Raw genomic sequence first — 61128 nt, forward strand, 5'->3', positions numbered from 1 at the left:
CTTAGAAGCATGAGCCCAGGCAATTACTTATGTACTGTAGTGTTGTCCACCTGCACTAGGACATGGCAGCCTCTCAATACAAGGGAGTATTTCAGGGCCAAAAATAAATTCATCATTTTAAGGCAATTGATGTGCCATGCGATAAGATAACCTCTCCAGATATCTTGGGCTGGACGGCCATCTAAGACCGCACCCCAGCCCATGGGGGAAGCGTCTGTCCCGCCCCAATCTACAAAGGGGTGCTTGGCTCGGCACACCCTTTGTGCTTCACGCCTGGCAAGAACCGGACCTGGTCAGGACTGGGTGGCCGACAGTCCTGACCCCTGAGCACGGCACAGAGAAAACATTACACAGGCCTGCTCATAGAGCTTTGTCCTTCCAAATCCTAGTGACGCCGGTGTTCACGGCTTCACCAAAAAGGCCGGAAGGCGACATGGGGACATCAAGGAGGAAGACGCGATCCCCGTCCTTGATGTCCGTGAGGTTAGGTGACAGCTGTCTCTCCGTTGCGACCATGGCAGCCATAGAACAGCCAATAGCACAGGCCGTCTGCTTGGTGGTATGGAGAAATAATCTGTGGTTCAGCGTAGTTCTTGACAAGAAGCGCCGAAGCGCGCTTGAGAAGTGGATGGTAAAAGGCTCATGATCCGACGAGAGAGCGAGAGAAAAAGAAGGTTCTGTCCTGTGCGCTTCCGCCAGATTTGCACGCAAGAAATACGCCGCCAGCCGAGAGCGAGGGACTTTAATAGGGAGAAATCATGATACTTACCTGCTCCCTGAAGCGCGAGATAGCGTGCTCTTCCCCCAAACACTGAAAAACAGAAAGCGAGGAGATCGCCCTGAGCGAGATATTCTTTTACACGGAGGGACGGACTCGTTTCTAACTCTGCCATCTTTTCGGTGAGTAATAAGACACTTTCTATTTTTATTTTCTTTTTAAAAAAGTTCTTGCACACACACACACACACACACACACACACACACACACACACACACAATAATGCAGTCCTGAAGACAAAAAGAGCTAAGGATATTTCCGGTTCATGTCTATTTATAACCTCCAGGTGCACCTAATCAAATGACGTCACCTGACCGAGGTTATATACGCCAAAATCTTTGGTGTGTTTGACACACCAAACGTCACGCGGAGAGCGTTCCCATAGCGTTTTCACGCAGCATCGAGTGTAGCTTTTGAAAGGGAACAAGTTCTTTTTTTTAATTATTCAGTTTGTCAAATTTTTTTTCCTTTTTTTTTTTTAAAAGAATCAAACTATCAGGGTTCAATTAAGTTCTCAACCCAATAGTAGTCTTTTTTGTAATCTCTTTAGTTGTTTTCTTTGCTGATTCAGGACAATAATTTGACCTTTCTGAAATATTTAAAGAAATGAGAAGCTCCTCTTATTGATTTCTTATTTTTTTAGCATGTTTGTCACACTTGTACTGTATATATTATGTTTGGTTAACCCTAACTCTAACCCTATGTAGTTGTGGATTTTGTTTTCCCTTAATAATGAAAAACCTTTATTTGAAAACTGCATGATGTGTTCACTTGTGTTATCCTTGTGTTAAAACATTAAAGTGTGACAAACATGCAAAAAAAACAATAAGTGTGCAAACACTTGTAAATAATTTGTTACAGCTGAACTGTATTCATCTCTGCAGCATTTATCCAATGGAATCAGAAGGGATCTTAAGTATTTCAAGTTATTATTATTATTATTATTATTATTATTATTATTATTACTATTATTATTGTTGTTGTAGTTGTTGTTATTATTATTTTTATAATTTTTTTGGCCTCTAAGTGTACTTCTAATACTAATTCTAATGTTAAGTACTACTGATGTGCTGTTGCTGCTGCATTGTTTTGTTTTGTTTTTCTTAATACTTAATTTTTTAAGATGTCCTGAGAAACAGATTTGTGTCCTGTTCTGTGTCAGGAGAGAGATCTCCATATCTGACATCACAACAAATAGACTCATGTACATTATGTCTTTACTGCACTGTGGTCACACCCTTCATTCATTACATCCTCTTTTTTTATTTGATTAGTAGTTGCTGGTTATATACTTGATTGTGCATACACAATCATCATGCACATATACATAGAAGCAGTATTTTTATATTTATATATTATTTCATATTCATATATCTTATTTTCTACCTCATTAATAAAAGCTCAGATTATTTGTTCCACAAGCATACACACACACACACACACACACACACACACACCACCACGCGAACACCACTGTAAGATAATGATTTTTTTTTTCACATCATTATTTTACATACAACAAAAAAAAAAAAACATTATCTAGAGAAGATTCATTTTAAGCATTTAGTGACCAGTTCTTTGGGGTCAGAGGTCACCCAAATCTCCTCCTTTTGTTCCTGGTTATAATGCGTAAATTAAATTTTGTAATCAAATGTATAGTTTAACCATTCTCTCTTGCTTTGAATAAGAAAGTAGCTTTTTGAGAATTGTAAGTAGATGGTTTGCATAAGCTGTGTGACAAGTCTCAGAAAACACCGAGACATCAAAGGTCCCAGGAAAAAATGTAGTCTTTCCTTTTGTTTACTTATAGGTCTATTCTTATTGTCTATCCCAATAGCTATTTTTTGCCTCATGCAGGTGGAATCGTGGAATAAGTGGTAAGTGGAATGTTGGTGAAATATTGAATAAAACATTACCACATAGAACTTTGTTTTTGTGTTGTTATAGTGATTATTTATTTGCTTACACTCACAATGCTGTTTAAAAAGGCATGTGCAATTTGGCAGGAACAGGCGAGTATTTATTTTAGCACTTTTTTATTCCCCTCAATTTCTAAAGTACCAGTTAATTACTGTATGTGGTAAATATCTTGTTAGTAGTTTAGTATTAAAAGCCATTACTGAGTCTTCCCCATATCCCGCAGACCCACTAACTCTGATCCTTTAATAATAACTACTGATTATTACGGCTCACATCATACATACATTAAATTCACTCATTCTTTGTAGCAGATAGGTGGAGCATATCTCAGGGTACACCCTGGCCAATATATTGCTAGGGACAAGCATGAACACACACACACACACACACACACACTAAAGGCAGTTTAGTAAGACCTGCATGTCTTTGGACTGTTAGAGGAAACCCTGGAGGAAACCCATCAAGCACGGGGAGAACATGCAAACTCCACACGCAGAGCCAAAGCAGGTCTTGAACCCTCAGTCCTGGAGGTGCAGGGTGACAGTTATAACCAGTACGCCAAAGTGCCACCTCATTTATTACAAATGTATCTCTCATAGCTAAGCCGTGCCTTCCTGCTGGAGATCTGCTATTTAATATACTGTAACCTTCCCCAATAACAATAAGCAACAAAATCCTATTCAAACTGGAATTGGTTGTTTTAACTTTTCCTGTTTTCTCTATTCCTTTGTAAATTGTCCAACGGATGTAGTGTTTTGCCTGAGCCATGCCTTGCTCTTCAACACTCAGGACGTTGTTCTGACTTTACCTGAGACCTCTAAAGAAGATGTGCTTTCTTTGAGAATATCATGCTGACATAACCTGTTTACTTTAAAAATGGCACGCTGTTGCCACCTGCTGGCTATGAGAATGACACGCTCACTCTGCCATCTGGTGTTAATGTTGTCCGTCCCATACAGACACACCTAGTGGGCCGGAAGCGCATCTTTTCCTGAGGTCCAACCTTGTCTTGGTCACAGCCCCAGCAGAAGCCTAAAACAGTTATGTTTTATTACACTGTTTTGGCCCAGCTCACTTGCAGATCTCCATCACAGCCTTGACTTGAGAAAGACAGAGATCAATGGGTCAGGGAAGACCAGGCACCTTTCAGCATAGGGAAGAAGCCTGTTGTAGATATTTTAAGAACATTTCTTTGCTACGCGAGGTTAGTTGAGAACTGAACCTTGAAAGGACGATATAGACTATATATACTGTATACTACACACTTTAGTATACGTCATTAATGGGTAAAGAGTTTGTAGAAACAGTTAAAAGGTTAAAGCTAAAAATAATCTAATGAGCTTTAATGTAATCAGTGATATTATTTCTGGTTAAAGCCCACGTACATGTCCGTCTGTCATGAAAAACCAGACACAAAATGATTTGTAGGACCAGTCAATAGGTACATTTACAATATTTTGCATTTACAAAGGGCCTTAAAGTCTCTACTGATACGTGGATCATTATATTGGTTTACCTGATTACTAACTAAGAGTGCCATCAGTCAAGCACAATTAGGATGTTTTTTAGGTTTTAGGTTCAGGTTTTCACCACCTAAGTCCCGGAACAAAAAAATAGTCTTGATGCAGATGTTCCTTTAACCGTGAGAGAGGGATGGACCAGTCAGGTAGTGCTAGAGAATTAACAGAAGCATGGAGGAAGGTGAAGAGGTTATGATGAAATGCAGAGAGTTATAAGTCCTTCAAGATAAGTGGGTGGCAGTGTATTTTTTATTGGGTAGAAAAGCATTAGTGTTTAAAATATTGCAATGCCTTGGACAAGGTATAAAAACATTAGATATTTAACGAAAACTTAAGCGTGATCATCATACTGTAAAGACATTTGTGACTGATTCAGAGCACAGACAGGTTCGTATAGATAAAGGAAGAATGAAGAAGGTTTCTGCAAGACAAATTTATTGGATTAAAAAAGCAGCTGCTGAAATGCCATTACAAAGCAGCAAACAGGTAATTGAAGCTGCCTGAGCCTCTGGAGTCCCGTGAACCTCAAGGTGTAGAATCCTTTAAAGGCTTGCAGTTGTGCATAAACCTACTATTCGGCCAACCGTAACCAATCTTGTTTACTGATGAGTGTCGTGCAACCCTGGATGGTCCAGGTGGATGGAGTAGTGGATGGTTGGTAGATGGCCACCATGTCCCAACAAGGCTGCGACGTCAACAAGGAGGTGCCGGAGTCATGTTTTGGGCCGGAATCATGGGGAGAGAGCTGGTAGGCCCCTGTAGGGTCCCTAAAGGTGTGAAAATGATCTCTGCAAAGTATACTGACTGACCATTTTCTTCCATGGTACAAAAAGAAGAACTGTGCCTTCCGTAACAAAATCATCTTTATGCACGACAATGCACCATCTCATGCTGCAAAGAATACCTCTGTGTCATTGGCTGCTATGGGCATAAAAGATGAGAAACTCATGGTGTGGCCACCATCCTCCCCTGACCTCAACCCCATTGAGAACCTTTGGAGCATCCTCAAGCAAAGGATTAAGTTTATGTTAAGATGTAACATGCCTTATTAGGATGTTTTTGATTGAAATAGCTTTTGATTTCAGTAAATATGACCTCCTAAAGCTGCAAATTCAACAAAAGCCCATTTTCAGTTCTTTACAACCTATAAAATGTTTTAACTCTGTTGTGCATAATAATTTGGAACAATGCATTTTCAGTTTTTTATTTTTGAAATAAATATTGTTATTATTAGGAGGTTTGTTTAATAAAATTCAAATTATACCCTAATGGCTGATGACTTGAAAATTATACTGACTGTCATTTGCATTGACTGATTATGAAAATCAGGGAAAGATATCATTTGCGGAATAATTTACACAATACATAAATATATTTTAAAAAACAACTTTACATTATGTACAAGCACAAGTAATAAAAAAAATAGAATTAAAAATAGAATTGAGAAGGAATTGAGGTGGAATATCCAGTCATGAGCATAGCAGCATAACAGTGTGCAAAGTGTGTGCAAATGAGCAAATGGGTTGAATGTGCAAATGTTCATTGATGTGCAATGTGCTAAGTGGTATGGGAGTAAAAGCAGAGTGTTTAGTCATGTGTGGTGGTGTGATTGAGAGACCATATAGCCTGTGGGAAGAAGCTCCTCCTCAGTCTCTCTGTTTTGGCCCTTTAGAAAACGCAAGCACTTTCCTGACTGCAACAGAGAGAACAGTCAATTGTTGGGGTGGCTGAGGTCCTTCACTATCTTCCTGGCTTTGGTCCAGCACTGCTTGCTGTAGTTTAAGTGCAGGACAGGGAGTTTGGTGTGGATGATGCGTTCAGCTGATCTCACCATCCTCTGTAGAGCTCGTCTGTCCTGCATGGTGCTGTTCCTAAACCAGGTCATGATGTTTCCCATCGGCACGCTCTTTATGGTGCAGGAGTAAAAGTTCCTGAGCAGCTTACAGTAGGTGGCAGTCTAAAGTCTCTTAACCGTCTGCCTTTTTCACAACGGTGTTGATGTGACAGAACAATGACAGGTAGTGGCCATGCAGTCATAAGTGTATAGTGAGTACAGCAAGAGTACACAAACTGGAGCACCTGGGACTCAGGCCATCCATGTCAGTGGATCTCCAACTTCCTAACTGGCAGACCACTGGCAGTAAGGATGGGCAGACATGTCTCAGCCTCCCTCACCCTCAGCACTGGAGGCCCCCAGGGTTGAGTTCTGAGCCCCCTGCTGTACTCTTTGTACACCCACGACTGCGTGGCCACTACCAACTCCACCGCCATCATCAAGTTATTCTGTCGTGGTGGGCCTGATCACCAACAATGATGAGACGGCCTACCTGGAGGAGATTGGAAATCTGGAGAACTGGTGCCAGAGGAACAATCTCCTCCTGAACGTCAGCAAGACAAAGGAGCTGATAGTGGACTTCAGTACAAAGCAGGAGAGGAACTACCAGACCCCAGTCATCAACAGGAGCCCAGTGGAGAGAGTGGACAGCTTCCGATACCTCTGTGTTCACATCACGCAGGACCTGTCATGGTCCTGTCACATCAACACCGTGGTGAAAAAGGCCCGGCAGCGTCTCTACCACCTCAGACGCTTGAGAGACTTTAGACTGCCCTCCAAGGTGCTCAGGAAGAGAGAACATCCTGATGGGAAACATCATGAACTGGTTGGGGAACAGCACCATGCAAGACAGACGAGCTCTACAGAGGGTGGTGCGATTAACTTAGTGCATCATCCGCACCGACCTCCCTGACCTGCACTCGATCTACAGCAAGCGGTGCTGGACCAAGGCCAGGAAGGTTGTGAAGGACCTCAGCCATCCCAACAATGGACTGTTCTCTCTGTTGAGGTCTGTGAAGCAATTCCGCTCCCTAAAGGCCAACACAGAGAGACTGAGGAGGAGCTTCTTCCCGCAGGCGATACGATGTCTCAATCACACCACCATGCAGATCTAGTACAATCTTTTAACATCCATGGACACTATGGACACATTCACACACATCTACACTTACATGTTTATGTTTACATAATGGACCATTGCACAAGACACTAAAAACAATTTTTATCCTAGTTAAACTCTTTTATTTCTTTATTCATATTTATTTCTTATAAGTTTTATTCTCTTTTTAAGGTCACTGGCGGTTGTATAAGCATTTCACTGCATATGGTACTGTATATGACTGTGTATGTGACAAATAAAATTTAAATTTGAAGTTTAAATTTGTGGATATAAAATGTAAAAAGAGGTGTAAGATAGTAACTCCAGGAAGCTTGTCCAAGCCGAGTTGAAATCTGTAACAGCACCCAAACCACAGACTTAAATAAAGGTGTAAACTGTCTTCTGTTATAAAGTGTGAAGAGCTCAAGGTCAAATTGTAAACATTGTTTTCTTAAATTGTATACTGAGAACAAACTGATTAGTCCTTCGCCCTGTTTTTGCTTTTGCGACATCTCTCAGAACCTAAACAGAAGTCATTTCCATCTACTTTGGTTAATTTGGTAGGAAAAATATGTAAGGTACCGGTGTCTTTATTCAGTGCAGATGCTGCGGCTTGTCCTGCATCCATGTTTGTTTGTTTCTCCTTTTTCTTAAAAAGATACTCTCGTTCTCATGAGGGTGTTGTGAGAGTTTGATATGTCCAATTGTCCTCAGTTAGAGTAACATGTTGTGTAGAATATGGTCCCTCACCTCAGTGGGGGGATGATCCATCATTTTTGAGTCATCATTTAAAAATATCTGTAGAGGCTAGGGGGTTAGTGCACACTCCCAATGTTTTCCGAATCTTGGGGCTACAAGCTTAGTTTAAATAAACTCTCTAAAAAAAAAAAATACACCCATCTTCTTCAAGCCAAGATAATGTCATGTTTATGTTTGTGTTAGGATACAGAACTCTATATATGCAGTCATTGCAAGTCTATAAAAAATAAACAATTAAAAACATAGCCACACCCACCTCAAGAAATTAAGCACTAGATTACTTGTAAAGTATATTAATTATACCCATTAATCAGAGAAGCATCAGGGTCTGGACAGACCCATCACTCGGTCTGGATCTGGACTGCGGTCCCCATGTTTTTTTTTTTAAGATTATTATTATTATTATTTATTACCTTTATTCTTTATTACCTTTCTTAGTTAACAACTGTGAGCACCTGTAACCGAGCATAAGCAATTTCCCTCTGGGATTAATAAAGTTATTTGAATCTTTGAATCTTGAATCTTGAATGTTGTGATGGCTGGGCATTGAACATTGTGTATTTGTGCATGAACAAATGTAAATTGTTTTAGCCCAAAGGTCCTTATTTTTCCATTATAAGCATCAGCCTTATAATTATCATACAGTATCATTATTAGGTGATCTTTACCGAGGATAAATGGTTTGGGTTGGACTGGGTCAAAGTACAGACCTAAATCCAATTGAGAATCTTTGGCAAGAGTTGAAGCATGCTCTCCATCCAATCTGGCTTTTTTAAAAAGAAGAACGGGCAACGATTTCACTCTCCAGAAGCTCACAAATGTGTGTGTGTGTGTGTGTGTGTGTGTGTGTGTGTGTGTGTGTGTGTGTGTGTGTGTGTGTGTGAACAGAGCCGCTGTACTAGGACAGGACTACAAAATGTGACTTGCAAAAGATGTCGTAAAAGGAAGCTGTGACTGTGTGTAAACTCTGTGAAGGACACCGGGACACTTCATCTGCTTCTGTTCCATGTCAGGTACTGTTTTACAATCAGTTCATTTATAATCTGACAATTTATTTGTATTAATTTATTTTATTTCATTTCATTTATTTTCTGCAATTACTGTAAGATTAGTGTTGGAATGATGTTTTATTGCTGTCTTGAATGTTTTTTAGACTGAAGGATTTCTGTGTGTATGCTTCTTCTTACCGTTGTACTTTATCTACATCTTGTCAGCGTCTTGTATTTCACCCATGTCTCTTGTCTTGTATTTCACCCATGTCTCTTGTCTTGTATTTCACCCATGTCTCTTGTCTTGTATTTTATCCATGTCTCTTGTCTTGTATTTCACCCATGTCTCTTGTCTTGTATTTCACCCATGTCTCTTGTCTTGTATTTTATCCATGTCTCTTGTCTTGTATTTCACCCATGTCTCTTGTCTTGTATTTTATCCATGTCTCTTGTCTTGTATTTCACCCATGTCTCTTGTCTTGTATTTCACCCATGTCTCTTGTCTTGTATTTCATCCATGTCTCTTGTCTTGTATTTCACCCATGTCTCTTGTCTTGTATTTCATCCATGTCTCTTGTCTTGTATTTCACCCATGTCTCTTGTCTTGTATTTTATCCATGTCTCTTGTCTTGTATTTCACCCATGTCTCTTGTCTTGTATTTTATCCATGTCTCTTGTCTTGTATTTTATCCATGTCTCTTGTCTTGTATTTCACCCATGTCTCTTGTCTTGTATTTTATCCATGTCTCTTGTCTTGTATTTCACCCATGTCTCTTGTCTTGTATTTTATCCATGTCTCTTGTCTTGTATTTCACCCATGTCTCTTGTCTTGTATTTTATCCATGTCTCTTGTCTTGTATTTCACCCATGTCTCTTGTCTTGTATTTCACCCATGTCTCTTGTCTTGTATTTCATCCATGTCTCTTGTCTTGTATTTCACCCATGTCTCTTGTCTTGTATTTTATCCATGTCTCTTGTCTTGTATTTCACCCATGTCTCTTGTCTTGTATTTTATCCATGTCTCTTGTCTTGTATTTCACCCATGTCTCTTGTCTTGTATTTTATCCATGTCTCTTGTCTTGTATTTTATCCATGTCTCTTGTCTTGTATTTCACCCATGTCTCTTGTCTTGTATTTCACCCATGTCTCTTGTCTTGTATTTTATCCATGTCTCTTGTCTTGTATTTCACCCATGTCTCTTGTCTTGTATTTTATCCATGTCTCTTGTCTTGTATTTCACCCATGTCTCTTGTCTTGTATTTCACCCATGTCTCTTGTCTTGTATTTTATCCATGTCTCTTGTCTTGTATTTCACCCATGTCTCTTGTCTTGTATTTCATCCATGTCTCTTGTCTTGTATTTCACCCATGTCTCTTGTCTTGTATTTCATCCATGTCTCTTGTCTTGTATTTTATCCATGTCTCTTGTCTTGTATTTCACCCATGTCTCTTGTCTTGTATTTCATCCATGTCTCTTGTCTTGTATTTTATCCATGTCTCTTGTCTTGTATTTCACCCATGTCTCTTGTCTTGTATTTCACCCATGTCTCTTGTCTTGTATTTCATCCATGTCTCTTGTCTTGTATTTCACCCATGTCTCTTGTCTTGTATTTCATCCATGTCTCTTGTCTTGTATTTTATCCATGTCTCTTGTCTTGTATTTCACCCATGTCTCTTGTCTTGTATTTCACCCATGTCTCTTGTCTTGTATTTCATCCATGTCTCTTGTCTTGTATTTTATCCATGTCTCTTGCACCTTGTGTACAGGTGAACAGGTATTTTATCTCACTCTGTATTGCACACAATTTTTGCATCACTAAAAATCTATTTGAATAGATTCACTCTAAAATGTTATGCATGTGAGGACACCCTACTAGCTGCTGAGTGATGGTTATCCAAATTAGTGAATTCTTCAGAGACTCATCAGTGATGAAACATCTCTTCATATTTCTGTTCATCATCGGTGAGAAAACGTGTGTTATACACAAATCATTTACTATCACATTGTCAATATTAGTAACTACTGGTGTGATTACTGTAGCTACTGTAACAGAATGCCTGTATAGTTATAGTTATAGTCAGGGAGTTTTTCCCTCAGCACCGTCACACTCGGCTCGTTCATCAGGGACGATCTGATCATTTTGATTCACACACACTCACATCTCATACACACTTCCATCATTTACTGTATTTTGATTGTGTAAGCCGACAATTATTAACAGCTCTATCCAAATGAAATTGAATTGAATTGAATAGTTTACTGTATGTAGATTATTTAAACTGAAATGTTTTTACATTGTTAGATTTTGAAAATGTTTACATGACATTAGTTTATATTAAAACTCCGCCCCGCAGGAGCTGTCCCCGTCATCCAGGCCGTGGATCGTAAATACTATCTGATCCTAAAAGGGAAAACATGGAATGATGCTCAGGCTTACTGCAGGGCCAATTACACTGACCTGGCCACGTTCCAAAACTACAATGAAAGAGTCCAACTTCTAAATATAACACACAGTCAAAATTTCATTTCCCGCGCTTGGATTGGACTTTACGACGATGTCAACGGCTGGCGCTGGTCAATGGGAAATCAGCCACTTGGGAGTTTTACATACTGGAGTGCCCCCAATCCTGATAACTATCAGTCATCAGAACATTGTGTGGCGATATATACCGGTGGCTGGTTTGACGTTGGGTGTGCAGCACTGTTTCCTGTTATCTGCTTTGATGGTAAGGAAGATGTTTTTTGTTCTCTGTTTGTTTTAAAAAAAGAAGCATCCAAACTATCCATGAATCTGCTCATCTGAATAAATCTAATTGGATGAAATTAATAGAGGGAGGTACAGTACAGTAGGTGGTGCTGCAGATCCAGTGTGATACAGATGATCTCTTCTTCTATAATTGATCTTTTCTCTGAGTTTTGGGTTCCCGCATGTGCCCCACTGATGTGACTCTGGCCCCTGAATCCTTTGGGTGTTGTCAGTGGTAGAGTGTGGCCTCCATGAATCAGACTTGTTTGTCCGGTGCATCCCATTGGGCTTGATCAGACTGGGATCTGGGGAGTTTTGTAGGCCGAGTCAGGAGCCTTGGGCTCTTTGCCTGCTGGGCCCAGTGCAGGGTGGGCTGCGGGACACTGTCACCAGTTTACTGGGATTATAATTAATGTTAATGTGTCAATGTTATAGCTTATTGGTGTCATTTTCCTTTGCAGTCCCCCAAATTATTTTCCAGTACTATCCAAGCATGTAAAAAATAAAATCAATAGTGCAGTTAAATACCAGTGTAGCAGCAGCAGTGGAAGTCCAGTTGACATGACTCAACTTCCAGATAACCTCACCTGGCCTGACTGAGAACCTTTCCAGACATACTGTACTGGACCAGTGTAATCCATGATCACCACCTTCTACAGCGACTACTTGTTTTCACAGATCCCACAATTAATTTAAGACACTCTTACCCCACATTATGCATTTCAGTTCCAAAAAATATAAAGTCCTAAATAAAGGAGGTTTCTCCGATTTGTTATTTTATTAAAGATGAAAGCAGTACAGCAGTAATTAATTTGCACACCATCTCCTTCACTGTAGTTGATTGCTTTATTATAATTAATTCTTATTTGTTGAATGGTTTTAATTTCGCCACAATGGAGGGATTTCAAGCCTGAACAGTCTGTTTAAGATCAAACCATGGCATCTCAATCAGATTTAAGACTTTGACTAGACCACTCCAAAACATTCTTTTTTCAGCCATTGAGAGGTGGACTGGTGTGTTTCGGATCATTGTCCTGCTGTATAACCCAAGTGTTCTTAAGCTAGAGGCCACAGATTTTCTGGTACAGAATTCATGGTTCTATCAATTAGACAAGTTGTCCAGGTCCTGAAGCTGCAGAGCCCCAGACCATCACACTACCACCACCATGTTTGGCACCAAAGTTAAACTTTTGTCTCATCAGTCCACAGAATATTGGTCCCAAACTCCTGGGGATAATCAAGACGAGCCTTTGTGTTCTTTTTGGTCAGCAGTGACTTTAATCTTAAAACTTTTTGCCCCCCAGTCTCTTTCTTATTGTTGAATCATGAACACTGAGTAGAGTAAGGACTGCAGGTCTTTAGATGTTGTTCAGGATCTTTTATGAGCTCCTGGGTGAGGCATTGTTGTGCTCTTGGAGTCATTTTGGTCAGCCACTCCTGTGAAGGTTCACCACTGTCCCAAGATTTCTTTCCATTTGTGTTGTGTTCCACTAGAGTTCCAAAGCCTTAGAACTGTCTTTTTATCCCTTTTCAGACTGATACATGTCAATTACATAGTTTCTCATCTGTTCTTGAACTTCGTTTTGTGACATAATGTGTTGCTTTTTGATATCTGTTAGCGAGCTTTACTTCAGACAGGTTCAAGTTCTAGTAAAGTGATTTCTTAATTTACCAGTTCAGTCTGGCAGTCTTTAGGGTGTGGCAAGTAAATTTAAAGTATGACAAATATGCACTTTATAAATAAATATAAATACATTTGAGTTAAATTTGTTGACCGAGTGTTATTTGAACACCCACAGGCAGGTACACTGGTAACAGCAGGTATATTTTGGTTTCTACTTCCATGCCGTGGTCTGGAGCTCAGAGCTATTGCAGACAGTATCACACAGACCTGGCCAGTGTGGGAAACCAAACTGACAATGCCGTTTTAATGGCCATGAGCTCATGGGGAGCTTGGATCGGTCTGTTCAGAGATTCCTGGAAGTGGTCAGACAAGACAACCTTCACCGATATTACCTGGATGTCTGGAAAACCAGATAATGCCCTGGTACACGAGAACTGTGCTTCTATAACTAATGGTAAAGCATCTGATGAGCTGTGCACCGACATCAATCCTTTCTTCTGTTATTCCTGTGAGTTTGTTTTCATTTTATACTTTTTACCCAGATTTATTAAATGCCTAATTATGTAGTACATGTATGTTTGTTCTTCTCCAGTAATCACAGGGAAACTACAGATTCTAAGAGTGAAGGTCCAGTCCGGTCATTATGCGAATGATCCTGCAGTAAAGGCGGCCATGTTGGATAAGGTGTGTCCGAACCCGAACCCGAACCCTAACCCATCCTTCACGTTTATCTTACACTGTGTGTTCCTCATTACTGCAGTCAGAACCTGAGTCTTCATCACACTGGTTATGTGATGTTTTATAATCTACCTGTATAGAGGATACGTCTCTCTGTTCTGTATTACTGAGAGTTTAACCACGTGTTCTGGTTTTAGGTTAAGCAGATGCTCAGTGATCACGGGAACTTCACAGTGAACTGGAGAGAGCACCCGAATGGACTGGTGTTTAAGAAGATTAAAGTCGATTCTCCTGTATTTTATTAAAGTCAAGGTGAGGTGCGAGAACCAGACGAGCCGAATGGAGGAAATCCGATCTCTATTTATATTTTCACTTGTTCTTTAAATTCCTTTTTTTTTTTTTTTTTTTAGCTAAACCTTATTCAGATTGCACTTTTAAAGCAAATCATTCCGGGACTGATGTAAAACACATGCAAAGGTACAGGGACTTAGTGAGGTCGATGAACTGCAGCTAATCCTGGATATAATTGTTAATGATGTGTCTCAGTGATTTATTTTAAGCTCTTTGGGTTCATTTTCACTTCTCTTTAACATGAACGCCCTGAACACCTCGTTTTAAATTAGAAGATATAAGCATTTAATCTGTTTATTATTAATATGTTAAACATGTTTATGTTCTCTGCATACACACTGTATATTTATTATTTATTGGTGATGTCATGGACCTGAAGTCCATCCTTAGAGTTCTGAAGTTAAAGTTTCTGAAGAGTTTGAAGTCATGGAGATAAATTTTAGTTTGTCTCTTTTCCCCTCCTGCTTCAGTCACGAGCATTTGGGAGCCGTTATACACTTCCAGTAATATATTATATTATTATTATATTATTATTATATTTATGTTACACAAGATTCAGGGACTGTGTGTGGAAGAGACATGAGAGACATGAGAGACATGAGACAAGCTGTTGGGTCGCTTATCTTGTTCTGAATTGCATTTCCCACACTGTAAACCCTAATGTTGTCTTTACTTATACAATCAAGTAATGTTGACTGAACATTACTTAAAATTTTGCATTTTGGACCCATCACTTAAAAATATAAGTTCATTTAACTTATTTACCATCAAAATGCATAAACTTAAGATTTCAAGTGTTGTGAGCTCAAAATCATGATTAATCCTTTGGGGGAAAAAACATTTTCAAAAGGTAAATTTTTTACAAATGTGAATGTGGCGTGGGCGGGGCGGCAGCTGACGACCTGCATGCTTTACGGGGATGTCGGTGTGTTCACCATGTTGGGGAAGGGTGTTTGGGTTAGTGGCTTCGGCCCTGTTTGTGTGTGTGGGTAAGGGGTGATGTGTGAAATGTGCTCCGGTTCATGCTGAGGCTGAATTGGATGGTGGTTCCTGTGTGAATGTGCTGCTCATGCCGTACATGCTGTGTGCCTAATAAAGTACTCTCCAACATTCTTTCCGGCGGAAAATTGTGGCATTTTGTCAATAAAAAAAATCTAAGCTTAAAAATACTGTTCATTGTTTTATTTTAGTTCGGTGTGCACAAAGCTTGCAGTCAAATATAAGAACATTGTTTAACAGGTTTAAGTTACATTTTCATGTTGAGTTAACTTAAATATATAAGTGAACGCAATTTTTTAAGTACATTAAATAAGTGGTAAGTTTGTTGAATTGAATGATTTAAGTACAGTCTACAAAACCGCTAAGTTAAATAAACTTAAATATGCAAGTTTTGGAAGATTCCATTACTCAATTAAATTGAGGCAACGAGTTTACTCAATCAATTTAGTCCAATTAACTTATTAGGGTTTTCAGTGCAACGTTTCCAAAATCTCATGTTTTTTATGATTAACATTCTCTGTAATAAAAAGGTTTTATGTGAAATAAAACCCATTTGTCTTCGTTCCAATCTGCTGCCAGTGATTCACTACAAAACACAAATCACGAGTTTTTATACATTTAGCAGACGATCTCATTCAGAGTGACTTATAAAAGTGTCATGACGTTTCCGTCATAAGATCTTTCCACTGGTTCACTAACCCTATGAGAACCATCGGTCACACACTGCTGGGAAGGGTTTTTATTAACCCAGTAGAAAATCATATATATAGTTAGCCATCGTTACATTGGTTTGCAAAAGATGGTCCGAATTTGACAAAGATATTGTAAAAACAATTTCAAAATCATATTTTATCATTTATGTTTTTTATTGCCCTTGTAACTCAAAGAAACTACACAGACTCTATTTAACAGCTTGTAATATTTCTTTTATTTTTATTTAAATACCTTCAAAATTTTACAATCATACAAATTTTATTTTTCCTTTTTTTGCACAACTGCCAGAATGGAGATCTCTATTTTTCTTCTAAACCTGCATATCTTTCACACACTCGCTCTTTATCCCTCTCACTTCAGAATTTATTTCCTGTGATTTATGTCCAACAGTAAGCATCATCATTATTATTATTATTATTATTATTATTGTTATTATTATTATTATTATTATTATTATTATTATTATTATTGTTTTTGTTATTATTATTATTATTATTATTATTATTATTATTATTATTATCATTATTATTGTTGTTGTTGTTATTATTGTTATTATTATTGTTGTTGTTGTTGTTATTATTATTGAATATTCCTAAATAAACAATGAGTAAACATGACCTTATGTAGGTGCACCTTGATGTCTGATTTTAATATTTAAATATATTTTAAAAGGTCTCCTAACTAGCACACACATTTCAGGTCCGCAGCACGCACACACACACGCGCACTATTTTAATAGAGGAAGTTCATGCACAGAATACAAATGTAAGGCAAAGTCAAAGTCGAACACAAACAGGCATCATGACGATCAGACACACACACACACACACCAGCTCCAGGCCCAGAGACCATGACTTTAGCACGGAGCTAACCAGCTGAACTTCTATCGGTGAGACGTCTGAAGCTCTACGTTCGGTCAGTAACTCATCGCAGCAGCTGTTTAGTCCGTTACTGTTGGAGTTAAACCTGACTGTTACCTTTACTGTCTACATCAGCGGAGATCAAACGGGCAGACGGCAACGACCTCGTCATTTTAGTCCCAGTTGTGTGATTAAATAATAACAGTAATAAAAACCCCTTAAATATAAATATACAAATACATTTTCAAGAGCTGAATTTTCTAAAAAAGGGTTTTTTTTTTCAGTAGCCTGCGTTAACGTCATTAAATTCATTAAATTATATATATATATATATATAAACATTTACACCACGTTGTCATGTCCTTCAAATGGTGCATTTTATTGTACAGACTATTTATATATTGGTGTAACAAACCTTTACACACACACACACACACACACACTCAATAAGCTGTACTTCAGAGAGAAAATTATAAAGAGCTTCGAGAGCTGAGAAACTTCTACTGATCAAACAGAAAAGTACATTAAAGAAAGGAAACAAGTGACAATGACACAAGTTTCCAAAAGAAATTATATTATTATTATATTATTATTATATTATTATTATATTATTATTACATTTATGTTACACAAGATTCAGGGACTGTTTGTGGAAGAGACACGAGAGACACGAGAGACATGAGACAAGCTGTTGGGTCGCTTATCTTGTTCTGAATTGCATTTCCCAAAAACTACTGCATAAACAAACAAACAAACATTTCACAACAGAAACCATCAGCTAGACTCTCACTGGAGAAACCTGTGAGGACAGGACACACACACACACACACACACACACACACACACAGTCACTCACACACACACACACACACACACAGTAACTCACACACACACACACACACACACACACACACACACAGTCAGTGTACATACTTATGGTATAGTGTATACCCAGTGTGTGCCAGGGATGAAGAGTGTTGCTCAGATTTAGCGCCGCACCGTCTCCCAGTGTCTCCCAGTGTCTCCCAGTGTCTCCCAGTGTATCCCAGTGTATCCCAGTGTCTCCCAGTGTCTCCCAGCGTCCTGCTCAGTTCATTCACATCATTCTGATCCTGTTGTTATTCTTGTCTCTAATAATCTCTGGACTGGTTGAAGATACGAGCTTTAATCACAAACTAAATACTTTTATATTTATTTTATCATCTCTTAATCAGCTTTTTCTTTTTACTTGAATGACTTCATTTTAATGTCCTTTAATTTCTCTTCTGTCCACTGTCTCGTTTTCTGTAGCCAGGTGGAGAGGACAGGACATAGAGAGGACAGGACGTGGAGAGGACAGGACATAGAGAGGACAGGACATGGAGAGGACAGGACATAGAGAGGACAGGACGTGGAGAGGACAGGACTTAGAAAGGACAGGCCGTGGAGAGGACAGGACATAGAGAGGACAGGCCGTGGAGAGGACAGGACATAGAGAGGACAGGACGTGGAGAGGACAGGACATAGAGAGGACAGGACGTGGAGAAGACAGGACATAGAGAGGATAGGACGTGGAGAGGACAGTACATAGAGAGGACAGGATGTGGAGAGGACAGGACATGGAGAGGACAGGACATAGAGATAACAGGACACACATGTCTCCTGAGTCAAAGGCTTTGGTGCTGTTAAAGTATAAAGCCTTGTGTTTTTCACAACATTGATTTTGTAGCTGAAACATCTGGACCTGATAAACACACAGTTGTGTCTCTCACAACCACATGAGCCACAAACCTGTTCCAGCTTCACTTCACCCTGGTGACCACCGCTATACTCTTCACGTCCTCTGGGGGACACTACAGGACAATTTATGGGTTGCACATCTCACACATTTCATCAGTTTTTACTCCTTTTGAGATCTGACAGCAGGTCTTAAGATGGTCCTGTGCTTTAGTCACACTGTTCACACTGAGTTGCTGTGAGAGTCACTGGTGAGTGATGTTTGATGTCTGCAGTGACTCAATCAGCAGAGAGCCGTATTCCTCCTCGTCGTATGTTAACGTGTCCACGCACCTTCTACAGTACAGTGAGACGTCCTAAATGAGAGGTACAGTACGCCACATCATGTTCCTGGTGTCAGTCATTCAGAGACACAACAGTGATGGAACTACATCCGTATGTATGGAAGGTCACGTCGTCACTTGATTGTGAACTTTATGTTGTCTCTTTTGTATAGAACTCAGTTTATCTACTAACTTAAAATGTCAATCTGTCTTGTTTTAGCTAGTCAGTGAATTAGCTTTCTTAGTTATAGCTAGTTATGTTTTGTTCATTGATGTTGTATGTGTCTCCGTGGTTCTGGAGGAACGTTGCTGTGTCTCACTGTGTACTGAACTCTATCTGGTTACCCATATGTAAGCTGTACCCTGATGCATGTCTGACAGATATGTCCATATGTAAGGTCTGTTTTTCCAAACCCAAATGAACATTTTCCCATAATGCCCCACAGGCGTCGTCCACGTCACCCACGCTGTCTATCGTAAGTACCATCTGATCCTACAGGCCTACTGCAGGAGCTCTCACACTCACTGGGTTCCTACCACAACGACGATGAATCAGCTCAACTCCAAGGTTCAGGACAGAGACACACGTCCAGCAGATCCACCGATGGATTTATGGACGTCTGGTTCGATCAGAGTGCCGTATTTACATACTGTACACTTTATCAGTTCATCTGCTTTGATTCTCAGGAGAACTTCATTATCACTTTGCCTTTTTGTCAGATGATGGAATTTATTTAGATGATCTGTCTATGAGTGTAATTCGAGTGATACTGTATATACTGTATGTTCCAAAGCATATGTTGGGTTTAACTGCAAAAGTAAATAAATTAATTCTGGAGTTTTTTGTTTGTTTGTTTTACAATCTGCCTTTTTTTACATTTATTGGTGCAGTGTAAAGCTCCTGCAGTCCCAAACCTCCCTCAGTGATACACTATGTACAGTAACCTTGTGTGTGTTTTTACCCAAACTATAATGAAACGTCCAGAGCCCCGCCCTTGTGTTAAATAAAATCAATCTCGGTCTATAAAAACAATCTGACGGTTTTCTTTAAACAGGAACAAACCCGACACTCGGCCTCACTGTTATAGACGTACACTCGTACGTAATTCATCTCTCCGTGTAGATATTCACGCTGTTCACACACACACACACACACACTGCTGATAGTCTCCTGGGACACCTCCACACGGGCTCGTCACCGACGCGCGGTGGATTATCACGTGTTAGTAAAATGTTCGTGTTTACTGAACGTGTAATGACCTGAAACATCACGTCTGCTTCAATACAGAAAACACTGCAGGGCAATAGATGTACAAGGCAAATATTAATGCTGTGTGTGTGTGTGTGTGTGTGTGTGTGTGTGTGTGTGTGTGTGTGTGTGTGTGTGTGCCTGTGCCAATACATGTGGGAGGTAAAGGAGGTGTGTGTAGAGCCATGGTGAGTATTTTGGGATTCAGGCTGAGGATTTTTTTACTCCTTACTGGAGGTTCATATTTTTTCTAATCTTTTCTCTCTTCAATCTGCAGGAATAATCAATAAAATGTAAAAATAGTAATAATTAATGTTTATTATTATTATTATATAAAAATGTATGCCACAGCGTGTACCAAACAGATTGTTAAAGTCTTAATGCTCAGTGTATAGTATACAGACATTATAACACTGTGTGTGTGTGTGTGTGTGTGTGTGTGTGTCTGCACACAAATCATCTAAAATATTATATAAAGTCCAGATATAAACACACACACACACACACTAAATACTGTTTATGATATACACCGATCAGCCATAACATTAAAACCACCAGGTTTGGGGGTCACTGGGCGACTCTCAGGGCGTGGCTCCGCTGTGGACCGGATGTGTTTGTCCCGTTTACTCCATAGAGCTGGATGGGATTGAGATCTGGGGGGTTTGTGGACGGGGTGGGGCGGGGTGTGGGCGGGGCGTGGGCGTGGCTGAGTAGGTGTAACTGATCTACAGTGTTATGGACCTGGAGCTGGTGTTATTGTTATGGCTGATCAGTGTACAGTTATATATAATATAAATATAAATGTGAAGCCACTAAACACATGAACTGAGGCCTGACTTCGTCTTCGTCTCCTTCTGGCCATAAACTCTCGATTATAACGAACTAAAGGAATAAATAATAATCAGTGATCTACTCTGCACCTGTCATTTCTAAAACCCCTTAAATACAAAGCATTCTGTTAAACAGATATAAATATGAGAAAATATTGGCTTTATCGTTAGCTTCGGATCGTTTTACACTTTTATAGACATTTATAATAATCTGCTGAGGACCACAAACAGCTGCTCGTTAGAGAACGGGGTTAAACACAGGGTCGTGAAGTTCTCCACCAAATACAACAACATGAAACACTGGTACTGTAGCGTGACTGTAAACTAATTACTACAGTGAGACTTGTTTCTTGGATAAGACGGGGACATCCGCGTCTACGGCGTTCTCCGGGACAGGAACCACACCTTCATCGGCTCCTTCTTGCCCTTCATGGTCACAGGGCCTCGGTACTGCAGGTGGAACTGAGGATCAGCGTTCTCCACCGACTGTAAACACCTGAGGGGACGACAACACACACACACACACACACACACACACAGAGACAGAGAGACAGAGAGACAGAGAAGATAACACCTAACTGCATCTGGATCTCAGGAGGCGTTAAACACACACATGAGGTACAGCATGGTGTGGGACAGTGGAGGAGCAGTTCATCCCTCAGGCGCCGTGTCTCCGCCCCACGTCCCCTCCCACGTCCCCTCCCCCGTCCCACCCCATGTCCCGCCCCATGTCCCGTCCCACGCAGAGGGATGAAGAAGTTTAAACGTGAACGTGACCCTCACACCGCCGTCACGTGTCACGCCGCGTTAGTGTTTTATTCTACACAGACGCTCACCTGTACGTGAACTCGGACACGTTGATCCTCCCCTTCTCGCCCGTGGTCTCGGTGCGGCTCGTCAGGTTCACCGTGTTCCCGAACAGGCAGTAGCGAGGCATCCTCTGACCTATGACCCCTGTCACCACCTCCCCAGTGTGGATGCCGATGGTGATCTGAGGAAACACGTTTAATAGTGGTGTATGTTTAACGGGGTGTGTCCTCCAGAGTGTGTGTGTGTGTGTGTGTGTGTGTGTGTGCGCAGGATGAAATCACTGCATGTGATGGAAAACATGGAATAATTTAGACTACGATGCTTTGAATTTAATATTCCATGTTATAAAGTAAACCAAGTACAAGATTATGAAACTGTTCATCTCCTGTTATTAGCCGAGTTTACAATTATTACATCATTTAACACTCTTTATACTCTACATCTTATAACCAGGTGAAGTGTTTAAAAGCTTAGACGTCAGCACGAGTCAGTGTTTTAATCAAATATTGAGTCAAATGAAATGAAACGAGTTTTCTTGTGGTTCTAAAGTTCTAGAGCGCTAACGGAGTCTCTGCTGTTATTCCCTGAGCTCTGTTCTGCGCGGCTGGTGTTAGACCTGAATAATGCTGATATTTGGTTATGTAGCGCTAGCAACAGTGACACAAGCGGAGTGGGCGTCGGCTCCATTTGTCATTTGACCACCAGCTGGAGAGGAGAAGCGTTTAGAGAGAGAGAGAGAGAGAGAGACTGGACATACATCACCACCAAATATCTAAACCAATCGAAGCTATACTGACCTCCAGCATGACCTGCACACACACACACACACACACACACACTGGCTCTGTCAGAGCGCTCTGCTGTGAAGTTGCTGGGATACGGTTTTGCCTCGCGCAGCCTAAACATGTACGATCACGCACCGCCGTCGGAGCGAGATTTAATCAGTCTGTGTTTTCTACTGAGGCTGAGAGTCTCCTCCTGTCTCACTGCAGCCTGGAGCTCCATCAGGATCAGTGATCTGGGTCCATCACCATGACCTTCACATGACCTCATTAAAAAGTTCTTTTCCTGCATGAAATCCAACGCAACTTAACAGCCTCTTAGTCTCCATGAGGAAGAATAAAGAAATAACTTCATCTATAGAACCTTGAAGATTTGTAAGAGTGTGTGGATGTTCTTGTTTTCTTTGGAGAGATGGAATTAATCTACACCCACCTGCACAGGCTCCTCGTCCACCTTCACCTGTCCCGCGATCTCCATCATGTCCAGCGCCAGGTGACAGATGGACTTGGCGTGGTGAGTGCAGGGCTCCGGGAGTCCGCTCACCGTCATGTACTTATCACCCACCGTCTCCACCTGGACAAGACACGCGACACACGCAATACATTCCATAATGATAATTATAATGAGCCCACATGTTTCTATCAATATTATTAACAGTAATAAATTCAGTTCATGAACATTTCTGCATCATCAAAAATAAGTAGAATAAAATAAAAGCATCATCATGTCCCTTATCATGGCTCATATACTGTAGTGCCTTTAATTTTACAGCAGAGCAGTGAATATTTAGTTATATGATCGGGACATGTTGAATTTTGTTTTATGTATGACCATGGACAAAAGTTTAGTCTGGGTGAGTGTTTTATAAGTTCTTTAAGTAATGAATTAGAAGTAAAATTGTATTTCTGATCCGTTAAACTGATCCGATCTGTGGGTCAGAACCATCGTCCGCGTGAGGTTTGGAGATCTTCAGGTATCTTCAGGTGTAACCCATTTCTGCTGGTTAATAAAAGCATGTCGACTGTTATTTCCTGTAGCTCAGGATTGTTCCTGTTTATGTCACTCAGCTGTTGCTCACGGTTCTCCGTCCTGCGTTCCTCATGGATATAAACCCCTCACTGGATGTCATGTGAGCGCTCGATCGGACGTCTATAATAACAGAATGGCAGTAAAATTCCGCTGAGCACCAACGGAGCCTCGACACGTGGTGATGTTTCAGAGCCGCTCGTATAACTAAAATAAGCGAATCGGCTCCAGACCCACACTTTAAACACACGTCTTTTTTGTGACCGCGTCTGTCGAAGACACCGTAAACCCGCAGGACCACCGAGACACTCAGAGTCTAAAGTAAATATTACTGTTTTTGGTGAGAGAGCCTCGAAAGCGAGCGCCCTGCTTCTGTCGTCTAGTTTAAAGTGCATTCCTGTCTGAAAGGCTGGCACATAAATTAGGAGGCCATCTTTCTGCACACACACACACACACACACACACACACACACACTGGCGCTGTGGAGCACAGAGCTTTAAAATAGAAATCAGGCTCATAAACTGGATAGAATATTTTGGGTTCATATTTTATATATGACTGTTTTTGAGATAAAGTATCAGCCGAATGCTCGTTTATCTCGGATTTAAAGTCTGACTCATTTAGTTTATTTAAAGTTCATGTTGTTAATGAAGCTATTAATCAGACTTTATCTTGTCCTGTGCTACAGAACCGCAGTGGTCCGAGCATTACTCTCAGTCACCTTTCAGCATATTTGACTAAAGTGTCTAAGTTTAGACTCCACTTCACTCTAATAACAGTGCAGACGTGCGGACTTCAGAAAGCAGACTGAAATCTGCGCTATTAATAAAACCACAAGTTGCTCGTTCAGTCTCCGTCTAAAGATGGACAAGCTCCGGAGTGGTCCCGTCTGTCTCAGACGTCTCCACCGTGTGAGGTCCTACATGATGGTCTTTCTTCCGGCCCGTCTCCCAACGCCGATCTGCTCCAGAGTCAATCAGACACTTCCTGATCTTCTCCACAACATGATGCTGCCGCTAACAAGCTAAACCTCAGGGATGGATCTGCAGATGATTGATGTTGCCTGGTTTTCTCCAAATGCAATGTTACTACATGACAGAATCACGTTTCTTCTGATCACAAAACCCTTTGAAAAGCTTTAGACTGAAACTCCAGCAGTGATGTATTTTCACCGAGGAACGGTTTGTACCTTTGTACCATAAAGGCCTTAACGTGGCAGCTTCTGACCAAACTGAAGCACTTTTCCTCAGTCGCAGTCTCCACGTTGTTCTTCAAGAATCTCTGGCAACTTCACTTTCCTTCCTCAAACATGTCTTACAGGTCAACATACACTTCATTAGACCTCATGATTTGGTTTTTAGCCTTGTTGGCTGTGAAGCTTAAAATCCATCCAAACCACGTCTCATCACATGGGTTCACCACGGGGGAACAGTATTTCTTTTAAGTTGGAAGAAAAGTCTTCAGTTGTAGTTAATAAATTTGTAGGTAGATTTGCATTAAACTGTAATTTATTTGCTGTTACCTTTGAACTGCCAGGAAATGTTGTTAGGTTTGTAGTAAAGGTTAATAACTTTCCTTTATAACTTTATGCTTTTTTGTAATTTTGCAGTAATCCTTGACAAGTTTATAGTAAACTTTAATGATTTTTCAGTAAACTTTAATCCATTTGTAGTTAACTTTGATTTGCAGAAAACTTTATAAACTTTGCATTAAACTTAAACTTGAACTTAACTTGTATTGGTGTAATTAATTTAATAGGTTTATAGTAAAAAAATGTAAATTTGCTATAAAGTTTGATAAGTTTGTTGTGAACCTTAAAATATTTACACTAAAGCTTCATTTGCAGAACACTTTATTATTTTTGCAGTTAACTTTGACATGTTGTAGGAAACATGAATGAATTTTCAGTAAACTTTGATATATTTGTACTTCACTTCGATTTGCCAGTAAACTTTAATGCACTTGTAACAAACTTAGTAGTATTTATATTTTATACTATTCGACAAACATGAATTAAACATGAAAAAGTTTTCAGTAAATACTAATTAATCGTCAAAAGTCTGAGAGAACTTTACGATCATTTTGATAAACGTGTTGTTTCGTGAGAATGTTCGTGACTTACCTTGTAGACGTACGGATTCTTACGCGAGTCAGTCAGAATGTCGAACTTGGTGTAGATGTCATTGAGAAGGTTGACGATTTTGATGGCTCCCTCGGCCGAGGCGTGTTTGCTGCAGAACGCGTTGAATCCCACGATACCACTGAACAGGATAGTGACGTTGTCGTAGCGTTTGGCGGGAACCGGACGTTTGTGGCGCAGCTCGTTAGCTACCGACGGCGGGAGAACCGAGTACAACAACCTAAAAGACAGAAACCAGCCAAACAACTGCTTTTACTTATCGAAAGACTGATGAAATGTGCAAACTATCTGAATCGAATAGTGCACTGGTGTCACTGCTGCCAAACTGTAATACCGTGATTTAGGGGTTTAATTAGTGAGCTGAATTCGAGCCTCGGGGAGATTTCCTAAGATGGACATGCGGTAAACGAGGCGATATAAAATGATTCAGACTCGCAGGAGCTAAACAAGAGAAATTAATTAGCCGCGATGACGAGAGCTCATTATCCTAATGACCCTATTAGACATTGTTGTTTGTTCAAGTGTAGACTTTTCTTCACATCTGTTTCATGCAAACGAGCTGATAAACGCCGAGTCGCTTCCAGAAATAAGCTGAAGGCTGGATTCAGATGCATAGCGGTGAGGAGATGCTGCCTGGAGTCATCCTCTGTACACAAACTCAGTGTGTTCAACGACTCGAGACCGGCGGCGTGGCTACACACCGCCGCGTACATTCAAGCTTTATGATAAAAATGGAGGAGAGGTTGCTATAGAAACCGTCGCAGGTCAGCTTGTTAGTCTGAAACGTCCGCAACGCATTACATAATGAGCTGGCTTTGTCACGGCACATTCCCACAATCCGCGGCTCCTCCTGCATACAAATCAGCTGCTCGGGGGGAGACGCCAGCGCCCGCGTCAAACCTCCAGAATATCTCAGTGTCTTTCAGTTATGTGATGGAGATCGGAGCAGCAGAGCCTCGTATAAAAACATGACCTGCGTCACAGACCCTCACAGACCAGAAGGAGGAAGTGAACCCAGTATAATCTGAGAATAAATTCACATTCGTTTAATGTTCTTATTTTATTTATTAATTTACAGGATCCACAGTATTAATACATTTAAACTATGATGGGATGAATAAGAGTATGGATAAGTACTCCGAGTATTTATTTTATCTTTAAAAAGACGTAAATGTTCTGAACTTCAACGATCTCCAAAAGTTCTCCAGGATCTTACAGATTAAGTAAAAAGATTATTTTTATATGTTTTTAAATTATATTTTTGAATAAAATTCACACTAATCTGCAGCGTCATTGCTGCAAATATTAAACAGTAACACGTGACTCTGTAACCTGCTGTTGAATATTTAAGACGTTTTTCCTCCACACGTTCAGTCTCTTCCTAATCCTGCAGTTTAAAAACCTTATCTTTGTGTTTCGACTATAAAAATGAGATTAAACAGAATTAAACGGAGTTTTGACACAAACCTTAACGTGATGGATTCGCACACACACTCACGCTCTCCCCATCGCGTCTGCGCTCTCTCAGGCTGAATACGTGCTGGAGAGCGAGTGCGCGGCGGGAGGCTGTGTTTAAATCCCCAGACGCGGCCCAGAGATCCTGCTGGTGCTGATAAGAGACACGTAAACACCTTCCTGCAGGCGCTTTGTTAAAAACCGTTATCACCAAGTCGCAGTGTGTGAGCGTCTACAACCCCAGCACACACACACACACACACTCCTATGCTTAAACTCTGACTAAACAGGATTATTATCATTAATGTTCTGATTATTTTATTTCTGTAATCAGACGCGTTAACGCTAATGACGGAGATCAGAACGACTTTTGTTTAAGGATTAAAACAGTGATTATGGTGATAATTAGTTTAATCAGAAGGTTGTGAGGTCAGAACCCTCAGCTCTCCATCTCAATACAAATCTGTAATTTCATTAAAGCAAAAACACTGACGTCTGGATGTGGCCCGGGTGCACTCTCATCACAACCACGCCCTAATGTCTCCGCGCGGGGACAACTCGGGGACACGACACAGCACCATGTGTTAAAGCGTCTCCTCTCACACAGCATTGCAGTCGAGCTTCTGGATAACTAAAGCCGACAGACGCTGGTGTGATAGCGCGGCCACATCGGACGGTTTAGATCTCAGTCTCAGGTGTGTGTGTCTCTGTGATAAAACCTTCAGGAGAGCTTTTTAAATAAAAAACCCGTCCACAACCGCGTCCTTCTCTCCAGAAGCCTCGTGATCAGTAATAAATACACCCCAGCCTCAGTGTTCTCTCCAACACACTCATTACTCCATCAGTTTATCACATGTTCAGTTTTTATCGTCGTGCTTTAAAACCTCTCTGCTGGGTTTCGTCCATCTTTAAACCCCACGCTCCACACACTGTCTGCTATATAAACATGTCTAACACACACACACGTGCGGCTGTGTTTGTGTGTTGAAGCAGACTGATTTCCAGCAGAGCGAAACCGAGGCTTATTTTCAAAAGACAAAAGCATTGCGTCCGTGACGTTACTGCAGAAAGACCAAACATCTACAGAACCAAGAAATATAACGAGTGGAAAGAGAATAAACTCTGTTCCTCACGTTCTGAAGGAGAAGATCTCCAGTGACCTCAAACTCAAATTGTGAAGGATTTACATTTACACATTTACATTTGGGCATTTGGAAGACGCTCATATACGGAGCCACTTACAGAAAGTGCTTTGAAGTTCTCTGGACCTCACTGGACAGATACTTATACTGACTTGTCTTGGCATACAAAGCATTTTTAGCATACGAGTGACCAAATCAGACCAGACCAGACCGAACCGAACCTGACCGAATCGAACTGAACCAGACCAGACTAGACCAGACCAGACCAGACCGAACCAGACCAAACCAAACTGAACTGAACCAGACCAGACCAAACCAGACCAGACCGAACCAAACCAGACCAAACCAGACCAGACCGAACCAGACCAGACCAAACCAAACCAGACCAGACCAGACCAGACCAGACCAGACCAGACCGAACCGAACCGAACCAGACCAAACCAGACCAGACCGAACCAGACCAAACCAGACCAGACCAGACCAGACCGAACCAGACCAAACCGAACCGAACCGAACCAGACCAGACCAGACCAGACCAGACCGAACCAAACCAGACCAGACCAGACCAGACCGAACCGAACCAGACCAAACCAGACCAGACCGAACCGAACCAGACCAAACCAAACCAGACCAGACCAGACCAGACCGAACCGAACCTGACCAAACCGAACTGAACTGAACCAGACCAGACCGACCAAACCAGACCAAACCAAACCAAACCAGACCAGACCAAACCAGACCAGACCGAACCAGACCAGACCAAACCAAACCAGACCAGACCAGACCAGACCAGACCGAACCGAACCGAACCAGACCAAACCAGACCAGACCGAACCAGACCAAACCAGACCAGACCAGACCAGACCGAACCAGACCAAACCGAACCGAACCAGACCAGACCGAACCAAACCAGACCAGACCGAACCGAACCGAACCAGACCAGACCAGACCAGACCAGACCAAACCAAACCAGACCAGACCAGACCAGACCGAACCAAACCAGACCAGACCAGACCGAACCGAACCTGACCAAACCAAACTGAACTGAACCAGACCAGACCGACCAAACCAGACCAAACCAAACCAAACCAGACCAAACCAGACCAGACCAGACCAGACCAGACCAGACCAGTCCAGACCAGACCAGACCAGACCGAACTGAACTGAACCAGACCAGACTGAACCAAACCACACCGAACCAAACCTGACCGAACTGAACCAGACCAGACCAGACCAGACCGAACCAAACCACACCGAACCGAACCAAATGTTGGCTGAGTTGCGCGTGCAGTACGTCTGGAAGCCGCTGAAACCTTGTTTATGTCAGTGTAAAGCTAAGTGAAGTGAGTATATGTGTATAAGTGTAGTATACGTACTGTACCCTTACCCTTACGTATACCCTCACCCTAGTTTTTAGTTTTTTTGCATTTTGTGTAGGATTTAGTGAAGACACGCACTGTGTATCCCAGGAACGGTATCAAGAAAAAAAAGGAGACACTTTCAGTTTGGTTTTAAAGCAGCCGGTATCAAGAGGAATCATAAATTAAGCTTAAATGAGTTCTAATGTTTATTTATTTCATAATTTATTTCATTGACATGTCTTTCCTAAATGTTTTATATGTAAAAAAAATATGATTATAGTGTTGGAGAGTGGTAATATTGGTTTAATTTATGATGACAATGCGATTTACAATACATATATTTTCATTTTTAAAACTCGCCTCCGGAACGGATTACACTCGTATGTTGTGGTTCGGCTGTAACAGAATCGTATAAACTGCATTATGTGACGTCAGTGGAAGCAGTCTGACCCGATCCGGCCCGATCTGCATGGGAGGGGGTGTAAACTTTTTATAATCTGTTCAATAGGTAAATATTATCCGTGTAAACATGTGATCTGTTGGGATAAATATAATCTTCCCGTGTGTGTGTTTGCCCCACGTGGGGGTAACACTAGGGGGCGTGACGAGTTTCCAGGAGGTAAATGTCTCTTCCGTTTCTCATCAGTAACTCAGTGAGAACAAACACCCTCCTGCTCTCCCTCCTGTCTGAAGAAGGAGCTCTGTAATGCAGTAACACCACTGACCAATCACAGATCAGACCGGGGTCTTGTAACCAATCACAACACAGAGGGCGGGGTTTATCTGAACTTTAAAGTATTACACTGTGTGTGTGTGTGTGTGTGTGTGTGTGTGTGTGTATCTCAGCTCCATGTGTCTCTGTACACTCTACAGGACCGACCTGTCCGTCTTCTTCTTCTCGTCCTCCAGGGCCCTGAGTGTGTGCTGCAGCCGGTCGGTCAGGATCTCCAGCTCCTGCGTCAGCTTGTACTCCTCGCGGAACTGCTCTCCTAGCAGCACCAGGTCGCGCGTGGCGTCGTGCAGCGGGATGTCGCTCAGGTACAGCCCCCTCCGGGTCAGGTCGTCCAGGTTCATCACACTGACGGGACGGGATTAGAGCACGGATACACACACGTCAGCTCACACTCTCACACTCTGGTCATGGCTTATCCATCAAGGTCATGAGGTTCAGTGAGAGAGAGAGAGAGAGAGAGAGAGAGAGAGAGAGGAGAACCTGGGGGAGCAGAGGAACAGGATGTTCTCGGTCTCGGGGAGGGAAATCATCTGGCCTTTAAGCCTGAGGCAGCTGATCTCCGTCCCTGTCAGCTCGTCCTCACACTCCGCGCTCTCCACGTTCAGCAGACCCTCCTACACACACACACACACACACACACAGTGTAATACTTTAAAGACACAGGTGGATTAGCCACACCCCCTCTCGTTGTCTTGGCCACACCCACCTTGCTCCGGAGCACAAACACGGTGTTGATGTGAGACAGGATGCCATGGAAACTGAAGTCAATGTGAGGTCGCACCAGGGAGAACACAGAGGGCAAACAACACACGCCAGGCTGCAGCTGTCTCACACACACACACACACACACACACACACACAACATTAATCATTAATGAATTATAAATAAATCAATCACAATTAGAGAGCTCTGAGTCCTCTTTATAAATAAAGCTCTCATGAGTTACTTTACTGCTCCTGGAGGGTGCCAATATTTCTGAGATGGTTCCTGACCTGCGGCAGCACTCTGAAGATGGCGTTTCCACACTGAGTGAGCACGAGGTCTTTGTCGAACATCAGGTGGAAAGGGAAAGCCTTGCAGAAGGTGTAGGGGCTGATGCGCGTCTCCTGAGTGCCGTTCTCCTCGAAGCCGTCCAGATCTTCATAGCAGGCCTCCTCCTCCTCATCCTTCTCCTCGATCAGGAACTTGATGTGGTCACACTCCTCACCCTTCTGCTGAATCACCTGCCGGGGAACCCGCACCAGGCGCCATTATTATTACCACTATATTAATTACAGTTCCATTAGAGATGAGACGCTCGCTCGGTCAGAGATCAGACTCGTCTGGGGTTCAGTGTGAGTGGGCGTGGCCCGTGGGCGTGGCCTGTGATCAGCTGATCAGCCTTTGGAGGCTTTGGTGGACGAGACCTTGGAGGTGTTGGACACGCCCGCGCGTACCCCCCTTACATCATCCACTGGAATTATTATCAGTATAGCAATAAATAACAAGATGGTGTTTAAACGCTGTGTTTGGGTTTTAACAGGGAAAACTCATTTTATACGGAATGAGATACATTTAATTACTTATTAAACTTTTAAAAAGGTTTAAATTTGTAATAAAATCAAGAACAATCATGATATTTATAAAATACGTATAAGAATCCACGTTTTAATGGAATCAGCACCGAGGTCTCGTGATAATATCGTATTGGGGCGTGACTGGGGATTCCCATATGTACTGCATCGTGCACACACACACACACACACACACACACACACACCTTAGATTAGATGTTTATTGTAATATTTCCTGCCCACTAGTTTAGGGCTTATGTTAAACCATACAATAAACATGTATATAACACTGAGGTGTGTGTGTGTGTGTGTGTGTGTGTGTGTGTGAGAGAGAGAGAGAGACACATAGAGGTTTATGTACTAATAAAGTCTGAAACACATCCGACATGAGACACTAAAGAGAACCAAAAGGCATCCAAACATTTACAAACAGTAACAAGTTGAATATCTGAATTCACGTCTAATCCGACAACATCAGTGTCTACTGTATAAAGGCTGATCCAATCTAATCTACTCTGATCTAATATGAGCCAATGCGATCTAATCTGATCTACTCTGATCTAATCTGATGTAATCTAATCTGATCTAATATAATCCAATGCAATCTAATGTAATGTAATGTAATGTAATGTAATCTAATCTAATCTGATCTAATCTAATCTAATATGAGCTGATCTCCTCTGATCTAATGTAATCTAATCTAATGTAATCTAATCTGATCTAATTTGGTCTGATCTGATTTAATCAAATCTAATATGATCTGATCTAATCCAATCTGATCTGATCTAATTCGATCTGATCTGATCTGATGTAATGTAATCTGATCTGATCTGATCTAATCCAATCTGATCTGATCTGATCTACTCTGAAGGTAGGAAACCTCACCCAGTTTGTACTTGTGAGATAACGAGCGAGTCATTAGTAAATATAATGAGATCTGTTAATCAGGTTACTGGAGATCATGAGATGAGGAGAGAGGATGAAGCTCCACGTGTCGGCGCGCTGCAGGTCATGTGACTCGCTGAAACTGGTTTAATCCGGTTAGAATCCCAAATCACTGCAGTTGAGTCGTATACTATAGGAATGTATGTATATAACACTAGATAATAAACCTGTGTGTGTGTGTGTGTGTGTGTGTGTGTGTGTGTGTGTGTGTGAGTGTTCTGCTCAGATCCAGACCATGTTCTCTGACGTCAATCCGGCGTGTCGTCTCCCTGCAGTCGCCATGACGACCGTGGCTAATGTTTTATCACCCAGAGGAGTGTTAGATTTGGAGGTTCTGTCGTTTTTGTTTGCTCATTTCACACTAATGTGTGTGTGTGTGTGTGTGTGTGTGTGTGTGAGGAACAGTATGGGGTCTGAGATATAATTAGTTTTTTGTCCCTTCTTTACGAAATAAACGATGTGACAGGAGAATGATCTCATCGTCTGAGACGGAGAATTGTCTTGTCCTCTTCTTTATGATCATCACACACACACACACACACACACACACACAGACACGCAGGCAGACACGCAGGCAGACACACAGACACGATCTGGGAGAGTCTCTATAAAAACCGTGAGTGTAATAGACTGATCCTGAGCTGGTGATGAGACGAGTGTGATGTGTTTGAAGTGAAGCTCACACAGCATTAACACTGCGCTAACTCATCGATTAGTGATATTAATCAGTAATGTTTAATATTTACACTTAATTCATAATATTTCATTAATTATTAATTCATCTTTTTTCTGCCTGGATTTTATAATCCTTATTTTTGGTAAAGATTAATGAAGGTGTGAATTAAACACGGGGTGTGTGGCAGCAGAACAAGGGAAATGTTCATCTTCATTAATTCAATTAATAAGTGATTTAAATCACACACACACACACACACACACACACACACACGATGGATACAGCAATGTAAACCCATTTATCAGCCGATTAGAATATGGAAAGATAAGTTTTGCGTGGTTGCTATGGTGATGAAGTGGTCTCAGTGGCAGTGCAGGAGGCGGAGTTTGTCACCAGACTGGTGATAAAGACCCACGGCGAGGACACGGAGGACAGGACGCGACTCTGTCCAGCCTGAGGTATAGAGAACCACGGGGCAGAAGAAACGTGTGCGACGTCATTCCACACGTACTGATACACTGTGTAGAGTTTCACTGCAAAATCAGATAAATCCATTCCGTCTGTTTTGAGAATTTTTTTAAATGAATCAAGAATTGTTACAAACTGTTTACATAAAAAAGTCCAAATAGTTTTGATTTTATCAGTGTCAACTGTTTTTGCTATATTGAGATTTTTCTGAACGCTATAACTCCACCTCACACGGGTTTGTCCCGATTAATAAATCAGCCTCCAATTTAATATAAACGTAATAATAGAATAAACTCATGCTGTGATTGTGATTATGTAGCGAGTCACTGGCGGTAAATTTGGACGAGATTGGGTTCCTGCAGGTTACAGCATCAACAGCCTCGTCCCCTATCAGTCTCATTGCAGTACATGAAACACTACAGAAGTCCATGAGTGCTGGGGAAACTGCAGCGGCTCTCACACTGTTAAACTCCTTTCTCCTGCCTTCAACATTCTCTAACAATCCAAACTTAGAGAAGTCATGTGACTGGCTCTTTTTGGACGTGTTGATGAAATATGGACGTTCACGCTTCAAAGTGCTCAAAGTTTTGTTCTAGACGACCCTGTGAGTCTCAGGACAATAATTTCCGGGTAATATTAAAAGTCCACAAAATAGAGTTTTGCAGTCAAACCTCTCCCATGTCTTCTGCTGTACTGAATCATCAGGACATGTGCAAGAAATGACTGCAGTGATTATGGGACAGTGAAAAGTATTACAGAGCAGGTGATGTTTGTACCAGGTGGAACATTCATCTCTCTGCTCCAGTGCCAGGACATTTTGTCCTTTTTCTGTCCCTTTGGAAAGCTGATAATGAGTCAGTGTGGTTAAGTGTTTCCTACAATACAAGTAGGAATATTATATAAGAATATATGATTATTAATATTATTTCTAGGCATACTGAATACTTTTAAGCTTGAAATAAATTTGTTCTATTAGAAGATTCATTTTCTAATTTAATATTTAGTTATATAAATATTGGCTATATATTAAATAGATATTAAATCTAAAATGGAATTTAAATCTAAACGTATTAAATCTAAAAGCTAATATGTCAGTTTTTGATGTAATAGATGCTGCAGTGCATTCTGGGAGATCAGCATGAGCCCTGCATTAAACCTGTGGTGATAAACCGGTGAAGGCATCAGTTCCAGGTGTTTCTGAGACACTCGCCTCCTCGGGGGGAACGCGGCTGTGAGTGCAGTAACTGTGGAGTCAGAACACTTGAGATGAGAGTGAAAGAGAACCTTCATGTCGATCTCGGTGCCGTGGATCTGCTGGGCGACGGTCTTGATGATGCCGATGACAATGTCCTGCAGTCCCTCTCTCTCGGAGTAATAGTGCAGAATGAGGCTGCTTCCCTTCTCGGCGTCCGTGCAGCGAAACGACGGCGCGCGCATGCCGGGGTAGATGGTCCCGAGGTGGTCATGAAGAGCATCGAGGTTCTGAAAGAAGAAAAACCTCTGCAGTTAAACACGTCCTGGTCTTTTTATAAGCTGCATCCTCATACAACTGTTAAAAGAACTGACTGCAGTCCTTGTCTTACCGTGTACAAAGTATTGGCACCCCCTCGCTTGACCCAGTTATGGAATGGATCCACTGGTGCATGTTAGGGGTGCCAATACTTACTACAGAGTAACATTTCCAATATGCAGATATTATCCAACATCAATAAATTTCACGGTAAATAAACCTCAGTGTGTTTTATGATGATGGCTAAGCCAGATCTTTACACTCCCGCTAGCACGCTAGCAGTCTAACCGTGTACTTCACTTACATCACTCACACAAGTCTTTTTCAAATCACATAAATAACTGCGACTTACCTGCAGGAACTCCCGGACGTTGGAGCCGAGCACACGCAGGATGGTGTCGTAGCCGGACTCCTGACAGTACTCGAAGAACATCTTCCCGAACATCTGCAGGATGTCACCGGCATTGATTTCTGTTTGAAACAAAAACACACGTCGTGCTGTCGAGTCCCTCTCAAGGTTCTCACCTCTTTACCTTCCTAACGTATATTATTATTCATGCGGAAGGTCATGTATAAAACTGTCACGCTATAAAGTTATATTTTGTAAAGTTTTGTAATAAGTAATAATGTTTTGTTTTGTTTTAACAAGTTATCACATTTTGTGAAGTTTTGTAACATTATATCATTGTGTAACGTTTTGTAATAAGTTATGTTTTGTATTTAGCAAGTTATTACATTTTGTAAAGTTTAGTAACAAGTTATAAAACTTTGTAAAATTCTGTAAAATTATAACATTTTATATGTTATAACATTTCATCAGATTTTTCAACATTATGTAACATTTCTGTAACACGTTCAACACATTTTTGCTTTTGTTATTTTCAATCTGATGGTTATGATTGATGTTTTTTTTAAACTATTATCAGGTTATTTTTAATAAAAGTAAAACTCACTTAATACTTTGCTTGCAGCGGCCACCAGGTCATAAGTTTTGGCATCCTCGTAGATGATTCTGACCAGGAACTGTCCTTCCACATCCACCTGCGCCTCCCGCCTGAGAAAAAACATGAGTGTGACTCTGTCTCTCTTCACCCCTCATACACTCTACACTGCTACAACCTGACACGACCTGATTTATTATTATTACAGATCAGCTTTATTTCTAGGTGCAGAATAAAACAGCTGTAAAGCAGGACAGATGTGCACCAGTGGAGGACATGAGCCAGTACACTACTCTACACTGTAAGTTCAGAAACTCCATCATGGTTAAAACTGATCAGATGTAAGTATTGCATATCTTTTACATGTGTGCTGTGTTTAATGCTGATCTCTAGAAACAGAACCGATTCACAGTGGGATGATGAACGAGCGTGTTACACAAACACACGGCGCTGCACTGAAACTGCACCAGAGAGGAAAAAAAACCTCTCAGCACAAAAATAGCTCAGATCTCATTAATCAGAGCCGAAAGTGTCCACACGGTGCAGATAAAACCAGGCTGAGATAAATACCAGAGCTTCTCCAAACACACAGTCAAGTGTAAAAACCCATACAGGCGTAAAGAACCCTGTTTATACAGCAAATGTCAAGTCGTACTGTAAATACAGTCACAGCAGGAAGTGACATAAAGACCACATACACAATGAAAAACAGGGTTTAGTCGAGAACCCACTGCAGGACGGAGAACATCTCCTATGTGTGTGTGTGTGTGTGTGTGTTGAACTTGACTCTTCCTGACACTGAACATCTGGTCTCTGCAGAATAAAGCTGATGTTATTCATGTCGTGGGAAAAAGGGTTTTATTTAAAAGAGAAGCCGGATATATTTTTTATTTATTGATTCTACGTACAGTTACACAGACTACAGAACTACATCACGCTCTGGTACAGGGTTATCACCGACTGGTACAGGGTTATCACCGACTGGAACAGGGTTATCACCGACTGGAACAGGGTCATTACTGACTGGTACAGGGTTATCACCGACTTTAACAGGGTTATTACCGACTGGTACAGGGTTATCACCGACTGGTACAGGGTTTTTACCGACTGGTACAGGGTCATCACCGACTGGTACAGGGTTATCACCGACTTTAACAGGGTTATTACCGACTGGTACAGGGTTATCACCGACTGGTACAGGGTTTTTACCGACTGGTACAGGGTTATCACCGACTGGAACAGGGTTATCACCGACTGGAACAGGGTTATCACCGACTGGTACAGGGTTATCACCGACTGGTACAGGGTCTTTACCGACTGGTACAGGGTCATCACCGACTGGAACAGGGTCATCACCGACTTTAACAGGGTTATCACCGACTGGTACAGGGTTATCACCGACTGGTACAGGGTTTTTACCGACTGGTACAGGGTTATCACCGACTGGTACAGGGTTATCACCGACTGGTACAGGGTTATCACCGACTGGTACAGGGTTTTTACCGACTGGTACAGGGTTATCACCGACTGGTACAGGGTTTTTACCGACTGGTACAGGGTTATCACCGACTGGTACAGGGTTTTTACCGACTGGTACAGGGTTATCACCGACTGGTACAGGGTCTTTACCGACTGGTACAGGGTCATCACCGACTGGAACAGGGTCATCACCGACTTTAACAGGGTTATCACCGACTGGTACAGGGTTATCACCGACTGGTACAGGGTTATCACCGACTGGTACAGGGTTTTTACCGACTGGTACAGGGTTATCACCGACTGGTACAGGGTTTTTACCGACTGGTACAGGGTTATCACCGACTGGTACAGGGTTTTTACCGACTGGTACAGGGTTATCACCGACTGGTACAGGGTTATTACCGACTGGTACAGGGTTTTTACCGACTGGTACAGGGTTATCACCGACTGGTACAGGGTTATCACCGACTGGTACAGGGTTTTTACCGACTGGTACAGGGTTATCACCGACTGGTACAGGGTTTTTACCGACTGGTACAGGGTTATCACCGACTGGTACAGGGTTTTTACCGACTGGTACAGGGTTATCACCGACTGGTACAGGGTTATTACCGACTGGTACAGGGTTATCACCGACTGGTACAGGGTTATCACCGACTGGTACAGGGTTTTTACCGACTGGTACAGGGTCTTTACCGACTGGTACAGGGTCACACCGACTGGAACAGGGTTATCACCGACTTTAACAGGGTTATCACCGACTGGTACAGGGTTATCACCGACTGGTACAGGGTTTTCACCGACTGGTACAGGGTCATCACCGACTGGTACAGGGTCATCACCGACTGGTACAGGGTCATCACCGACTGGTACAGGGTCATAACCGACTGGTACAGGGTCATCACCGAATGGTACAGGGTCATCACCGACTGGTACAGGGTCATCACCGACTGGAACAGGGTCATCACCGACTGGAACAGGGTCATCACCGACTGGTACAGGGTCATCACCGACTGGAACAGGGTTATCACCGACTGGTACAGGGTTATCACCGACTGGAACAGGGTTATCACCGACTGGAACAGGGTCATCACCGAATGGAAAAGGGTCATCACCGACTGGTACAGGGTCATCACCGACTGGTACAGGGTCATCACCGACTGGTACAGGGTCATCCCAACTGGTACAGGGTTATTACCGACTGGTACAGGGTTATCACCTACTGGAACAGGGTTTAGTCGAGAACCCACTGCAGGACGGAGAACATCTCCTATGTGTGTGTGTGCGTGTGTGTTGAACTTGACTCTTCCTGACACTGAACATCTGTCTCTGCAGAATATAGCTGATGTTATTCATGTCGTGGGAAAAAGGGTTTTATTTAAAAGAGAAGCCGGATATATTTTTTATTTATTAATTCTACGTACAGTTACACTGACTACAGAACTACATCACGCTCTGGTACAGGGTTATCACCGACTGGTACAGGGTTATTACTGACTGGTACAGGGTTATCACCGACTGGTACAGGGTTATTACTGACTGGTACAGGGTTATCACCGACTGGTACAGGGTTATCACTGACTGGTACAGGGTTATCACCGACTGGTACAGGGTTATTACTGACTGGTACAGTGTTATTACTGACTGGTACAGTGTTATTACTGACTGGTACAGGGTTATTACTGAGGGTCCAGTAGAATAAACATGATGCAGGAATGTGAATTAATTACACTGTTGACATTTACGCTCATGTTTAGCTTATGAAATCACCGCCCACATTAGGATTGTCTACTTATAACATTAAATAAACAAATGGAAGAATGTTTAATGTTCTGCATTTCTTTATACTTTCACTACAGCAAGCCGAAACAAACTGCAACTGAAGGAAATAAAGTAATGAAATAATATTAAAGTGAAAAATAAAAACTCAACCTATTAATTCTGTGGGGTTTTTGTTGAACCTCTTTCTTAACATCGGGCTCAATCTGGACTCATCCCACTGTGTGTGTGTGTGTGTGTGTGTGTGTGTGTGTACTAGTAAACACAGCTCCAACAGCTCTTCTACTAGACATGTTTTACCATGTGACTCTAAAGTATTAGAGATGGTGATCTCCCACCACTCTCAGGGTTCAGCTCTGTCCCTCCAGTGTTCAATCATCTGTTTTACACTTTCATCATTTCACCACTTCATCTCCTGAGTTGTTGTCTTCGCTTGACACACAGTAGCATCTTTTCCACGACCATCAGGACTGAGAAGCTCCTCACTGCACCGGTTAGAGGAAGTGTTGAGCTGAAACTCAATCATCACTGCACTAATTATCACTAATATGATTAAAGCTCGTAACTGTTTGCTCGGGGGCTGGGGGGCTGGGGGGTGTATAAACATGTTCTACATTAAATAACACACTGTATGGTGGAAGAAGACAGTTTATGATGATGTTCCTCAGTCCAGATGTTAAACACAGACAGTCTGAAAGTGTTCGGCTCTACATCCAGTTAAACCCAAACTCTTCAATATTGAATATATAAATAAATATATAATAAACACACACACACACACACACACACACACAGACACACACACACACATATATATAAAACTATAATTCTATATATATATTTATTATTGCTTTGCTTACTTGATGTCCTCCCACACATCTGGACCATAATTTCTCAGCACCAGCAGTTCCAGGGCATGGTTCACGAAGCCATACTGCACACACACACACACACACACACACACACACATTAACAGCCATGGGTAATGCATATTATTATTATTGAACATAAAGCGGAGATCAGGCGGCTCTGTGTGTGTGTGTGAGTGTGTGCGTGAGTGTGTGTGTGAGTGTGTGCGTGAGTGTGTGTGTGTGTGTGTGTGTGGTTATAAATCCCAGTCCGGCTCTGATCAGGTTTATTATGGCTCAGGATGTTCAGCTGTATGATATCTGTACACTATTACTACCCGTTACACACACACACACACACACACTGTGTTACTCACCATGATGCAGTGTCACGCTCTATCCGCTCGCGCTCAGTAAACGCATTAACGCGGCCGGTCTCGAGCTGCAGCGGCTCCACCACCATCAGCCGGAGCCCAGGCGCGTGACTGACAGCCCGCGCGGCCAATCAGCGCTCAGGACCGCCGTGACGTAGGAGGACCAGAGAGCGGCGCGCGCTGGGTGGACACAGTGCGCATGCGTGGCCCAGGGAAAGGAAAAGCGCACTTTATTTAGTTTAGTTATTCAGTTGTTTGTTTATTGTTGTTTTTGTTTCTGTCAGTGGTTTTATAAAGTACAGTGTAAACGAGTGAAGTTATGGAATAGAGAATATTAATCATGTTTTATTTTTTAAATAAGGATTCAAACACATTTAAACTATAATGTAATTATATTTAGAGTTTTTTATCATCACTATGAGAGTTTTTTCAAAACATTTTCCAAGTTTCCTAAACTCTGAACATCCGTCCCTGTGGGCCACACAATTAACACATTTCTTCTTGTTTTTCACCGATTTAAAAAGCTTCTTTAACACACAAGCTGAACCAAGACCAAAACAATGTCATTTTACAGTCAAATGTAGAGATAACATCATCTCCATAACATAACGTATAGACGCTGAAGTGAAAGTGAACAGCTGCTCATATTGTAAATCGAAACACAAATATATTTCCTGGATTTTATTCCATGCAGTTATGCAAATACATACATCACAGCTGATTCTAATCTGGACCACAGCCAGGCGTGGAGGGTTTCCAATCACATGATCGTATGTTCTAAAGGAGGACTCTTTGGGCTTTAGTCCCTCTAACATTTATACTCAGCCCCCCCTAAACTCCACACACACTGCTGGTCCCCCATCGTCCCCTTTAAGGTCCATATGAAAGCGGTGACAGACTTCGGCTCCTTCGGCTCCTCCCCGTCTTTCAGTGTTTAATTCACCATCACAGAGCGAGGATTACGGCAAGGTGTGTGTTTCTCGATGAATTGTTATATCTGCGTCAGTTCAGTTCTTTCTCATAAATACAGTTTACTAAATGTCATGAGGGATTAATGAGTTAAATCCTCGCTGTGTTCACCCTCATCACACCAGCTGTTTCCTCCAGTGAACATGAAGCCCCTAATACACACTCTATAAACCTATAGTCTACTTTATACAACAATCAAAACCTAACTGTCTATATAAAACATTACACAGTGCATATGGCATTATCTACCATAGAGTTATACACATGAATGATTAAACATAGTGACAGACAGCGTTTAGTGCCCTCGCTTTAACTGTACAGCAGTGTGATTTACAGAGAGAGAAACATCCTTTATTTGTAATAAATATTGTATTGTATTTAATAATGTCCCAAATCGTAAAATACATTTATTAGCCTTAGAGTGGGTTTTATGTCACTTTGATTTATAAAAAGTTACTTATTTAATGAATAGAAACAAAAAAAAAGAATGATATTAAAAAGATGCCTATTTTAAACAGTGTTTGTCTATACGTATTAATAAATTTGAATAAATAACTCAGCAGCTATGGAATTTTAAGGGGTTGAATGTAGAACCTACTGTTTTTTTATGAAGCTAAAACATTAAATTAAAAAAAAAACATGATTATCAAGATTTTAATAGTTATATTCTACTTTAGATGGAAGGTTTAAGTCACATGTGAGTAGGTCTCCAAATGAACAGCAGGTAGGAATAGAGCACGGGCCGCCTCTCAGGCACATTAACACTGTGCTCTCAACACCGATAAAGTCATTACATCACAAAGTTTTTTTTTTTTTTTTTCTGCTGTTTCCAACAAAAAGCAGCAGTATTGTCAAAGAATGAAGAGATAAATGTTTGACATTATTGGCACCACACAGTTTATTCCATCGTCCAGTCTCATACTGTAGGTGTGGTGTTTATGTTGATAATCAATGTAAGTTTAAAGTTAGATGCTGTTTTCTGGTTACATTTTTCTGATTGTACTTGAACATAGAAAAAGGTTTATACAGTAAACAGTGTGTGTGTGCGTGTGTGTATGATCAGGAAGACTCATTTGAGTACTGATTCTGAACAAGCCAAATATGTGTTAAACATTTATGGGGGCTGTTGCTCTGAAAATTCTCAGACAGAATGTTTCTGTAGAGTCTGTTTACTCCGCTGCTCCATCATCAGTTAACATCATTGAGAATGTTCCAGAAGCATCCGTATGAGCATGAGCCGTGACACTACCTCCACCGTGTTTCACCCACCAGATCGTATCTTCTGGATCATCAGCAGATGCTCTCTCTCTCTCTCTCTCCATGCTCTGGTAGACTCTTATCTCAGCTCCAGATGTTCACGAGTCTCATCTTCCCGTGAGATCCAGTCAGACGTCCTGCTGATGAGACGTCACACCGTGTGCCGCGGTCGCTGTTCTTCCATCGTACCAATGTTTTGCTTCTACAACAGTTTCCTGCATTCAGTAACAAACTTTACTCCAGGTGTGTATAGTGACCTGAGTGATTATTCTCTTCCTGGTGTTTACCTGCACTTTCTTAAACACTTGTATTTGTTTACATTTACACACACACATTGTTACAAAATCTGTTTAATAAGCATGAAATTTAAAACCCACACCACTGATAAAATACACTTTACATAAAACAAGAGAGAGACAACTCTGGTGTCGATGTGTTTATTATTTCAGTTACAGCTCTATTACGATACGAAAAGTCACACTTAACTAAACATAATTATTATTATTACTATTTTTTACAGTTTTTTTAAAGAAGCCTCTGATTCACATGGATCAGCAGGAGATTTTGCACCTTTTCTTCTTTCATCACTACCAGCACAACCCTGCACTCCTGTTACATCACTAAACATCACCAAGCCCCGCCCACTTCCAGTGGATCTACATGGTCACTGTTTCATATTAAACTCTATAATTACTTTATTTATTTTAATGTGTGTGTGTGAAAGAGTTAAAAAAATCAAGTTTAGATGCAAATTAATACAGGTCACATGATCACATGATCATCACTTACGTTTAAAGTACGTAAAATCTGAACTCTGATCTTTTCATGTTATATTTAATTGGTAAAGACATTTAAAGACTGTCTACAGGACAGAAAGTCCATCTCAGATAACTAACTAACGTTCAGTGATGTGCACAATAACAAAAACACTGCTGCCGATATAAACAGCCCAGTTTACCCATAATGCAAATGACTACCAGAGCGATAGGCATGTGTGTGTGTGTGTGTGTGTGTGTGTGTGTGTGTGTGTGTGTGTGTGTGTGTGTGTGGAACTGAGCAGTTGTGAGTATAAATAAAAATAGCTTAGAGTCAATCCCCGCCGTGACACGGTGTGACGTCACACGATACACTTGGACACACTGGGAGCGTTTCAGGAGGAGAGTTAATGATGTGTTTGTGTAAAACTGGTCTGGTGTGAAGTCAGGGCTGCGGTGTGCCGATTACACTCTCGGTGTGTGTGTGTGTGTGTGAGTGAATAAATCCTACGTGAATGTGTACAGTAAGTGCTCTAATGCAGCGACTCGAACGCTGCACATGATCTTGTTATCTCTGATCAGATCAGTAACACAGAGTGTAATTAATGTCCGCTCTAATCTGCTGTGGCTCTGTAAGCACTGATCTCTCCACAGCTTTAAATCAGTCCTATTGCTGGATGACGGGCTACTGCGGGCGTGGCCCCTCGCTCCGGACCTCACTGTGCAGCGAGATGACTGACAGCCGAGTCGCTCGTCCTGCCGCCGGACGCCTCCAGGAAGTAACATATACCCGGGATGTCAGAAGGGAAGTTGGGTGGAAGTTGGTCTCTGGAGCGTGGGATAAACGTGAACTCAGGGCAGTCTTTGAGCAACCTGGAACAAGATGAGACGCTATAAACAAGTCGCTTCACATGGGAAACGATTACAGCGCTGATATATACACGAGAAATAACATGAGGAAGTTAAAGTCTGGGTCTAGTCTCTCTTAGGATGGTTCTTCATCATGTCCCACGGCGTCTCAGAGAGTGTCTCACTACTGCTACGTTTAAAATGTAAAATCTACCATTTAAATATTTCTGTGACAATTTACATAAATAAAATTGTTATTCAAATGAAACTGACCTGAAAACAACAAACATTCATTTTTTAAAATAATAAAATATGGAATGCAGTGAAGTTACAAACACACACACACACACACACCAGTGTTTTATTTCTCCTGTACCACTTACACAATTATTATATATTTATTCTTTTGTTATTTAATTAAGTGAGCCCCAGATCTTACTTACACTATAACAATCTAATCGTCGTTTAAAGATTTGTGTAGATCCTGCATTGTGCTCCAGGGTGCCAAGACTTTTACTGACTTACTGATGTTCATTTTAGGCTCTTTAACACGTCATTTGTCAGCGTCTCTCTCTCTCTCTCTCTCTCTCTCCCTCTGAGGTTTCAACATTAACACACTTTCTATAAACCCAGCAGAGAGCAGTGAGAAGTTCCCAGATGGTTTCCCGTTCCTGTACCTGTAGGTTGTGGGACTGATGTTGATTTTCCTCGGCAAGCTGCAGGATTCAAACTTGTTGGCTAAAGTCACGTTGTTGCCGAAAAGACAGTATCGAGGCATCTTCACCCCGACCACGCCCGCCAGGACCGAGCCCGAGTGAAGACCGATACGCATCTGAGAAACAGAAAACAAATCAATAAATCACTCATCACCTTCTAAATCTGTTAAATAATAACCTGATTCACGTTTATGAACATCGCAATAACATCAGATTAAAGACCCATAATCACACAGTCTGAGCAACTCTCTCTTACACACACACACACACACACACACTGTTTAATGCAGGTATGAGGTGAGCACTGACCCTGATGACCTCGCCCAAGGGGGTTGTGACCTCATCAGAGAGCTCCATCATCTTCAGGGCCATCAGAGCGATCTGTACAGCGTGGGTCGGACTGTCCTTATGTAGACCTCCAGCGACGCAGTACGCATCTCCGATCGTCTCCACCTGCAGCACAGACAGGAACACACACACACACACACACACACACATTCATAAATGTCCTGAGGAAACATTCACTAAACCCAGTTTATTATAAAAACACACACACTAATCTTAGTTTATTATAAAAACACACACACACACACACACTAACCCCCAGATTATTATGAAAACACACACACATACACACACTAATCCCAGCTCATCTTGACAAAACACACGCTAATCACCACACTCACGACTCAAAACACACTCACCACAAACCCACTACACTCAACACACACTCACCACAAACCCACTACATTCAACACGACCTCACTACACTCAGCACAAACTCACTACACTCACCACACACTCACCACACACTCACCACACACTCACCACAACCTCACTACACTCACCACAACCTTACTACACTCAGCACACACTCACCACACACTCACCACACACTCACTACACTTACCACACACTCACCAGAAACTCACTACACTCACCACAAACTCACCACACACTCACCACACACTCACCACATGCCTAAAACTCACCACACACTCACCACAAACTCACTAAACGCACTACACTCACCACACACTCACCACACACTTACTACACTCACAACACAATCAACACACTCACCACACGCTCACCACACGCTCACCACACACTCACCACACACTCACCACACACTCACCACACTCACTTTACTCACTACACACTCACCACACACTCACTACACTCACCACACGCTCACCACACGCTCACCACACACTCACCACATTCTCCACACACTCACCACAAACCCACTACACTCAACACACACTCACCACAAACCCACTACACTCAACACACACTCACCACAAACCCACTACACTCAACACACACTCACCACAAACTCACTACACTCACCACAACCTCACTACACTCACCACACACTCAGCACAAACTCACTACACTCACCACACACTCACCACAACCTCACTACACTCACCACACACTCAGCACAAACTCACTACACTCACCACATACTCACCACACACTCACCACACACTCACCACACACTCACTACGCTTACCACACACTCACCAGAAACTCACTACACTCACCACAAACTCACCACACACTCACCACACACTCACCACATGCCTAAAACTCACCACACACTCACCACAAACTCACTAAACGCACTACACTCACCACACACTCACCACACACTTACTACACTCACAACACACTCAACACACACTCACTACACTCACCACACGCTCACCACACGCTCACCACACACTCACCACACACTCACCACACACTCACCACACACTCACCACACACTCACCACACTCACTTTACTCACTCACCACACACTCACTACACTCACCACACGCTCACCACACACTCACCACACACTCACCACACACTCACCACACACTCACCACACACTCACCACACACTCACCACACACTCACCACACACTCACCACATTCTCCACACACTCACCACAAACCCACTACACTCAACACACACTCACCACAAACCCACTACACTCAACATACACTCACCACAAACCCACTACACTCACCACAACCTCACTACACTCAGCACAAACTCACTACACTCACCACACACTCACTACACACTCACCACACACTCACCACACACTCACTACACACTCACCACAAACTCACCACAAACTCACCACACACTCACCACATGCTTAAAACTCACCACACACTACCCACAAACTCACTAAACACACTACACTCACCACACACTTACTACACTCACTTTACTCACCACACACTCACCACACGCTTACCACACGCTTACCACACGCTTACCACACACTCACCAACACTCACCACACACTCACTACACACTCACTACACACTCACTACGCTTACCACACACTCACCAGAAACTCACTACACTCACCACAAACTCACTACACACTCACCACACACTCACCACACACTCACCACAAACTAACCACATTCTCCACACACTCACCACAAACCCACTACACTCAACACACACTCACCACAAACCCACTACACTCAACACACACTCACCACAACCTTACTACACTCACCACAACCTCACTACACTCACCACAACCTCAGCACAAACTCACTACACTCACCACACACTCACCACACACTCACCACACACTCACCACAACCTCACTACACTCACCACACACTCAGCACAAACTCACTACACTCACCACATACTCACCACACGCTCACCACACGCTCACCACACGCTCACCACACACACACATACACACACTAATCCCAGCTCATCTTGACAAAACACACGCTAATCACCACACTCACGACTCAAAACACACTCACCACAAACCCACTACACTCAACATACACTCACCACAAACCCACTACATTCAACACCTCACTACACTCAGCACAAACTCACTACACTCATCACACACTCACCACACACTCACTACACACTCACTACACACTCACTACACACTCACCAGAAACTCACTACACTCACCACAAACTCACCACACACTCACCACACACTCACCACATGCTTAAAACTCACCACACACTCACCACAAACTCACTAAACACACTACACTCACCACACACTTACTACACTCACTTTACTCACCACACACTCACCACACGCTCACCACACGCTCACCACACGCTCACCACACTCACCACGCTCACCACACTCACCACACGCTCACCACACGCTCACCACACACTCACCACACACTCACCACACACTCACCACACTCACCACACACTCACCACAAACCCACTACACTCAACACACACTCACCACAAACCCACTACACTCAACACACACTCACCACAACCTCACTACACTCAGCACACACTCAGCACAAACTCAATACACTCACCACACACTCACCACCCACTCACCACACACTCACTACACACTTACCACACACTCACTACGCTTACCACACACTCACCAGACTCACTTTACTCACCACACGCTCACCACACGCTCACCACACGCTCACCACACTCACCACACTCACCACACACTCACCACACTCACCACACTCACCACACGCTCACCACACGCTCACCACACGCTCACCACACACTCACCACACACTCACCACACTCACCACACACTCACCACAAACCCACTACACTCAACACACACTCACCACAAACCCACTACACTCAACACACACTCACCACAACCTCACTACACTCACCACACACTCAGCACAAACTCAATACACTCACCACACACTCACCACCCACTCACCACACACTCACTACACACTTACCACACACTCACTACGCTTACCACACACTCACCAGAAACTCACTACACTCACCACAAACTCACTACACTCACCACAAACTCACTACACACTCACCACACACTTACCACATGCTTAAAACTCACCACAAACTCACCACACACTCACCACACACTCACCACACACTCACTAAACGCACTACACTCACCACACGCTCACCACACGCTCACCACACTCACTTTACTCACTACAAACTCACTACACTCACCACACGCTCACCACACGCTCACCACACGCTCACCACACAAACTCACCACACAAACTCACCACACACTCACCACACACTCACTAAACGCACTACACTCACCACACGCTCACCACACGCTCACCACACGCTCACCACACTCACTTTACTTACTACAAACTCACTACACGCTCACCACACGCTCACCACACACTCACCACACAAACTCACTACACTCACCACACACTCACCACATGCTTAAAACTCACCACAAACTCACCACACACTCACCACAAACTCACCACACACTCACCACAAACTCACCACACACTCACCACAAACTCACTAAACGCACTACACTCACCACACGCTCACCACACGCTTACCACACACTCACCACACACTTACTACACTCACTTTACTCACCACACACTCACCACAAACTCACTACACTCACCACACGCTCACCACACGCTCACCACACACATTCCACACGCTCACCACAAACTCATTACATGCTTAAAACTCAACACACACTCACCACAAACTCACTGCACTCACCACACACTCACTACACTTTCCACACACTCACTACACTCACCACACACTCAGCACAAACTCACTACACTCACCACACACTCACCACACACTCACTACACACCTACCACACACTCACTACACACTCTACACTCACTACACACTTACCACACACTCACTACGCTTACCACACACTCACCAGAAACTCACTACACTCACCACAAACTCACTACACTCACCACAAACTCACTACACACTCACCACATGCTTAAAACTCACCACAAACTCACCACACTCACCACAAACTCACCACACACTCACCACACACTCACCACACACTCACCACACACTCACCACACACTCACTAAACGCACTACACTCACCACACGCTCACCACACGCTCACCACACGCTCACCACACGCTCACCACACACTCACTTTACTCACTACAAACTCACTACACTCACCACACGCTCACCACACGCTCACCACACAAACTCACTACACTCACCACACACTCACCACACACTCACCACACACTCACCACAAACTCACTAAACGCACTACACTCACCACACGCTCACCACACACTCACCACACACTCACCACACACTCACCACACTCACTTTACTCACTACACTCACCACACGCTCACCACACAAACTCACTACACTCACCACATGCTTAAAACTCACCACAAACTCACCACACACTCACCACAAACTCACCACACACTCACCACAAACTCACTAAACGCACTACAATCACCACACGCTCACCACACGCTCACCACACACTCACCACACACTCACTACACTCACTACACTCACTACACTCACTACACTCACTACACTCACTCACCACAAACTCACTACACTCACCACACGCTCACCACACGCTCACTACACTCACCACACGCTCACCACACTCACCACACGCTCACCACACTCACCACACACTCACCACACACTCACCACACACTCACCACACACTCACCACACTTTCCACACGCTCACCACAAACTCATTACATGCTTAAAACTCAACACACACTCACCACAAACTCACTGCACTCACCACACACTCACTACACTTTCCACACACTCACCACAAACTCACTACACACTCACTACACACTCACCACACACTCACCACATGCTTAAAACTCACCACAAACTCACCACACGCTCACCACACGCTCACCACACGCTCACCACACGCTCACCACACAAACCACAAACTCACTACACACTCACCACACACTCACCACATGCTTAAAACCCACCACAAACTCACCACACACTCACCACAAACTCACCACACACTCACTAAACGCACTACACTCACCACACGCTCACCACACACTCACCACACACTCACCACACACTCACCACATGCTTAAAACCCACCACAAACTCACCACACACTCACCACAAACTCACCACACACTCACCACACACTCACTAAACGCACTACACTCACCACACGCTCACCACACACTCACCACACACTCACCACACACTCACCACACTCACTTTACTCACCACACACTCACCACAAACTCACTGCACTCACCACACACTCACTACACTTTCCACACACTCACCACAAACTCACTACACTCACCACACACTTACCACACACTCAATACTCTCATCACTATATGATCCTTCTGATTCACACACATTCACATTCCATACAAACTTTAATAATTCTTTTGATTGTGTAAAGCTGCTTTGCAATGACAATTGTTAAAAGCTCTATACAAATAAAACTGAATTGAATTGAATCTCACGCTCATCACTCACTCACCACACCACAACTAATTCCCAAAAAATCTAATCACATTTAATTTCTCTGTAACTTGTGGGGATGTTCTCTAAAGCAGGAATTAAGTTTGAGCCGTGATCGTGTTCCCGTGAGCACATGAATTATAAAAAAGCCATATTAATACTTAATTTCATCAAACGTGCTTCAGAGCCAGTTCTCCTGCAGGTTCTCCATTAGGAACTATTTTTAAACTACTATTTTGCCGGTTAATAACAGTTCAGTGAAAGTTTTCCACTGCTGCCATGTTTCTGGTTGTGATCCTAAACAAAGCTTCAGAATCCATCAGGGCGAATTAAAGCCTTCAAAGTAAATGAAGTCTGAGATCTTTTCTTTGGCTTTAACATCTCTTCTCTAACTCTTTAGTGTTTCTTACTGGGGTTAGTTCAGACCAGAATAAAGGGTTTTCTATAAATAGCAGTAAATGCTGGATTGATCCACAGAGTTTCTCCAAATAGAGATGTATACTTAATGTAAACATGATGACATGCTCCTATATGTAATTTAAATGAGCTTTTGATTTCAGTAAAGTTTTCAAATAAAACAGTTTCATTCAGATTAGAATATATAATTATCCAAAGAACCCTTGAGGATCTCTGTCTCCTAAAGATCTTACCTTGTAGACATCGAGTTCTCCGCAGTGCCCGTCGAAGCGTGTGTACAGAGCGCTCAGCATGTCCACCACCTGCATGGGCGTGCAGCGGGAGCAGATAGCAGTGAAGCCCACGATGTCGGAGAACAGCACCGTGACATGATCAAACTTCTTGGCCTGCACCGGGAGCCCCTGCCACAGCCGCTGAGCCACGTTCCCAGGGAAGATGGTGAAGAGCAGCTCCACAGTTTTGCGCTTCTCCTCCTCCAGGGCCTGGTGAGCCTGTTCCAGAGCTGCTTTGGCTTTCCCCAGACGTTTCTTCAGGCCGTCTTGTGCCTTTGCTTGCTCGCCCACCAGCACCACATCACGCAGGGCGTTGTGGATCGGGATGTCGGACAGGTACAGGCCACGCCCTGTCAGCTCTTCCAGACGGTCCACACAGGGAGAGCCCAGGAACAGCACGGCATTTAACTCAGACATGAAGATCATCTGACCCTTCAGGTCCATGTGCTGCAGTCAGACACACACAGAGGTTAGCTTTGCTTTAATCCAGTAAGAATAAGTTCGGACATTTACAGCGATGACCAGAAGCACAGCTGCTTGGGTGGTGTGTGTGTGTGTGTGTGGACTTCTGAATCATTAGAAGCTTTTCACTGCATCACAGAAGATTCAACATCTCTTTCACTAAGCTGTATGTATGAAACATAAATATCATAAAAAACGATGGAATTAAAGTCTAAACTTTGACTTTGATCTGTAGATGAGCGTAACTATTCAAATATCTCAATTTATAAATATCTAGTCATCTTAATATTCATTTAGTTAAAATACATTAAAAAGTCAATTTTTTAAGATAAAGAAATTGTGTTGTAGTACTATTGGAGCGTCTCCCTAATATGTGATTTTGTTGTTTTTAGCTCTTTACCTCCAGGGCTGGGTTCGATTCTCGTGTCAGGTCTGTGTGCAAGGAGTTTGGTGGGTTCTCCGGTTACTTCTCACAGTCCAAAAACATGCAGGTTAGGCTAATTAGCATTTTAGAATTGCCCGTAGTGTGTACATGTGTGTGTGAATGTGGACTGCAGGTCCTACCACGGTTGTACAAATAGGAATAAATACACTGGTCACCACTGACCTCCACGGTCCTTAGTTGGACTACAGAGGTTCCTAAATGGATGGATCCTCTCCTAGCCACATCATCACGGCTGCTTTCTGAGTTGTACTGACACATTTGGGTTATATTGGGCAGATACAAAAAAAAATGCAAAAAGTAAATACACAACAACCCGTGTGTGTGTTTGCCCCACGTGGGGGTAACACTAGGGGGCGTGACGAGTTTCCAGGAGGTAAATGTCTCTTCCGTTTCTCATCAGTAACTCAGTGAGAACAAACACCCTCCTGCTCTCCCTCCTGTCTGAGGAAGGAGCTCTGTAACGCAGTAACACCACTGACCAATCACAGATCAGACCGGGGTCTTGTAACCAATCACAACACAGAGGGCGGGGTTTATCTGAACCTATACGAAGCCTGACGTGACATCAAATTTAGCGACAAATACTCCTTCTTCTTCTTCCTTTGTTATAATTCCAGCAGATTAAACACATCACAGTGCTTTAAGCAGAACCGCTTTGCTAATGTCGAGTGTGAACATGAACATGAACTCTTACACACACCTTATCAGATCTGCCTCCATACAAACAGTCACATTAAAATCTCTAATCAGGATGATTTAAATCCGATTGCAGGGACAGTCCGTGTGAACGTATCTGATGTGAAATGTTGTGTGTAAACCCGAGACAGCGCTATAGATCAGTCCATACGGCTGAGTGACGTTACAACAAGACCTTCTGTATAAACTGACATGACGTTCCCTAAGTGTAGAAGATGAATGGACACTCTATAAATACCGAGCGTAAAGTGCTCCAACAATCCCCCATGACAGCCGAGCACTTCAGGAAGATTTTATCTTTCTTTTCTTATTCCTGTCACTCTATAAACCAAGAATGTTAGCCAAGGATAAGAATAAATATCCAGATGGCGCAGCCGGAATATTATTATTACGTGTCCCTGTAGAGAAAGCCGAGGGGGAAGCGAGACGAAGGCTGGGAGAGGACGTGTCCTGAAGGAGACGAGACACGGCTGATAAACACAGTAAGAGGTCTCAGGTAAAAGCTACAGACGAAGGGAAACCTTCAGGAATATAAATCCGAATTTTAGATATTTACTTTCAGGTGTAATGAGAATCCTGAGTGTGTCCTGGCCTTTAGCTATAAATAGGTTAAATCTCATTATCTGATGCTGTGAGAGGTGAATCTGTCTACAAGCCCTGACATTTAGTTCTGAAGAGAAAATCACTTTGAGGCTGGTTTCTTCTCATCCTGACTCAGGGTCAGTTCTGTCCACACAGACGTCCTGATAGAACCGTCAAACCCACAAGATCATTACTGATTAATACTGAATCCTGTTGATTTGCAAAACAAAAACCCAGACATGTGGATGTTTTTTAGGATTTTACTGTTTCCTTCCTGTAAATCCTCTGACCTTTAAGGAACAGAGGAACATCTTGTAGCGCCTGACACCAGCCCATCCCATCACACAGCACATGAAGATGCTGTATTATGTGTTACGTTGCTGACGCTGTGGATAGAGCGAAGCTTCCATTGTGTAATGCTCTGGGCTGTGTACGAGATACACTCATCTAAACCAGGTGTGTTACCTTCTCGTATCCGGCGGCGGTGCTCGCTCCGTGCTTCTTTACCCGCAGGATGAACTGTGTGTTCAGCATGGTGAGGATTCTCTGGAAGTCTGCCTGTATCTCAGGCACCACAATGACAAAGTGCTCCTCAAACGCTGGCCTCCTCTGACCCTCCCTGCCACGCCATAATCGCCTCCTCAGCCCATCCCCCATCTGCAGCACCGCCATGTCCTGATCTAACAGGATGTGGAAGGGGAAGGTGGAGTAGAGCAGCGACAGTGAGATGTGACCAGACGAGTGTGTCCTCATGGGGCTGGGAGTTAGGCTCCTGGCATCTCTCACCACGATGGAGTACAGAAGGTGGGGCTGATGGTTGTCATGGAGAGCTCCACCCTCTTTTAGCTCCGAGTCCATCTGGACGTCCACGTGGATGCCGTACAGGAAGTGCGCCGCCGCCTGGACGATACCCGGGAAGAAGAGCTCGGTGGTGGAGTGAGGGTTGAAGTAGTAGACCGTCACGAGCCCGGGGTCTTTGTCCAAGCACAGCACAGAGGCCTGGGCCACGTGACGTTGGGCGTCGGCTGTGGGCGGGGAGCTCTGCTTCAGGAGGACGTTGAAGCTATTCAGGAAGTCTTGTAGGGCTCCGCCCACAACACGGAGCACGTGACCGTCCTCTTCATAGCAGTCACGGAAAACCTCAGCGCCCAGAGCGAGCTTCAGAGAGTCCATGGGAATTCCTGAGATTAACAGAAGTGCAACAAAATCATCATCTCAGCATCCGAGTCATCCATGGTGTGTTAATAATCAGAACAGAAGCAGCATTACATTCAGTTATTAACACTGACATCACTGGCTCCGCCCCTTTTTTGTTTAACCAATGCAATGTCAGACACATTCTTGCACAAACAATGCATAATTATTAGATTATTTGTAAACCTGTAGAAAACTACAGCGCCCTCTGCTGCAGATGTAGCTAACAAACATAGCAGCATTTCACAGCGGCAGATGTGTGCAAGCTATGCTAATAACCAAAAGCCAAAAGCAGAATTTACAGCTGCCTATCTAAGCTAGGTAGCTAAAGGTAGCTAATGACCTCAGATGATTGCTGAACTCAGGGAACTGAGTCATTAACTATCTGACACCAACTACCAGTTTAACCACAATTAACCCGAGATAAATTCCTGCAAGAAGATGTGAAGATCGCTAGCAGCAGAGGGCGCTGTGGTTCCCTTTATTTTCCTAATTGTATTGCAGAGAGTTGGAACTGAACTCTGATCACCCGATTAACTGAAAGATCAAAGTTGGAAGTCCAAAGCCATCGAGCTGAGAGCATCAGCATTAGACTCTGTCCACTGAGTTAAACGTGTGAATCTGACGTGTGAATTATGTCATGGTGCAATCATCAAATAGATCAATCATGGAGTAACAAATATATTACATAATTAATTGCAAGTTAACATTGCGTTAAACTGTTTAAGTAATAGAATTTAAGCAACATATCTGTCATCAATGTATCGAGCTGCCTCTCGAAAACGTCCCTCAGAGCCAGCCAAGGTTTTTAACGTGAACCCTGCGCTTCAGTGTTTACACAGAACTCGTACGGTTTAGGAGACAGACTGCAGCTGGTCTTTACAGAACGGAGTGTGTTAGTCTGTGGGTCAGGCAGAAGACTAGCCAATTAAAAAAAACAGCCTTGAGTTCTGGACTTAAAGAAATCTTTTTAGCTGTTTAAGTTGTTTTGGTCCTGGAGGTTCCTGAGTGACACCAGAAGAAAGGACCAGGTGGGAACGTATTGAGACATGAAGCAGACTTTGGGGACGATCCCGGGGCCCTGATGTAAAAAACACCCTATGAGTTCCTCCAGAGAAACACCTCGGGACTAGAACCATCAGGGACCAGACAAAACGATATTCACATGGTGCCTCTGTGACGATTCGATTCGATTTGTGATTCTGTTAATGAACTCCAAACAATTCACTCCTACCACACAGGGTGCTGCGCTGCCTGCCAGTGTGTGAATAGTTTAAACTGCGCCACCTGTAGGATTTTAAAGAAATGGCACCATTTCACCACCACAAATGCAAACATACTTAAATTAAAAACGTATTTATAAATGTCTGTGTTAGAGTCAGTGTGGGGATACGTGAAGTGCCACACAAAGGAATCCTGATACATCACTCAATCGATTTCTGTCCCCTAGAAACATCCCATAAATTGTGTGATAATAGAATTATGTTGTGATAAATCAGCTCGGTGGCTCAGGTCTTGTTTTTTTTCTCCATGTTTTATTTCACTAGGTTTTTAATTATGACAGATGTCTTCTTTATTAATTACTTCATATCATTTTGAACATTGAACAATATAATCATGTGGTTTTTGTGGATTTTTTTTTGCAAAACTAAAGGATATCATGATACAGATTCACAAGCACGTCTTCAAGTGTCATGATGATCCTCCTGACATATCGCCCACACCCACCATCCATCACCGCGACTAGGGCCGAGTGCTAATGTGTTTTCCAGATTTAATTCGATTATGAATGATGATGTTGCCTCGAAAATAATTACTGCGTAAGTGTGCGGCTGCTGGAAGTGACTCAGTGTTTCTACTACAGTCTTTTGCTTTAAAATTAAACTGAGTTTAAAGAGACGTGATGAAGATGTAAAACACCACATCGGCGTTCCAGTGTTAACGAACAAAGCTGAAACGTCACCTGTTTGCACAGAGTAACTCTTCATCACGTCCAGCAAGTCTTCAGGTCTGTCCAGGAGCTGATAAACATCTGGGGAGGGTTCAGTGGGACTGTGGAGACAATGAGACACGGCACAGTGAGGGGACAAGTGAGGGAAAACACACACAACCGTACACACAACCGTACACACAACCGCACACACAACCGCACACACAACCGCACACACAACCGCACACACAACCGCACACACAACCGCACACACAACCGCACACACAACCACACACACACACAAGCATATCATTTCAATAAAAAATAAATAAAATAAAAAATGAACACACCAAGCAGCTTTACATAATCAATAGAACTGATTGAAGTGTGAATGTGTATGGATCAGATTGTCCAACAGTGCTGAGGGAACTTAAACTCCCTGAGATGGTAATAGGAAGGAACCTTGAGAGGAACCAGACTGAACAGGGAACCCATCCTCATCTGGGTGATAACGGATAGCAGGGATTGATCTGCACTCATACTGTGTGTTAGGAGGCTGGAGGTTCAGTATAACTTCATTACACACAACCATACACACAATCATATACAACTATACACAAGCATACATTTATTATTTATATGTATTTTTTATTGGACTAATCTGATTTATTTTAACGTGGGCTTATAATAAATCAGATTAGTCCAACAAGTTTACAATAAATAATAATTTAATATCACATCCATAATGGAGTAACAAAGAGGTCTGAGCTCTCAATAATAAAAACCAATAAGAAGAAGAAAAAGAAAAGGTTTTGTCTGAATTACAGACTTTATTTAAGATTTCGTCCTGTTTGATTTTATCCAAATTTGCCTTTTTCCTAAAATCAGTTGTGAAATATCCTCCATAATATTGGCTTTAATTTCTGTAATTGGTTTATTAATAAATTTATTTTTGAATCTCTGTGGTCAATCTTTCTCACTCCCGTCTGCATGTACGCGAGTGTGTCCCAGGAGTGATGTAACCATGTGATCAGCGGCAGATTCAGTGAATCGGCCGAATGTTATTTCTGGCCCCACTGCAGTTTTTTCTTTCTTTCTTTGTTTTTATCACTGATCCCCCTGAGACACAGCTCCATTAATCCAATAAGTTGAATTCAACAAGGTTTCTTTAATAAACACACACACACACACTGCAGATTCCCCCTGATAACCCAGTCCACACTGTAACTCTGATGGATATTACTCCATTAAAGCTGTGAGCTCTTACCTGGTGCGGAGCGCCGACCGCTGCTCCATCACTCTGCACACGGCATCTCGCAGTTTCTCAAACTACAAACACAAGCAAACACATCGATTACTGCCATCAATACCATCAATAACTGGATCCTCGCCAGGGCTTAGACCTACACACAGCCAGCACACGGCAAGGGTTACTTTAGTGTAGAACACACACACACACACACACACACACACACACACACAGTGTCTCAGCAAGCTGGACACACCACTGACACTCATTAGCCTCGTGTCATTAATGATATGAACCATTAATATGAACTTAAAATCAATTAGAAAGATTTCAGTAATCGTTTCCATCATAACACACACACACACACACACACACACACACACCAGAGGAGCTTGTACACAGCAATGACTTCAGGAGCTGGAAGTAAATACACGTATGAGAACAATAAGAGGTTTGTGTCTCTAAACAGAAAAACAAACTGTAAACAGAGAAATACTTGTTGATCTGTTACACTATATACGAGCAGAAACAACAACAACAACAACAACAATAATAATAATAATAATAATAATAATAATAAAGGCATTACAATCACTCTGTGAAATAAATCAGAATGTGTGTGTGTGTGTGTGTGTGTGTGTGTGTGTGTGTGTAACACTGAGGGTTTTTCCTGCTTTAAATTTTCCTGAACATAACCAGAGTGTCACACACACACACACACACACACCATTAAACACACACACACACACACACACACACACCATTAAACACACACACACACACACACACACACACACACACAGTGTGAGAATCCGACAGCAGGTGAATGAGAGGAGACTTTGCGCACAGAGATCAGTGTGTGTGATGGTGTGTGTGTGTGTGTGTGTGTGAGACTCTGAGACCCTGGGCTGATGGTTACCTCCGGACACACCAGTTTGCGGACGCTCTCTCCCAGTGAGTGCAGGGTGACTCGAGTCCGGCTCGGTTTGCGTCTCGGGGGGACACTGGACACCTGGACCTGCGCTCTGTCCCCCGTGTCCTCCCCCGTGTCCTCCCCCGTGTCCCCTGTGTCCCCCGTGTCCTCCTCCTCCTCGTGTCTCCCCAGCCCTGAGAAGGGACACTCGGCGGAGATCTTCAGCTCCTTCAGCTTGGCGCAGAACATCGTGTGTGTGTGTGTGTGTGTGTGTGTGTGTCAGATCCGGAGTCCGAACCCCACCGTCTACAGGGAGAGAGTGGCGCTCATCACACACACACACACACACACACACACACACACATACACACACACAGTCACTGTCACCGAAGGAGAACCCAGCAGCACCCCGCAGAACCTCTCTCACACACACACACACACACACACACCGCCGGACGGACTCCCGACTCACAGGCGGTAATAAACAGAGCGCAGGTATTACAGAGACAGCCAATCAGGAGCCGAGGAGCTCAGACTGACCAATCACAGGCGGGGGGGGGGGGCGGGGGGGGGCACGGGCGCATACATATGCAGGAGTCTGGAGCGCGTGCACACACGGTGCGTGCGTCTGTGTCTGTGTGTGTATGTCAGCAAGACAGCAAGGCACTGTGCGCGCGCGCACACATATATATACACACACACTTATACACACACACACTTATACACACACACACACATATATATACTCAGCAAAAAAAGAAACGTCCCTTTTTCAGGACTGTGTATTTCAACAATAATGTTGTAAAAATCCAAATAACTTTACAGATCTTCATTGTAGTTCATGTTCAAGTTGGCTTTATTGTCATTACAACCATATACAGTTAGTACACAGTGAAACGAAACAACGTTCCTCCAGGACCAAGGTGCTACATGCAACATAAACTTACAACATAAATTAACAGAGACACTAAACTAGCTAACCAAAGGTTTGTAAAGGGTTTAAACAATGTTTTCCATGCAGGTTCAATTAACCATAATCAATTAATTAACATGCACCTGTGGAATGGCATTTAAGGTCACGGTTCTAAAAACACAGGACACTAAAGAGACTTGT

The 61128-nt window shown here is 42.7% G+C and overlaps 3 protein-coding genes across 3 annotated transcripts; 1 reads left to right on the forward strand and 2 right to left on the reverse strand.

The window, feature by feature from the left end:
- The first annotated feature begins 13488 nt into the window (after positions 1-13488).
- On the forward strand, positions 13489-14252 carry LOC128517108 (C-type lectin-like). The gene is made up of 3 exons (XM_053490894.1): positions 13489-13777; positions 13862-13953; positions 14145-14252. Exons 1-3 carry the CDS (start codon positions 13489-13491, stop codon positions 14250-14252), a joined length of 489 nt encoding a protein of 162 aa, XP_053346869.1.
- A 6256-nt stretch (positions 14253-20508) lies between these two features.
- Positions 20509-41108, reverse strand: gucy1b1 (guanylate cyclase 1 soluble subunit beta 1). The gene is made up of 13 exons (XM_053490935.1): positions 41018-41108; positions 40653-40726; positions 36547-36647; positions 35946-36064; positions 35368-35565; positions 31434-31664; positions 31147-31263; positions 30921-31054; positions 30588-30785; positions 25732-25969; positions 23015-23155; positions 21826-21980; positions 20509-21485 (listed from the first exon to the last, which is right to left on the reverse strand). The coding sequence occupies exons 1-13, from the start codon at positions 41018-41020 to the stop codon at positions 21365-21367; spliced, it is 1830 nt and encodes a 609-aa protein (XP_053346910.1). The 5' UTR covers positions 41021-41108; the 3' UTR covers positions 20509-21364.
- Positions 41109-43663: 2555 nt separating this feature from the next.
- gucy1a1 (guanylate cyclase 1 soluble subunit alpha 1) lies at positions 43664-60433 on the reverse strand. The gene is made up of 8 exons (XM_053490934.1): positions 60021-60433; positions 59120-59181; positions 57886-57974; positions 55194-55909; positions 52505-52990; positions 45870-46013; positions 45522-45676; positions 43664-44868 (listed from the first exon to the last, which is right to left on the reverse strand). The coding sequence occupies exons 1-8, from the start codon at positions 60261-60263 to the stop codon at positions 44712-44714; spliced, it is 2052 nt and encodes a 683-aa protein (XP_053346909.1). The 5' UTR covers positions 60264-60433; the 3' UTR covers positions 43664-44711.
- Positions 60434-61128: the final 695 nt, after the last annotated feature.

This window comes from Clarias gariepinus, unplaced genomic scaffold (assembly GCF_024256425.1).
Source record: "Clarias gariepinus isolate MV-2021 ecotype Netherlands unplaced genomic scaffold, CGAR_prim_01v2 scaffold_35, whole genome shotgun sequence".
NCBI lineage: Eukaryota > Metazoa > Chordata > Actinopteri > Siluriformes > Clariidae > Clarias > Clarias gariepinus.

Excerpts from the sequence above, each read along its gene's own strand:
- gucy1a1 (XM_053490934.1), bottom strand. The coding sequence starts at position 60,263 with ATGTTCTGCGCCAAGCTGAAGGAGCTGAAGATCTCCGCCGAGTGTCCC. Across the intron at positions 59,182-60,020 it reads GCAAACTGGTGTGTCCGGAG|TTTGAGAAACTGCGAGATGC; the intron begins GTAACCATCAGC and ends TTGTGTTTGTAG. Across the intron at positions 57,975-59,119 it reads CGGTCGGCGCTCCGCACCAG|TCCCACTGAACCCTCCCCAG; the intron begins GTAAGAGCTCAC and ends TTGTCTCCACAG.
- LOC128517108 (XM_053490894.1), top strand. The coding sequence starts at position 13,489 with ATGCCGTGGTCTGGAGCTCAGAGCTATTGCAGACAGTATCACACAGAC. Across the intron at positions 13,778-13,861 it reads TCCTTTCTTCTGTTATTCCT|TAATCACAGGGAAACTACAG; the intron begins GTGAGTTTGTTT and ends GTTCTTCTCCAG. Across the intron at positions 13,954-14,144 it reads AGGCGGCCATGTTGGATAAG|GTTAAGCAGATGCTCAGTGA; the intron begins GTGTGTCCGAAC and ends TTCTGGTTTTAG.
- gucy1b1 (XM_053490935.1), bottom strand. Across the intron at positions 23,156-25,731 it reads AGAATCCGTACGTCTACAAG|GTGGAGACGGTGGGTGATAA; the intron begins GTAAGTCACGAA and ends TGTCTTGTCCAG. Across the intron at positions 21,486-21,825 it reads GTGTCCGAGTTCACGTACAG|GTGTTTACAGTCGGTGGAGA; the intron begins GTGAGCGTCTGT and ends TCGTCCCCTCAG.